The sequence below is a fragment of the Bidens hawaiensis genome, unplaced genomic scaffold (assembly GCF_021521415.1).
Source record: "Bidens hawaiensis isolate Kalapana, Puna unplaced genomic scaffold, B.hawaiensis_p1.1 tig00021540_1, whole genome shotgun sequence".
Classification (NCBI taxonomy): domain Eukaryota; kingdom Viridiplantae; phylum Streptophyta; class Magnoliopsida; order Asterales; family Asteraceae; genus Bidens; species Bidens hawaiensis.
Genome location: NW_027493356.1, coordinates 191,196 through 249,916, shown reverse-complemented (window position 1 = coordinate 249,916; position 58,721 = coordinate 191,196). Strand labels below are relative to the sequence as shown.

At 34.6% G+C, this 58,721-nt stretch overlaps 1 protein-coding gene and 4 pseudogenes across 1 annotated transcript; all 5 read left to right on the top strand.

Annotated features, from left to right (window-relative positions):
• Positions 1 to 12,483: 12,483 nt before the first annotated feature.
• Positions 12,484 to 16,078, top strand: LOC143563864 (putative disease resistance protein At1g61300; annotated as a pseudogene).
• A 12,972-nt stretch (positions 16,079 to 29,050) lies between these two features.
• On the top strand, positions 29,051 to 32,267 carry LOC143563863 (putative disease resistance protein At1g61300; annotated as a pseudogene).
• A 3,800-nt stretch (positions 32,268 to 36,067) lies between these two features.
• On the top strand, positions 36,068 to 36,454 carry LOC143563862 (uncharacterized). Its single transcript, XM_077051309.1, has one exon. The coding sequence runs from the start codon at positions 36,068 to 36,070 to the stop codon at positions 36,452 to 36,454; it is 387 nt and encodes a 128-aa protein (XP_076907424.1).
• Positions 36,455 to 37,496: 1,042 nt separating this feature from the next.
• Positions 37,497 to 40,407, top strand: LOC143563861 (putative disease resistance protein At4g27220; annotated as a pseudogene).
• A 13,033-nt stretch (positions 40,408 to 53,440) lies between these two features.
• On the top strand, positions 53,441 to 56,346 carry LOC143563860 (putative disease resistance protein At1g61300; annotated as a pseudogene).
• Positions 56,347 to 58,721: the final 2,375 nt, after the last annotated feature.

The following is a 58,721-nucleotide window of genomic DNA, read 5'->3' as shown; positions in this document are numbered from 1 at the left end:
GCTCCAGACCGTGGATATATATAAGATCTAAGGGCTCAAAACTCTCCCTCCTCATATTACCTTTTTACAGAAACACACCATCCATAAACTTCAACAAATTAACATACATACTGTAAAGCAAACACACCATCCATCATACATATCATCAGCCGGCATCCACCTGCAACCAGCCACCACCGTCGGACTGTCATATCCAAGGCCTTCAAGATACGAGACCGCCAAGACCTTTCAAGATTGAAGCTCCGTCAAGACATGCAACCACCATCAAGCTCCGTCAAGACCTGCTTGATGGTAATGACAAGAAAGTCTTAAAAAGGCTGTATCCACAACTCACTGTATGTTACTGGCTTAGCTTTATTGTTGCTTATGTTATAGTGATTCATTAGCTATTAAAGGAAAATCCTTTTTATGATCTCCTTTTGGGCCTCTAAATTAGTTATTCAAGCTTTAACATGTCTAAAACCATAACCTATAAAACAAGTTAGGTTATTATACAAATTGGTTAACCGATATCCAATTACAAAAAGCGAGCATTTTTAATAAAAGTTCAAAAAAATTAAATACTAAAGAGGCAAATTGAAAATAAATAATTCCACGGTGTATTGGCCGATAATAATTTTACATTTAAAAATCACTACCAACGGTCTAACCTTTTAGCTTTGGTAAATTGTAAAAGGAACCCTATGGTTATACAAGTGAAACAAATTGATCTTTCATAATAATCCAGAAATTTATACTGGTCAAGTTTGAAATTTGACGATTGTTACACTTGAGACGGACCATATCATAATGAGATGGTCCGTATGAATGTGACAAGCCTTCACAAGCGATGACTGTTGTTTTAGTCATTCAAAAACCTAATTAAACTATATAAATAAAGTAAGTAGGGTATTGTATCCACGAGTAACATGTGGGATCTAAAACTTTATTCAAAATAATGGACAATCGATGTCAAGCTGGATTAAAAAGATGATTAAAACATACACTAAATTTGATTTGTAAGCAATTAATAAAAAGGTTATCACGTTTGGTTTAGGTTGTGAAGCGGACTGAATAATCCAGCCCCCTCACGCCCCCTCACTCACGCCTTCGATCCCGCCACCCTGTTGCAGTGTGCGCTACCAACATGACTCACACCACCCTGCTCGTGACTCCCATCGCGGACCACAATATGTAGCCTTAACTTTTCAAAAGATTTGGATTTTTATAATTAGTTACAATAAAACCTCTATAAATTAATAATGTTGGGACCGAAATATTTTATTAATATAATGAGAATTTATTATATTGATAAATTATCAATTTAAAGAGTTGGCTTATATTCTGGAGCAACTTTCAAGTTAATGCACCGACATTCAAAATTTTCATTCCGTTCACTTTACCTGTTTGAATAAAATAGAAACAAAAAGCTTCAAAATTACCATGTACATTTACACATTAATGAACTTGTCAAGTTCAATGTACATAGATCTAGATTGATCACTATAAAATATCTAATAATAAATTTTAAAATCACATCAACTAAGGCTTCTAAACTAAAAGGTGTTAAAAAATCAACTATGACCAATCAACAACGAAAATTATTATGCAAGTACAAAATGACTAAAGATTCGTTTTTTACTAGATGATCATAGAATTTTGGAATACTTTGATAATTATTAATTTATAGTTTCGTTGGGACTAGTATATTTACATTGAGATTTCAAAAAAAAATATTATTTTATTATTTTATCGATTGATACTGGTTCCAAGTTAAGACCATACAAATTATTAATTTTATCGAGATTAATAATTATCGAGTATTAAATTATAGAGTTCTACTATACTTTATTAATATACTTTGTATTCATTTTATATTCATAATTGATGTAGCCTATTAGGCTATGCGTAGTGGAGGGGCTACAAAATGGGCGACTTGCGTCATGTGGCGTCTAGTCAGTAAAGAGTGAGTATTGTTTTAAAGGTGTAATAGTGTTGTAGATATATATATATATATATATATATATGTGGGATATGGATCTTGCGAGAGGTGATATTACAGCGAGAAGTGCGAGAAGTGAAGGTATAACTCTATTAATTCCTAAGTTCACTCCATTTCATATGATGTTACATACATATCTGTAGGTTGATTGTATTTATGTCTTAATTACACATATAAAACCTACCTACAAACATATAAATGTACCGAGCCACATTCAAACCTATGTACCTACACACATACAAACATACATACATATATACAAACATACGTACACATATACAAACATACGTACTTACACACATACATATGCACCTACACAACGCACCTACACAACGCACCTACACATAAGAAATGAAGTGAAATTAGGGATTAATGGAGTTACACATTCATTTCTCGCACTTCTCGCTGTAAAAAAACTTCTGAAATGATTCAATACCTATATATATATAGAAAAAGGTTAAAATAAAAATACATAGTTTTATAAGAAGAATAAGAATGACACAAAATTTAGAGTTATGAAACTATGTAGCATAAATCCTTAATCCTAGGAAACTATTTGGTATTTTAAAAATAAAAACTACCAATTTCAACCACTAGATCATAGATCCAATGGTTTAGATTTATTCTCATCTTCCTAGAAAACTATATTTTTTTATTATAACTCACCCATATATATATATATATATATATATATATATATATATATATCAAATATAATAATAATCATAATCATAATAATAATAAAAAAACACAAACACAAACCAGACGACAAATAGTCATCCCCCCACCTCACATTTCGCCCCTTTGTCGCGGTGGCAGGGGAGGGGGGTTGTTCATCAAAAAGAGTGCCTTATTTTGTCTTGTTTTATCGTCCACTACAGATACCATTATACTTGTACATATAAAGAAGATGCTTTTTGTGTGTTAAATAATTAATATAAAAGTTTTTTTTAATATTTTATCACGTTTGTAATTTTCTGTCTGAAATGCAAAACCACTTCAAAACCAGCACATGGTTTTAACTAGAAAACCTAAATTTCCAAAATAAAAATGTTTTTCGAGTTTTATCTATTGGTTCCAACATAATTTTAAAACTATGATTTAGTCGGTGTAATACATGGGTGGTTAAAAAATATAACAAAAAATTATATTTTGATAATATATAAAATAACATATCTTTTGAATTCATAATATATAATAATAAATAAAACTTTAAAATTTGTAAATATCTAAAAACCTCATTTAATATACAACATTTAAAGTTATATTTGTAACTTTGTTAGTAATTCTATAAATGATAATAATGTTACTTGACATCCTAGCTTGTAGTATGGTTGAATGACATGTGGTAAAATAATTTTGTTTTAGTAGTATATGTAGATAGGTAGATACCCACTTAACACTAGTTGGGAAGAGCAAAAATATTAGATAAACGAGTAGTTTTCAGAATCATTTAAACGAATACGAAGACAAAAAAGTAAAAGTCTATCCTATACTTTCCAACCAGTTTCCCCATAATATATTCATTCTGTTAGTTTACCCAGGGCCGGCTCAATGCCTTCGGAGGCCTAAAGCGATATTTAAAATCGAGGCCTACTTCGGTTTAAGGTGTAAGCAATTAAGCAAATGCAAATTGTTTTAACTTCTAATTTACAAAAAAGAATTCATGTCACCTCTCAAACTCTAATGAAATTAATAGAGTTGCATTTTAAAGCATGATTAAAATTATAATAATCCTTGACGATTGGCATCACTAGTGCACTTTATGTTCATGAAAAGGCCATTAACAACATACCCGGAATAACCATTTAATCAAAATACTGAATAACTCCAAAACACAATCAAGTTTGAATGGTCAACTAGAAAAATGGTAACATTGGGAATGGAGATTTATGTTATGAAAACTACAAATCTACAATAATGGATGGAATACGTATCAAAATATATATTTGAGCTTAATCTAAAGTGAACTATATAAAAAAATTGTGGCCCTAAAAATATGAAGGCTCAAAGCGAAAGCCTTATTTGGCAAGGGCTAGAGCCGGGCCTGAGTTTACCCGTTCCTATTAGTTTACCGCCATAATATATCCATTTCTATTAGTTTTCCCCTAATATAACCGTCCCTGTTAGTTTTCTTCCAATTTACTCATCCTTGGCACCTTATATTTTTATAACTCGTTACTAATACCTTTAGGTTTATTTATATTGGTATAACTTAACTTTTAACATTTTATTTTCTACCATTAATAATTAAGTTACATGTTCTTAATTATTCTTATTGTTAAAATTGTATAAATAAGAATATTTATAAACCAAAAAATTATAAAAATAAGAATATTTATAAACCAAATTTTTTTAAAACAAAGTTATAAGCATTCATATTATATAGTTTATAATTTGACATGCTTCAGTTTTAATAAAATTTAGGTTGACACGTAGATAAAAAAACACGTCTTAACGCACTACTAGAAAAAGAGATGTTTTTCTACAACCGAATTGTAGGAAATTTGTTGTAAAAATTCAGTTTCTAACAATTTTCTAACAAAACGTTGTTGGAAAAACACATGCTTGAAAATCGTTTTCAACCGTTTTCCGGCCAATAACTTTTCTTACAAAATTGCTAAAAAAACATGTGGTTGTAAACTTCCTACAACGATCATACAAAAACTATTCATAATGTATATTAGATAATATTGTAGCAAAGTTTGAACTTATTTTTTTTGTTGGAACCATTTGTTGTAGGAATTTTATAGGAAATTTTTATGAGAAAATGACTTGTTTTCTAGTAGTGACGGTATACTCTTCGGGACAAGCAAGAAACAATAACTGATGATCAAGAAATCAAAAAAATGGCTACAGTTAACTGTAAGCATGTTTAAAAATTAATTATAAACTATATAAAAAGAATGTTTAAAACTTAGTTTTATAATTACTTTTGTTTATAAATATTATTTAATTTTTTTTTTTTTAAAAATTCATGGTTTATAAATATTCTTATTTATACATTTTTAAACATAATTAAGTATATTTAAGAACATGTAACTTAATTAAGTTTAGAAAATAAAATGGTAAAATTAAGTTATAAAAATATAAATAAAGCTAAAGGGATGAGTTATAAATATATAAGGTGCTAGGATCGAGTAAATTGGAGGAAAACTATCAAGGATGGTTATATTGGGGGGTGGTGGTGGGGATTAAACAAATAGGGACGAGTATTAAGGATGGGGGGGGGGGGGGGGGGGGATAAGGAAAGAGTATGATAAACTTTTGTGTTTTTATCCACGCGTCTTCATTTAAGTAGTTCTAGAAACCATTCGTTAGGCTATGATTTTTGCTAGTTCCGACTAGTTTTAAGTGAGTCTTTCATGAACATATTGGAAATAATGGGTAAAACTCGAAATCTTTTTAAAACAAATATTTTGAGAATTTTCTAATTTATGGGGTGTTTGGGATTGCTTATTTTCACTAGCTTATAACTTATTACATTTTTGAAAAAGAATAAGGTGTCTGAGATTTCTTATCTTATAACTTTTTAATAAGTTAATAAGTTACAAAAGTGTAACTTATAAAACTTTTCCTCTCATATCAAAAACAATTCCAAACAGCTTATTCCTTTTAAAAGATTTAATAAATTATAAATTAATGAAAATAAACCATCTAAACACCCTCTTAAAAAAACCTAAAGCCATCTCGAAGCACAAACGACAAAACCCACCCACTCCAGTTGATAAGAAAAACCCCACTTACTCACAAGTTTGATTATTTTCATTTATAAAAAGACGGAACGGACAAAGCGAATGAATATTTTATATTTTCTAATATGAATTTAATTAGAGGTTAGGAGTTCAAGCAATGTATAATCTAAAATTTAGTCTTTCAATCTTATTTTATTTTTCAAAACATTATTTCAACACTATTTGTATAATTAACTAAATAATAACTAATAAATTATTAATCTTATTATAATAAATAACAGGAGAAAGTTAATATAAAACTAAAAAGATGTGCTAGCCTTACGAAATGAAAAGAAAAACCAACTGATGGTATTTTAGCAAGTGGAAAATTAAAGCATAGTTTTATTAGTGAAAATTTTGAATAAATTAATTTTATTACTTATAAACGTAACTTGCTACTAGTCCATGTAATTATAGTTCTACATTATAAGTATACGGATACGATACCTGCTTCTTGGGCATATATCTATCAATCGAGCTTGTTCGCTACTTTGCCATTGATTTCAATGGTTCGAACGAAAGCGTGTTTGCAAGGGAGGCCATGGAGGTTGAAACGTTGGTAGGGTTTAAGAAGGGTTGTTTGGGGTTATATGATAGAACCCGTTTGAGTGATTAGGGTCGTCAAAAGACCCATACCCTTGAAAATAGAATAAATCAATAGAGTTTTTTATTTAAAAATGAAACAATCTGGTGGTTCCAAAGGGGGTGGAGAACAACTAAATCGTGACACCTCATCTTTATTTTGTAGACAATTATGAATATAGTTAGATATAAAGTACTCTCAAAATTTTTCGTTACAACATTGACGCGTATACTAAATCCACATATATTCACCTCGAATTAAACATGTCTCAATTCTTTTCGGTTCGGGTTGGTCAACGTTCGGTTAATCAAATTATCGTAACCATAACCTTCAGTTAATGCCGGTTATCAGTTAATTAGGTTTGGTTGAAATTCAGTTATCAGTTGACGGGTAAGGTTTGCTCACCCTAGCTGGTTACAACATATTAAATTTATTCAACTCGTATAATACATGGTTTTTAACCTACTAGATTAATAAATAAAAACTGTCTTGGGGTTGAGTCACCTTAAAAGGCTCCCTTGTTGTTTTGACTCCCTTTCGCATATCCCTATTGTCTAAAAAATTCCGGCGACGACTCATCTCTCCGGCATACCTTCTTTACATTTTCCGGCGACTCTCGCTTTTGGATATCTTTCGTTTACGAGAATCAGGTAACTAACAATACATCCTTTCGCGTTTACACGTTTAATACGTTCATTTACTGCCTCAAGCCGTTTAAACTTTTGATTCCGATTGTTTCAAAACTTTTCCGGCGACTAGTCTCATGAAGAAGATGAAAATAGTTCTACTTTAACAGATTTTAATATTAACACTAAACTGAATCATAGCTTAGTGGTAACCACCCATCCCCACTAAGTTGATTTTTCCAAGTTCAAATACTAGCAAGCCCATAAATACATTATTTTTTTATTCCACCTTTGAAAAATCAATACACTTTTATAAAGGTAGAACTTAAATAATTCTTAATTTTATATATTGTAAATTAATATTTAGATCTCCATTGATGAAGTTAATTATACTTTATATTTTGTATAGATAATATAATAAGTACAATTAGAGATATAAAACAACGATGGAATATTGTTTTTGTGAAGATTCCTTGATTTTTAAATTTGCTTGTAATATTATAAAACATTTATTGGTTTTGTAAACACATAGGTTTATTTGCTGAATACATTCAAATTATTGAATTTTTTTTTGTAAAATCATTTTGTTTTATAAAAAACATTTAAAGTCTTAAATATGTTTTATAAAACATTTTCATGGAATTATATTGGGCAATTCCTTACTGGCGTACGCTGATGATGTATGCCACCGCTGTAAGTAGGTGACTACAAGTGCACTATATGATGACGTCTCTCATTTCACCAAAGAATTTCTTCAATCTTTATTATCCTCATTCCTTGTTCCTTGATTCCCATTCAAAAGTGTAAAACCTCATACCCAACCCTATTTAACGTTGGATTTACTTATAAATATAATTCTATTTATCTGAGTTATTTAAAACTTTTGTGAAATACTAGAATCTTCAACCATTCATTACTTAATAATAATTAAAACAAACTTTCAACTAAATCCTAAGTTCAAACATCACAACATATTTTAATATCTACTTTCTTCAGATGTCAGTTTCTTTATTCTCCTGCCATGTGTGCTTCTCAAGCTAACTGCTTCAATTTATTTCTCTGCATGCATACTAAAAGACAGCTACGCTGAGTGAGTTTCAGTTTAACAAGCCACATGTTACACATTTACAACATACACATTCGTATACGAAGACACCATTCTACATAACCTGCACTTTTTTACTTTCTTACATTCTACATTCTTCGCGGATGTTATAAGGGCTGCTCCCTAATTCTCCGCCACCCTGATTCTTCGCGGAAAATATAAGGGCCACACCCTTATTCTTCATAGGTACTATTAGGGCCGCCCTTATTCTTCGCATGTATTAGTAGGCTCGCTCCTTATTCTTATCGTTCCAACATTCTCACATAAATTATATATAACAATATCTAACAAACATTCACAATATACAATTTTTAAACATAAGCACGTATATCATTTTCTACACGTAAAAGTATGCGCACAACCCCAAAAACGTTAAAGAAGAATGCTGCTAGAACTCACCCGAGTTCTGTTACGTGCAGAGTTAATAGTAATTCCTTTCTTCAACTGGGCTCAGCTCACTGCTTAACATATACGAGCATTAATCATCCACCTAACTAACCTAAACGGAGCTAGCTAGTTTAATGAACAAAGTTGACCTAGTTAGAAACCACTAACTGGGTTAACGGTTAAGCAGTCCTAATTCGCATTCGCATATATGGTAGTTTCGCAATTCACAAGACTTCTTAATTCGCAAACTAGGCGTAATTCGCAATTTGCAGTCCGGGCTTATTTCGCAAATCAGGTATAATTTGCAATTCGCAAAAACCAGCTTAATTCGCAAACCATGTTTAATTCACAAATCATGCACAATTCACAAATCAAGCTTAATTCGCAATTTGCAAATCAAGCTTAATTCACAATTAGCAAATCCGGTTTAATTCGCAATTAACAAATCAAGCTTAATTCCCAAATTTTAGCTGTTTAAACGAAACTAGATTTTTTCCGATCTGATCCAAATTTACGTAAAGCTTAGAACCTTATTGAACGTTTCATCCCGATCTTGTGACATACAAAACTTCATGCAAAACCGACTTCGTTTTCCCTTTCCTTTTACGAACCTAATGCTACTCATTTTACTCGAACCGAACTTCTTGGCTCATTTATGGTTACTTTTGCAATTTCTAATACTTGCCATAACCTGATCTAACGCACTACCAATTTTCATGGCAATCCGACATTGAATCCATAACCTTTTTTTAGCTAAACATACCTTTTTTCGAGGTCGGTTCAGATTTGGATTTCGACACGGGTTTGATCTTGATCTTTCTTCTTGAATGCACGACAAACGAATACTATGTGATTCTTGCTTGTTCATCTTGTTTCTAGATCCAGTTTTAGGTGGAGGATGGAGAGTACGTGTGTGTGTTTTAATTGTGTGTAGGCAAAAGATGGATTAAGAGACCTAGGGTTTTAGGAAGGTTTAATGAGCTTATATATGCTAAGCCCATGAACCTCAAGCCCAGTACCACCCTTAAGTCCATCTTTTATGTCCAAGCCTACCACCCAATTTATTATTATTTGACGTAAGTAAATAATAACACACAATTATAAATAAATTTCCTTTATTTATTATTTCGATAAAAGTCGGATGTTACAAAAAGCTTCCATAGCACAATCATAAACGACTTTAAAAGTAATTGTGTTCAATGTGTGTGTGTGTGTGTGTATATATATATATATAAGTAAAAACACATCTTTTTACTCACTCATCAAGGTCCTAGACGTATCCCGTCAAATAGTTGGTTTTTAGCAAAAAATACTTCATTCCTAAAATTTGTTGCTTATTGTCCTTAAACTCAAATAGATGGTCGAGTTTGGGATCCTGTCGTGTTCATTTGAAAAGCTTCATCGTTCGAAGTAAAATTCTCCCGGACACGTTTCCAAATAATGTGCTAGTTTGATTATTCCCTATGAAATATCACAATATATAAAAACAAACAAAATTAAGATATACAAAACAAGTATAAAATAAATTAGGGAAACACTATATAATAGTAACTAAGTTTTAAGTTTGTTCTAATTAAGTCACTCATATTTTGTTTGTCTCAATTAGGTCATTCAATATTTAGTTTCTCTCAATTAGGTCACTTAACTTTCGATTTGTGTTCTAAAACGAGAGGGACAACTACTGAATTATCGTAAGTGATATGTTTACTGATAGAAATAAACAAAAAGTGGTTTTAATGACGCTTTAGTTATTTGTGAATATATAATATGAGGGTAAAAAAGATAATATTAGAACATTTATTGAAAGTTGAGTGACTTAATTGAGCTAAAATTGAAAGTTGAGTGACTTAATTGAGACACGCTGAAAGTTGAGTGACCTAATTGAATAATTGAAAGTTGAGTGACCTAATTAAGACAAATTAAAATATGAGTGACTTAATCTAAACAAGTTTGAAACTTGATTACTATTCTATAAAGTTGCTACAATAAATTTAAACCAATAATTTGGTCCTCCGAGACATCAACCCACACACTCGCCAACGCGTACTCCTCTGTCTATGCTCGTCCATTTTCCCCAATTTTTTTTGGGGTGCCGTCTTTCGGTACGGTACTTCCCTTCTTTTTGTGTTTTCACTTTCTTTACGGGTTGGGGTTACGTTGGTACGTACTTGCTTGAGAAAAGAAAATGTGTTTTGAAGATCGGGTAATTGGGATCCATGGATTTGAAGTTGAGGAAAGTTTGATTGTATTATCTATAAAAGTTTGAAAGGTGAGAGAAGTGGATAAAAAAATAGAAAAATTTGTAAATATAAATAGTAGCAAAGTTATTTTTTTATTATTTAAAAACTCCATCGGTTCCCCCAACGACTATATCCATTTGAAAACGTCGTCATGGTGATGACTGACAAACCCAAAACACATGGGAAATGCTCCCTCCATAGCGATGTGGGGCGTTTCCGGTCTAAGAAAGGCAACATATGCCCTTAAAGCCCCACTACACATGCACTTATAAAATTCATTTTCTTTGTTTATCTAGTATTATCAACAACTTCTAATGTGTTGTAAAGCTCAAGAACACAGGCAAAAAATTTCATTAATAAGTAGGTAACCAAAGTTTTCAACCCTAAAATTCAAGTCCCAATATCAATATTTTTTTATCATTTGGTTGAGACCCTAACTTTTAAAACCTTAATTCATCATATGATTAACCAAACTTAAACCAAGGAACTAGCTGATAAACCGAAAACTAATTGGTTAAGAGACTAGCTGAACATTTCAATTTCGGTTTAGTTGGGGCTTAGAACTAAGCCGTTAAACGATAACTAACAGAGAACAAACGAGTTAGAATAAATTGACTTTTATTATAATTAGAAAAATACAACTAAAAAAACCGATTACAGATAATACATAAACAAACTTGGTTTTTATATAATGTTAACACGAATTACTCTATTAAAAAAGGGCCTACGGGCTGCGGCGCAACTTGTTGCCCGAATGCCTTCTGTTTTGATGTAAACACTTTTTTTTTAATAATTGAAGAATTACAAATCATGAATGAAGGTTGTTTGAGTAAAATAAAATAAAATAAAATAAAGGGATATTGGATTTAATAATCCCAACTAAATGAAATTAGCCGATAATAATCCCAACCGAGTTTATTGCCACCGGTGATCCTAAATTTAAAAAAGTTTTCCCTCAATAGTTTCCCGTTAAAAAAGACTTAACGGTGTTATGTTTTTTTTTCGAATTTCAAACTAATGTTTTAGGGCTTTTGATCGGAAGGATGATACGAGTCGATTGATGTAAAACTTAGTTCGAAACGGTGCTCCAACATGACGAAACAATGTTTCAATTAGGGTGTTTGAACTTCCAATAAACAAAAAGTAAGTCGTCTGGATCACCGTTTCGAGTTAATTTTTACATCAGTCGACTCATATCCTCATTCTGATCAAAAACCTTAAAACATTAGTTAAAATTCGGAGAAAAAAATTTAATGTCGTTAAGTCCTTTTTAACGGGGACCGCTGAGGACAAACTTTTTAAATTTTGGGACCCTCTAAACTTAGTTGAGATTATTATCGGCCAATCGCATTTAGTTGGGATTATTACTCAACAAGAAAATTAAATAAACCCTGAACTCTTACGTTCGTAAACTAACTCGTTTAGGAACACTTGGGCCGGGCCTGTTAGGGACGACACGGTTAATTACCATCAAACCAACAAACCGAATCGAACCACTTGTGCACATCCTTAATGTACCGATTAGTTCACCTACTTATATAATTGTTTGTCATCATTTTTTAAGTACAATTCGATCAATAACTTTGTACTTCATCTTGTGTACCACACTCCACAATATTGGTTTCTTCTTTCAATTAATGATTAGTGTCGTAGTTTGACTAGTTTCCATTCCTTGTTCACGTCATTACCTTTTTTCTCAAATTCCTTATACTAATTTCTTCATTTTGCTATTTGGTGTTTGTTATGTTGTGATTTTTTCGTGTTTATAGATCTACATAATATCCTTTGAACTACTTTTCCATTCAAAGTCAAAAAAATCGGAAAAGAATGGCGGATGATGTTACTTCTTCCCTGGTCGGAAAAGTAGTGGACTTATTGTTTGGTGTGGCTAACAAGGAGATTGGCTATATGTGGAATTCCTCTGAAAATGTTAAAACTTTTAAAGAAGTTGACAAGCTCACGGCTATGAAGGATACGCTTCAGGGACGAATGGAGTATGCTACACGTGAAGGGAAAGTTCCTGGAAAAGATCTGATAAAATGGATAAATGACGCAAAGGATATGATTTTAAAAGCCACAAAGTTGATTAGCGAAGAAGGCGAATCCAAGAAGACTTGCTGCAACTTACGATTCTGTGTCAATTTTGGGCACCCTCTATCGTTACGGTAAGACGACAACAAAAGAAACTTCTTCTCTTCAAAAGCAACAAGATGGTGAGGGTTTTAAAAATTACGTCTTCGATCCTCTTCCTACCCCAGGATTCATAGACCTCTACCAACCAAAAGATCTTGAAAACATGGATACCCAAAAGTCAACTTTGAAGACCATTATTCAAGCCGTAAAAGAAATACAAATAGTTGGAATCGTTGGATTAGGGGGTGTAGGTAAAACTACCCTAGCCAATGAAGTTTCTGCAAAAGTGAAGAACCAGTTTGATTATATTGAATTTATAGTAGTCTCACAAGATCTTGTTAAAGAAAAGATTAAAGAAAAGATTGAAGTAGCAGCGAAAAGAATAATAAATGGACAAAAGGTTCTGATCATCCTAGATGACGTGTGGAATGAATTTGAGCTAGATGAAGTGGGCATTCCATGTGGGAGTCGCTACATGAATTGCAAGATTTTGCTTACGTCTAGAATCAAAGATGTGTGTAAGGCAATGAATGCTACGGTTATTGAATTAAACCCTTTGAAAGAAAAAGAAGCATGGGCCCTTTTTGAACAAGCGGTTGGTGAACGTGAATGGGATGATACATTGAAACAAGTTGCTTTGGGTATTGTTGAAGAATGTGGTGGATTGCCACTTTTTATTCAAGCAGTAGGAAAAGCTTTGAAAGACAGAGAAATTATAAGTTGGCAATCAGCACTTGATCGGCTGAGAGATCCAACGGATGAGGATGCCCCTTTCAAAAGAAAAGGAATAATGCAATTAAAGCTAAGTTACGACAATCTGGAAAGTGAAGTTGCTAAATCGTGCTTCTTATTGTGTGGTATGTTCCCAGAAGATGCCACCGTTAGCCTTAAAACGTTGACAAATTACGGGCTGGCTCTAGGGATATTTAATAATCCCTATATCAATATTCAAGAAGCAAAATATAGAGTTCAAATGGCCGTTGACTACCTTAAATCATCTTTCTTGTTACTAACTGAGAAAAACAATGGTGCAGTTATTACAAATGGAATAAATGAAAAACTCAAAATGCATGATCTTGTTCGTGATATGGCCATACTCATTACTTCTAAAGGTGATGACAAGTTTTGGGTGTAGCCCGGAAATGGTTTGAGAGAATGGCAACTGAAAAAACACTTAGAAAGCTACAATAAGATATCGGTCATGGGAAATGAAATCAGTAAGCTTCCTGATCATGAACTTCTTTTCCCAAAGCTAGATACTTTTCTTATACAAGACAATGAACTTTCAGTCGTTCCCGATGATTTCTTTCAACATATGCAAAAACTTAGAGTTTTAGATATGTCGGGTAACAAGATTTCATCTCTCCCACGATCACTAGAGCAGCTTAAGGAGCTCCTCATGCTAGATCTATCTAGAAATGAATCTCTCTGTGAAATTTCCATACTTGGGAAGTTAACATGCCTCGAGATTCTAAACCTCAGAGAAACTGGAATTACAGAAATCCCTAAAGAGATTGGGCAATTGACCAATTTAAGGCTGCTAGATGTTTACGACTGTGATCTTTCTTTTGTAGCACACGGTGTCATGTCAGAGCTCATTGGGTTGGAAGAGTTGTATGTTCGGTTGAAGAAGGATGGGGATTATAGTTTTCTTAGGGAACTAAGTAAATTGCAGTCCCTAAAAGTTCTGCATTTAAGACTTTCGAAATTGGATTATATCCCTGAAGATTTCCATATTAAAACATTGATAGAATTTCAAATTCAGGACGATTTCGACCATTTCAAGAAACATGGTTGTAAACGTTGCTTGAAAATGTCAAAAACTAGCTTCCCGTTCACGATGCCAATTATGAAACTAATTCATGCAACTGAAGAGTTACACTTGAATAAGATTAAAAATTTGGATAATATCCTACCAGTTTGCCCAGCAGGTTTTGAAGAATTAATGTATTTAGAATTCTCGGAGTGTGAAAATGTTAGAAGCTTGGTAAAGACATGTGACCTTACATTGAATGAACCAATGTTGCAAAAGTCGCTAGGCGGTCCCTAGGCGGCCGACCCCCTTGAAGGGAGTACTCGGAGTACTCGGGGAGTACTCGGAGAGTACTCGGATATGATAAATATAAAGAAAATTTAGTTTGGGTAATATATATATATATATATATATATATATATATATATATATATATTTCAAATATCATAAGTTTACTAATATTTATAACAAAATAAGTGAATATCAATATAAATAAGAGAAATACATTTTTAAACACTAAATTATTCTAAAAAATGTTAATCATTAATTAAAAAAATGATCTTCGTTCTTTAATATTATATAAATACAGATGATGGCGTATTTTTTAAGTAAAAATAGACCAAGGTTAACCGACTATATGTGATTTTGACTAATGTTGACCGCCTTTGAACAATTTTTAGCAACTAGGCGGAGTTAAAGAAACTTCCCTTGGCACCATACCTTGTAGCGAGTACTCGGAGAATACTCGGCCTTGTAGACCTACTTTTACAACATTGGAATGAACACGCTAAAAAGAAAACAAATAGAGAGTTTTTTCCCAAAGTGAAAGAAATAGCATTGTATAATCTTGATAGGTTGGAAGTTCTATCCCATAGACCACATGAATATATAATTTTTGGTAACCTTACCAAAATCGGAATATATAGTTGTGAGTCGTTATCAGAGTTATTCCCTCTAAGTGTCGCACAAGGGCTTGCCAATCTGAGAGAAATAATAATTTGGAAATGCGAGAGTATGACGGTTGTTATTTCTGCCGGTGATGAGCAAACAGCTGGAGTTAAAACTGACACGCTCCCCCTTAGTACTATTTCCCTTTGTTACATGCCCAAACCGGAGAGTTTCTACTCCGGCCATTCTATCATCAAATATCCATCTTTGAAGTCTATTGCAGTGGAAGGATGTCCTGGCATGAATAAATGGAGTGATGGAGATAGTCATATGCCCAATCTCAAATTTAAGCATAAAAGCAAACCGTATAGCAATATCAATGATTATATTAAAACAGAGCTTGAGGTATGTAAAGGAATGTCCTAAGAAATCAATAAGGTTGTTTTGCTATTATGTAACTTAACTTCACGTGTTACTTTTTACAGCGGGACAAAGTGTTGAATATGTATGTCAGCTGTAGGGATGATACAGAGGGTATGTAAACACATTCATCTTTAGAATTTCTATGCCGTGGTATATATGTATGTCAGCTGTAGTCCACATGAATTATTTACGATTTTTTTTGCAGATGAAATTACTGAAGAATGAGTTGGTACAAGCTAGGAGAATGCAGTTGTTGGTATACAAGGTAGGCTGATCATTTAACTTCTTTTAATTTATTTTATTTTTACGAAATTCTGTTTTGTGTGTTTAAAATAAAATGATTTTGTTGTAGTGTAGTTGTTTTTGTTGGATTTTATGGACGTTTCGGGTCAAGTCAACGTGACCGACCCGAACGTGACCCGGATAGAGTTACACCGGGGTTAACGAGATCATGGCCTATTTTAAATATTATTTATTTAGGCCCGACACAATCGATTACGCGGACTGGATATTGGTTAAAAGGTTTTATTTGGTTATTTGGGCTTAAGACCAAGTTGGTTTAATTGTTAAACCCTAGTATGTACACTATAAATAGATAACTTATTTACTATTTATGGCAACCCTTTGAAAACCATAAAACCCTAGCAGCTACACTATTCCGGCGCCGCAATTCCGGCGACCGGTTTTCCGGCGAAGCCATTCCGGCCACCAAACATACATACACAGCCTCTAATATCGTTCTCCAGTCACCACCGCAGCTTCCTATTAGCCCCGGCGTGATTAAAACCCTATTTACGGTTTTCCGGCGACTGGTTCGTCTTCTCCGGCGACCATCGGTTTTCCGGTGAGGTCCATTTGGTGATTAGAAGCCCTTGTTAGCTGCTGCAGTTGACTATTGGCGTACCTCGCTGCTTAAAGCCTCCAGATCTGAGCCGTACACACTGTCGGAGCTCCGCCGCCGCCGCCGCCAAGGCCAAGCGCCGCCGTCGCCGGATCAACTTTTGGCCGTTGATTGTGTCCCCTTTTCTAGTGCATCTCGTTAGCTTGCGGTGTATCGTCCCGGTTTCATACCGAGGTATATCGACTAACCCCCTATGGTTGTTTATTAACGTTTTTTCATGCTCGTACGCGTTTGTAATCGGATCCGGGTTCGGGTTTCGTTTTATGGTTCGTTTTAATTAGTTTAATATCCGCTGCGTTTTTGAGTTCGGTTTCTTATTAACTTGATTAATAACTATCGAAACGAAATATTATATAAAACCGGTTGAAATAGTTTATCCGTTTTGTCTCGAACCACCGTTGAAACCCAACAGTGGTATCAGAGCCGCGGTTACAACGTACAAGTCGATACCGGTTCGTTTAAAACCGGATCTACATCTTAAACTTTAAATCGTTTAAAGTTTATAGATCTAGATTTATTTTTCGGGTGATTTTGGATTAGTCAAAGTTTTGTTTATTTTATTTGACCAAGTCAAAACGACCCGAAATTCGTTTATTGTGAATATGTAAATCCGGCCCCGACCTATGTGATTGTATGGTTGTGTTTGGTGTTTAAGTTTGTTTTGGCCATATGGTTGGTTCAAAAGTTGTAAAAAGGTTATTATTTAATTTTCGGTTTTCTTTTGGCCATTAAGATGGTTCAAATTTGTAATAGGACATATTATGTTAGTTTATAAATTTGTAATTAAGAAGACGCGAAGATAACCGAGGACGAGCTCGAGGACCATTTTGGAGTTAGTGGGAGTTCGGGCAAAACGACGGGATGCACGGCGTAGTCCATCCTTGTGGTTGTTTGTGTTGTGACCCCTTGACCCGATCGGTCTTCCTAATTGGCTCTAGCGAGACCGATCAACTTTTGGCCATAAAGGATTTACATATTTTTGTTATTTGCTATTTGTGGTTGCTTGGTTTGATTATAATAGGATTATAATATCACCAACCTAATACCAAATAAATTGGAAAATAAACATTTTATTAACCGATTTTGTTTTGCAAATTAAAAGAGTTTTGATTTCCAAAACTAATAAGTTATTATAACTTAAAATTGGTTAGTCGTATCGCTACAAACTTAGTTTTAATAGGTTATTTAAAACTAAGTGTCCTGAGAGATGAAAGGGTTCATCTATGCGCCGCGGTAATAAATACAGTAAAATTTGACTTTTACTCTATTTGGTAATTTTAAAATTAATCCCAATTTAAAAACCAATAGTTTATGCCAATCCTACTACAAGTTACACTTGAGGCATACTGCGAAATTTCGAGTGTTTGGAGCTACAACACCGCACTTGTTTTCTAGCCTATCCCTTCAAGGTGAAAGCGTTTCGTTGACACATCCGGCGCTTTCACAAGTCACGGTACTAGGACAACTATTACTTTACTCTCCTGTTACGTGCTAAAGCTGTCTGGAGACTTAAAGTGGGCAAAAATGAGGCTAAACGTATCTATACAGACAATCGTTGTCTTTATAGGCCTCATAACCGAGAGTTGTGCTCTATTCACAATTGACAATCGTTGTCGGTCTGTCTAACCACTTATTAATGTTGTGTGCTACAGCTGCCTTTAATAACTGGAAGCCAGATTCTCATACTCCTAATTAATTAATTAATGTTATTGGGTCATTAATAATAGGACTACAACGTCGAAAATACTAATTAAATTTACTTCTGCTTAATTAATCAGATGTCGTCTAGGACCAATCAAGTTCTGATGATTCGATCTGCTGGTGTCAAGAAGCCAAAACCAAAGAATCGGGGTTTTAAGGGAAAAGGCAAGAAGAAAGTTATTGTTGCTGCCCATGTTGCCACCAACACTAACAAGGTGGTTGCAAAGAAAAAGCCGCAGCCCTTTGAGGAGCGCAAGTGCTTCAAATGCAACCTAATGGGGCACTGGATGAGAAACTGCCCCGAGCACCTTTGCTGAGATCAGAAAGAAGAAAGCCAATGGTGAAGGCTCTTCTGGAGGTATTTCCATATACGTTATTGAACTTTTCACTGTCTCTAGCAACACATGGGTATTTGATACCGGATGTGGTTACCACATCGTTAATGTCTTGCAGGAGCCTGAGAAGTGGAGGAAACTGAATAAAGACAGCATGGAACTCATCGTTGGAGATGGGAAGAGAGTATCAGTTCTGGCAACTGGAGTATTTCATTTTACTTGTCCATCTGGCCTAGTTTTTCGTTTAAATAATTGTTTGTATGCTCCTGGCTTGACAAGTGGCAAATAATGGCTTGACCAGAAACATCATTTCAGTTTCGTTGTTATTTGAACAAGGATTTAAGTATGTTCTTAATGGCATGGCTATTTCTGCTTACTTAAATTATATCTTTTATTTTGAGGCTAAACCTCGAAATGGTATTTATGAGATTGATGTTCAACCTGACAATAACGTATATCATCTTTCAAAACGTATCAAGACTAGTGTCAATGATACTTTTCTATGGCATTTCCGACTTGGCCACATAAGCAAGGCAAGAGTTAAAAGACTCCAATCCGAAGGTATTCTTGAATACACGGGACCGGACTCTTTTAACACTTGTGAATCTTGCTTAGCTGGCAAACTTGCCAAAGACTCCTTCACTAATAAAAGTGAACAAGCAAGTGATCTATTATGACTCATACATACTGATGTATGTGGACCTCTTAGAACCATGACTAGAAACCATGAAAGATACTTCGTTTCTTTTATCGACGATTATAGTCGATACGCTTATGTGTATCTTATGAAACACAAGCACGAAACTTTTGAAAAGTTCAAAGAGTTTCAAAGCGAAGTGGAAAAACAACTTGACAAAACCATTAAGATACTTCGATCAGATCGAGGTGGAGAGTATCTCAGCACAGAGTTCATCACTCATCTAAAAGAGCATGGAATTGTTTCACAGCTCACTCCACCTGGCACACCCCAACTTAATGGCGTGAGCGAGAGGAGAAATCGAACTTTGCTAAACATAGTTCGATCGATGATGTGTAGAACCAACTTGCCTCACTCCTTTTGGGGTTACGCCCTTATGACCGCCGCCCGCATTGTCAATCTAGCTCCAACTAAGAAGATAGACAAAACACCATATGAGATATGGCATAAGGGAAAGAAACCCAAATTGTCTTATCTTAGAGTATGGGGATGTGATGCTTATATCACAAGTGAGTCTGAAGACAAACTTGATCCCCGCGGCGAAAAGGTTGTTTTCGTTGGATACTATTGCAAAAGCGGTTCTTACTTCTTTCATCCTGATACAAATACGATTTCTGTCAGGAGGAAAGGCTACTTCCTTGAAGAAGAATTTCTTAGTCAAGGAACTAGAAGTGACATTGTCGATCTTGAAGAAATTCAAGATCCACAATCAACCACTGAGAAAGTTGGAGAGTCTGATCAACAAGTTGTTGTTGCTGATACATCAGACGTGAACACAAGCGTTCGCAGAAGTAGTAGGACTCCCGTACCAAATTCTAGATACTTATGTCATCTAGATGGTCCCGAAGTCTTATTAGTAGCCGAATCTGGGGACGAGCCTACTAACTACAAGTCTGCCATCTTGGATCCGGAATCCAAGAAATGGCAAGATGCCATGAACGCTGAGATGCAATCTATGCATGATAACCAAGTTTGGAACTTGGTTGAGCTACCCCCCGATAGTCAGGCAGTAGGGAGCAAATGTATTTTCAAGAGAAAAACTGACATGCATGGAAATGTGCAAACCTATAAGGCACGACTAGTCGCGAAAGGTTTTACTCAAACTCAAGGTGTTGACTATGATGAAACTTTTTCGCCCGTTGCTATGACTAAGTCAATTAGGATATTGCTTGCCATTGCTGCATACTATGATTATGAGATATGGCAAATGGATGTCAAAACCGCTTTCCTTAATGGACATCTTTCTGAAGATGTCTATATGGTTCAGCCTGAAGGTTTTGTCGATCAAAAATATCCTAATAGGGTTTGCAAATTGAACAAGTCCATTTATGGACTTAAGCAGGTATCTCGAAGCTGGAATCTTCACTTTGACGAGAAAATCAAAGAGTTTGGTTTTGTCAAAAACGAAGATGAACCTTGTGTTTACAGAAAGGCTAGTGGGAGCACTATATCATTCCTCATCTTGTATGTGGATGACATACTGATCATTGGAAACAACATTCCCATGCTTAAGGAAGTTAAGAAATGGTTAGAATCTTGTTTTGCAATGAAAGATCTTGGAGAAGCCGCTTATATTCTGGGAATAAAGATCTATAGAGATAGATCTAAACGGATTCTAGGGCTTAGTCAAAGTACCTACATAGACAAAGTGATGGCACGCTTCTCAATGGAAAACTCCAAGAAAGGAGTTGTTCCAATGACTAAGGGAACCGTGTTGAGCAAATCGCAATCTCCGGCAACGGACATTGAATCTGAACGTATACAAGCAATTCCATATGCTTCTGCGGTTGGCTCAATCATGTATGCTATGTTATGTACTAGACCCGATGTGTCGTATGCCTTGAGCATGACCAGCCGTTTTCAACAGAGTCCTGGCATTGCCCATTGGACTGCTGTGAAGAACATTCTAAGGTACTTGAATAGGACCAAAGACATGTTTTTGGTGTTTGGGGGGGGGGGGGGGGTGGAAGAGGAGCTCACTGTAAAGTGTTACACTGATGCTAGCTTCCAGACTGACCGAGATGATTATCGCTCACAGTCGGGTTTCGTCTTCACTCTCAATGGAGGAGCTATTTATTGGAAGAGCTCCAAGCAGAGTGTTGTGGCGGATTTTACCACCGAATCCGAATATATAGCCGCATCTGATGCTGCTAAGAAGGCTGCTTGGATGAAGAAGTTCATCACCGATCTCGATGTGGTTCCGAGTATTCACAAACCAATCGAGATATTCTGTGATAACACAGGTGCTATTGCTCAAGCCAAAGAGCCAAGGTCTCATCACAGAACCAAGCACATTCTAAGGAAGTTCCATCTTATTCGGGAAATATTGGAACGAGGTGACATCGTGATAAGCAAAGTAGACACAGATCAAAATCTAGCCGACCCGTTCACTAAGCCGATGACTCAGGACAAACATGACCAGCATAGAGATGCTATCGGGCTTAGACTTGCTAGTGATTTATTTTGATTTAGTATTTGGATGTATGAACGTTTTATCAGTTGTACTTTTCTGTTCACTTTTGATTTAATGGTTAAATGCAAACGTTGAATAATACAACTGTGTTCATTTTAATACGTTTAATCCGTGAATATTGTATTCTAAATTATCCGTAGTCGGTCAGACTCGTGGGAGCGATTCTGAATTAAGACTATTCTGACCTTGGACTCAAGTTGTTGACTTCCAAACTCACAGACCTCATTATGAATGACGTTGGATGTAACTCGCATCAAATCATCTTCATGGATCTTGATCATAAGATGTTTTGATAATAGTATGCTCATTTTGTATCCTTAGACCTGAGATACATATTAGAACTTTCGTTTACCGAGGAATATTCTTTGATCATGTCAACCTTTGTTGCGTAACTGCCAGCCATAAAGGCATTGGTTGGGAATGTTCTGGAGTTCAGTGGGAGTTATATGTAGTCAAGATGGGATTCTGTACTCTTACATTTAAATGTAACAGTTAGACATATTGGCGCCCTCGTTGATTCAAACTGGTAAAGTGTGAGGCCTCACCCAAACTAACTGTGTGTTTGATTGGACCACTTTGACTCTATATCGAGAACTACAATAATTGAACACCATATGAGATTGATTTGATCCATGTCTCATTGTTCTATTAATGTCTTATACAGAAAGGATAGATGACAACGATTATTATAAATTAATTGTCTTGCAATAAGGTATTCCAAGATACTTTGGTTATGGATTTAAAATGTCATATTCAGTCGGGGACAACTATGTGTAGCTAGAACGCCTCTGGCTGTCAGCGTTGTGATACTTGACCCAAATACGTCCAAGTGGGAGACTGTTGGATTTTATGGACGTTTCGGGTCAAGTCAACGTGACCGACCCGAACGTGACCCGGATAGAGTTACACCGGGGGTAACGAGATCATGGCCTATTTTAAATATTATTTATTTAGGCCCGACACAATCGATTACGCGGACTGGATATTGGTTAAAAGGTTTTATTTGGTTATTTGGGCTTAAGACCAAGTTGGTTTAATTGTTAAACCCTAGTATGTACACTATAAATAGATAACTTATTTACTATTTATGGCAACCCTTTGAAAACCATAAAACCCTAGTAGCTACACTATTCCGGCGCCGCAATTCCGGCGACCGGTTTTCCGGCGAAGCCATTCCGGCCACCAAACATACATACACAGCCTCTAATATCGTTCTCCAGTCACCACCGCAGCTTCCTATTAGCCCCGGTGTGATTAAAACCCTATTTACGGTTTTCCGGCGACTGGTTCGTCTTCTCCGGCGACCATCGGTTTTCCGGTGAGGTCCATTTGGTGATTAGAAGCCCTTGTTAGCTGCTGCAGTTGACTATTGGCGTACCTCGCTGCTTAAAGCCTCCAGATCTGAGCCGTACACACTGTCGGAGCTCCGCCGCCGCCGCCAAGGCCAAGCGCCGCCGTCGCCGGATCAACTTTTGGCCGTTGATTGTGTCCCCTTTTCTAGTGCATCTCGTTAGCTTGCGGTGTATCGTCCCGGTTTCATACCGAGGTATATCGACTAACCCCCTATGGTTGTTTATTATCGTTTTTTCATGATCGTACGCGTTTGTAATCGGATCCGGGTTCAGGTTTCGTTTTATGGTTCGTTTTAATTAGTTTAATATCCGCTGCGTTTTTGAGTTCGGTTTCTTATTAACTTGATTAATAACTATCGAAACGAAATATTATATAAAACGGGTTGAAATAGTTTATCCGTTTTGTCTCAAATCACCGTTGAAACTCAACAGTTTTATGTGTTCTAGATGCTATATAAACCAAGCTAAAAACCATGTAAATCATTGGATTGGTTGGTTCAAACCAAAAACTAAGGTTTGAAGTTTGGTTTTTCAAACCAACAAAAACCACCCATTATGGGCCCCAAACATCACATCTTTCATTCCACTCACACACACACACACACATATATACACACACACCCATATTTATATTTATAAAATAATTAAAATATTATACATATATACATATTTTATATATTTATTTCAAAAATCATGTGTTTTTGTTTGTGTGTTTTTTACGTAACGACTAGTTTAACGGTTAAATTTTTTAACGTCTAGTTTTTTAACGATTTTATTATCGATTTTACAACGCTTAATTTGATTTTATTATTTATTTTTTAATGACTTTATTATCGATTTATTAATTGGCATTTTAAATTAATCAACTTTTTTGTTTATCTATTTGTTATATTTTAGTTAATCTACTTTTCCTAAAATTTTATTATATTGCTATTTATTTAAATAAAAATTATAAAAAATAAATATTATATAGTATTATGAAATTCTTATTTAAAATAAATTTAAAATGAAGTGATGATGTGGATATGTAAAGATGGTTTGAGTAGATGTATTGTTAGAGTAAAAAAGATGGTTTTTAATAAAGCTGATGTGACAATGATGTGACTGGTTTGAACTAAAAACTATTGGAGATGGTCTAATTATAGATATTGTCATATTGTCAATGTTGTTGAAACCGGATAGGCCCCGGGATTCGGTCCACTGACCGGTCCGGTTCACATAGTTCGCTCGGCTGACAGGGAACCGGCCGGTCCGAACCGGTTCAGCCGGTCGGACCGGTTTCTAAGAAAAAAATATTTTTTTTTGAAAAAAATCATTTTTTAAGCTTGATCCGTCATTTTTTACCAAATTTGTTCGGCCGGTCCGACCGATTCGACCGGTTGAACCGGTGAACCGGTAGGGCATTCGGTTTGTGTCCGGTCCGGTTATGAAAACATTGCATATTGTTTCATTGTCTTAAATTGTAGGTATGGAGGTGCTCTTGGATTAGAAAAGATGTCATGCATATCTTGTCGTATTAGATATTTACTTTTAAGACAAATAATAATGTGTTATGTGTAGAGATTGCTGTATAAGTGAAGTATTGATTTAACTTTTAAGAATATTCATTTTCAGAAAACTAATGAATTTCCCACTTGAACTTTTCAACGGTTATTCGTTACTCCCAACAACCAATTCTCACCCCCACCCACAATATTTCCATTCAGATTTTAATCCCGATATAAATATGTAAAACCAATGTTGGACCGGACACCGAACCGGATGGCCTACCGGTTCATCGGTTCAACCGGTCGAACAAGTTTTGGTAAAAATTATGACAGGTCGGGCTAGAAAAATGATTTTTTAAAAAAAATACTTTTTGCCATAGAAATCGGTTCACCCGGTCCGGTTTGTGGTCCGACCGGCTGGTTCCCTAGGAGTCGAGCGCACTGTGACCGGCCGGTCCGGTCTTAGCAACAATATGTAAAACCCAACTTTTTAATTGAGAGTTGTAGATAAAGAAAAAAAACATTTTTAAATAAGAAAAAAAAAAGAACTATTTAAACTAGAGGTTATTTAAGTTACCAAATCATCATGTATCGTAAATGAACTTAAATGAGTTGACAATCTGACATGAAACACAACATGGCTTTAAGTGTATACAAGAGACAAGTTTATAAATCGTGTTCAAATTAACCTATTCAATCCATTAACTTTTGGGAGATCCCTCATCCATCTAGTCCAACATACAAGGAACAACCAATATCGTTGAAGACAAGAAGGTCCAATAACGTAATGAGAACTACCTTCACAGTTATCCAAGCAACTCTTTCATAATCAAGTGATTGTCCCGACCAAATATAAAGATTAGCAAAACGAATTCAGCCGGACATCACATTCCTCTTATTGAGAAAACTCGCTGCTTGATACGAATCTGGAAAAATAATAAGAGCTCTAGAGAACCTTATATCGGTGGAATAGAATTTGTAATAAGATCCTTAGTTTTCCTACTGAGACCTTCCACTGAACAAGATAGTTATTAACAGGAGTCTGATGAACCTATTTAGACTTAAGGGTAGGTCCGTTTTTTTTTTTATTCTTAGATGACTGCACAACACTTCCATCCTTCTTGTATCTAGCCACATTCACACCAAGAATCGCGTCGTCGGTCTTGACATGTTATATCTCTTCAATCGCCTTCTCCGAGTCCTAAACAATAGCCACCCTTTCTATTTCTTTTATTTTTATTATTTATTTTCTTTCCGGTCAGCCCATTTCTTGAGTACAATATACTTGGAATATGTAATTTTTAAATAAAATTGGGGCCTCAATCTTTGTTTTACCCTTACAACAGGATTACCCAAGTATCTAGCGGTACGCAACTTCCATGTTCAGCAACATTAGCCCAATAGCGTATGAGGCCAATGATTTACAGTTACATTTTCGTCCATTCTGGTAACCCAACTGATCGTAACCAGACCAACCCAAAACCACATGCATCTAATCAGTTCGGGTTAAAAATTTGGCTTTTTGGTCTGGTTCTTAAATAATAGTAAAGTGCTATAATAGATTAGGGATACATAAACTGCATTATTTAGTTGATTGAAATAGAATGTTTGGCACATATACTTACATATATAAATATTTTTTTTAATATGTTTTCGTTAAAATGAGCCCAGACGCCATAAACATTTAAACCACTCTAGCTTGATTTCAGTCTTGTGATAAGTGTTATTCTGGTCAATTTTCCCACGTACTTTCTGTAATGTTATTTAATAAAAAGGTTGGGAGTACTTTTGAGCATTTTGTCCGAAAAGTTTGTTAATGACCGTTGGTTTAAATCAGGTATAAAATTAGTGCTTGTTTGTAACGATTAGTATTCGATTCATTTCTCATTCGTTTGTAAACCAAGTTCTTCCGTTATTGTTTCTCTGAACTCGTAATACATATTGAATCATTTGCCTTATTCATTTCATTTTTCATTGTTGTATTCTTGATCTGAGATATGTTCTAATCTTTGGTGTTACACGATTAATTTTGCTAATTGAGTAGTGGGAGTGGTGGTGCCAACCTAGTATTTGTTTATCTTATTAATAATTATTATAAGTGTGTGTAAATTACCATTTTACTCTCACATGTCTAGCATATGCCAATACTTAACGGCCTTTTTGTATGATGACCATTAGTGTAAATGACGAAAATCAAATAAACATAGCATGTAAAGTACACCGTCTAAATGTAAACTTTTAAAGGATCTGATTCATAAATCAACTCTGTTTAAAGAACAAAATTTGTATTTCTGTAAACAATAAAAACAATAAAAATATTTAGTTTGTGTACACACTCGTTTTTCTTTTGTTTTTCAACCCTATTTTTTAATCAATTAATATTGGAAATATGAGAACGTCAAGGAAAAAAAATGTTATGAATAAATATAAGTAAAATAAAGTTTCGGATAAACATGACGTCTTTTTCTTTGGATTATTGGAGAATCTGATTAAAGAGAGATGATAAAAAGAAAAGAGAATAAAGCAAAGTGGGGAAAATTTTGATTCCGGCTTCTTTGTTTCTTCTCCACTTGTTTTCTTTTGCTTTGCATATTTTCAAAATTTTCATGTTTATTCTTTAACTAGTATAAAGCACCCCGCGATGCCATGGGGGCATAAAATCATACCAAGTAGCGTCCATACAATACCACCATCAGCGACCACTAAAACAAAAAAAACTCGTATAAAAAGAAAAATAAAAAACGAAAATATAAAATCGAATGAAAAGTAGACGTAAAACGTTGAACCATGCAAGTTAAATGTAAAAGACAGAAAACAGTAACTAAGTCTATCTGGAACTCACGCGTTGCGACGGGGCCATTAAACAAGGAAAAAATATGCGTAGAAATGTTGAACCGTACCCGCACACTGCAACGTGTTAACTCGCAAAATATAGAACGAAACACAAAATAAAAAATTTGTAAAAGCGAAAAGTATAGAGAAAAAAGTTGAAAGTAAAAATAATGTTGAGGTTATATTTGTTAAAAATAAAAAGTATAGAGAAATAAAGTTGAACGTAAAAAAAATGTTGAGGTTATATTATAAATGGTGTAAAAGTTTTGGGTTAAAAGTAAAAATATTAAAGAAAAGGAAAAACAAAACCAAAAAGTGGGTACAACTTTAAAAACAAAATATATAACTTATGATGCATACATAAGTTGCTATTTGTATTATATATATATATAATGGACACAAGGTCCGGCATGTGCAATTTTCAAATTTTTATATACTTACTCTTAACTATTAAGTTTAGTTTTATTAATATATATTCAAGTTAGCTATTTCATCATCCCAACATACTTAATTACCATGTATTATAATGGGATGTGAACCAATATAAATAAAATTAACCTACTCATTAAACACACAAATAACTAATGTAATGACACATTTGAACTAAATTAGTTATGTTATAAAATATAAAATAATGTAACAATAATAATTCCACTAGTGTAAACATTATTACTCTACTAATTTGTACATTTTCCGAAATAAAAATAACTTGTATTTGATCCATACATTATTATTATAATATGATTTAATTAAGATAATTTACCTATTTCTTATCTGATGTAACAATTTGCATACCATATATGATAAATACAATATATTAAATAAAAAAGTTAATTGCATATACTTATAGTTCTGTAGAACAAATATATGGATGGCAATGGGTATGGATCGGGTGTTGCTAATCTCATAGCTATACCTGATTGTAAAATTCAGTCTCATAGACGGTCCATTACCCATCGAGTATCAGATATACCCATGTGTATCGGGTATACCGTATTTGTTAAATACGCTTTAGGATTTCCAAGTATATGACACATTACGTACAACGTTATCATAAATAAATAATATTACTTTGAATTTTATATAACTTTATGTATAAACACGATAACATGTAAAATATAAATAATATTTTTTAAATACATATCTTAAATGCAAAACAAATCTTTTTTCTTATAAATGTTTAATGAACCCACAAAAATGAAGTGTTATTAGACCAAGGTTAAGGAAAAATAAAATTAATAGTTAAAAATTTTTGGGTTTATAATTCGGGTATATAGTTCGGGTAAATGGGTATGCGTTTTCGGAAAATCGGTCCGGGTATCATACCCGGCTTGTACCCGTAAAAAAAACTCAAAAATAGTCCCATATTTGGCCTAATACCCGTCGGGCTTCGGGTTTCGGGTATACCCGTCCTGATGCTTCGGGTTTCGGGTATACCCGTCAAGCTCGGGTTATTTTGCCATCCCTAAACAAATATGTTTAATTCTGTTAAAATCATCTACCTTTTAAAAAGCTCTACCTACAAGTGGCGATGTATCATTTTGCGTAGCATTCAACTGATAACTAGTGTCCTTGTTTCTTGGTTCACCTCATACCCTTCTTTTCAATTTCCTTACAATTTATCCCTAGCTTTTACAATATCGTTCTTGATCTTTGTCGATTGTATATTGTTTTGATAGAGTTTGTAGATCTAGATACTCTCTACCTACAAGAGGTCATGGAGGTTGTTAGTTCCACAGTTGGAAAAGTAGTGGACTCCTTGTTTGGTGTGGCGATAAAGGAGATTGGCTACATGTGGAATTCCGCTGAAAATGTTAAAACTTTAAAAGAGGAAGTCGACAAGCTAAACGCTTTGAAGGAAATGCTTCAACAACGAATAAATGGCGCTAGACATGAAGGGAAGGCTCCTGGAAAAGATCTGGAAAACTGGATGGAGAATGCAGATATAAAAATATCTGAAGCCACAAAATTAATTCCTGAAGAAGATGAATCCAAGAAGACTTCCTGCAACTTACGTTTCTGTGTCAATTTGCGCAACCTCCATCGTTACGGTAAGATGGCAACAAAAGAAACTGCTTCTCTTCTGAAGCAACAACAAGACGGTGAGGGTTTTAAAAATTATGTCTTCGATCCTCTTCCCACCCCAGGATTCATAGACCTCTACCAACCAAAATATCTTGAAAATATTAATACCCAAAAGTCAACTTTGAAGACCATTATTCAAGCTGTAAAAGATCTACAAATAGTTGCAATCTTTGGGTTAGGTGGTGTAGGTAAACTACCCTAGCTAATGAAGTTTCTGCAAAAATGAAGAACCGGTTTGATTATATTGAATTTATAGCTGTCTCACAAGACGTCGTTGTAGAAAAGATTAAAGAAAGGGTTCAAGTAGCAGCGAGAAGAATACAAAACGGAGACAGGGTTCTCATCATCCTGGATGACGTATGGAAAGAATTGAAGCTCGATGAAGTGGGCATTCCATGTGGGAGTCGCTACATGAATTGCAAGATTTTGCTTACATCTAGAAGGAAAGATGCGTGTGAGGCAATGAATGCTAAGATTATTAATTTAAATCCATTGAAAGAAGAAGAATCATTGACTCTTTTTCAAAACGTGGTTGGTAAATGTGAATGGGATGACACATTGAAACGAGTTGCTTTGGATATTGTTAAAGAATGTGATGGATTACCACTTTTTATTCAAGCGGTGGCAAAAGCTTTGAAAGGCGAAGGAATTGAAAGTTGGGAGGCAGCACTTAATCGACTACGTGCTCCAATCTCTAGGGATGCCGAGTACAAAGAGGAAGGACTACTGCAATTGAAGCTGAGCTACGACTATCTTAAAAGTAATGCTGCTAAGTCGTGCTTCTTATTGTGTAGTGTGTTCCCAGAAGATGCAGACATTGAAATTGAAAGATTACCATACTATGGATTGGCATTGGCTCTAGGGATGTTTGATCCCGATTGCAACATTCAGGATGCAAAACATATAGTTCGAAAGGCTGTCGACACCCTTAAATCTTCCTTTTTGTTATCGCCAGAAAAAAATAATGAAATATATTTTCAAAATGCACGATCTTGTTCGTGATATGGCAATACACATTGCTTCAGAAGGTAATGAAAAGTTTTGGGTGCAGTCGGGAAAAGGTTTAAGAGAATGGCAACCCAAAAAACACTTAGAAAGCTACAAGAAGATATCGCTCATGGGAAATAAAATAGGTAAGCTTTCTGATCATGAACTTCAGTTCCCACAGCTAGATACTTTTCTTATACAAGACAATGGACTTTCAGTCGTTCCTGATGATTTCTTTCAACACATGACGAAACTTAAAATTTTAGATATGTCGGGTAACAAGATTTTATCTTTGCCACGATCGCTAGAGCAGCTTAAAGAACTACTCATGCTAGATCTATCTAGAAACGAATCCCTCTGTGAAATTTCCATACTTGGGAAGTTAACATGCCTTGAGATTCTAAAACTCAAAAACACTGGAATTACAGAAATCCCTAAAGAGATTGGGCATTTGACCAATTTAAGGGTGCTAGATGTTTGGAAATGTGATATTTCTTTTGTAACACCGGGTGTCATATCAGAGCTCATTAGGCTGGAAGAGTTGTATGTTTGGCTGAAGGAGGATGGGGATTGTAGTTTTCTTAAGGAACTAAGTGAATTGCAGTCCCTAAAAGTTCTGCATTTAAGAGCTTCTAGATTAGATTATATTCCCAAAGATTTTCACATTGAAACTTTGATAGAATTTCTAATTCAGGATAATATGCTCCACTACTTTAGCCATGGCTGTAAACGCACCCTGCGTATTGCTAAACTTAGCTTTCCATTCACGATGCCAATTATGAAACTGATTCAGGCAAGTGAAGTGTTATATTTGGAGGAAATTAAATATTTTGATAACATCCTACAAGTTTGTCCAGCAGGTTTTGAAGAATTAAGATATTTGGATTTTAGGACGTGTGAAAATGTTAGAAGCTTGGTGAAGACAAGTGACCTTACATTGAATAAACATGGTCAAAGGAAAACAGAATTTTTTTCCAAAGTAAAAGAAATAAGGTTGTGGCTTCTGAATAGGTTGGAAGTTCTATGGGATAGACCACATGAATACAAAATCTTTTGTAATCTTGCCAAAATCGATATTATATACTGTAACTCCTTATCAGAGTTATTCCCTGTAAGTGTAGCTCAAGAGCTTGCCAATCTGAGAGAAATAATAATTGAACATTGTGAGAGCATGACGACTGTCATTTCGGCTGGCGATGAGCAAACGGCTGGAGTTAAAAATGACATGCTCCCCCTTATTAGTATTCGCCTTTATTACCTGCCCAGACTGGAGAGTTTCTACTCTGGCCGTTCTATCATCAATTATCCATCTTTGAAGTCAATTAAGGTGAAAACATGTCTTATCATGAATAGATGGAGTGATGGAGATAACTATATACCGAATATCAAATTTAAGTATAAGGGAATACCGTATAGCAGTATTAATGATTATATTAAAGCAGAACTAGAGGTATGAAAATGAATATGCTAATAAATCAGTAATACTGTTATGCTATTATGAGTCTAAATTTCACTTGTTATTTTACAGGGGAGTAGATATTTGAGTATAGATGAGTGCACTTGAGATATTACGCAGGGTATGTAAACACATTCATCTTTAGGATCTCTATAATGTGGTATACTACAAGTCCACATGAATTGTTTATGATTTATTTGCAGATGAAATTACTGAAGAATGAGTTGATACAAAGAGAATGCAGTTGTTGGTCTTACACAAGGTACGCTGATTAAACTTCTTTTAATTTATTACTTTTGACGATAAATCAATCATTATCTATCTATAATCTATAATCTATTTATATCTATTATAATATATATAAACGAAACCTCTAAGATCCTTCGTGCAAGTTGCTTATATTGCTACTTGCATGTAATCTCATCTTTTTAGTTAGTTGAGAATCATTAGGCTGCAAAGAAGAAAGTGAGGTTGTAACCTAAAAATCAGTCTTCATTAAAACTGCAAATTATCAATTGTTGGATTTAGGAGGTTTTTGAAGTCATTTGAGCTGTTTTTTATTTTAGTTCAGGTGAATATTCATGAACTGTTAGTTTAGGGTCTACTACTTTAGTCACTTTCTAGAAGAAGTTGCATGCTATCTCATATATTTGATAAGTTGAATTGAATTATTCATATTTTCATATCTTTCTAGCTTTTATAACTCCATTTCATGTATCTCTGAGTTAATCCGGTTAGTTGGTCAGTTTTCGGTGCGGTTTTATAGCTCCATTTCATGTATCTCTGAGTTAATCCGGTTACCGAAAACCGACCAACTAACCAAGTTAACTGAACCGATTTTGGTGGATGATTTTGCAGATTCTGAATTTAGGATAACCGAACTGAACCGATATATGAAGTTCAACAATTAAACACTATGCATTAATGTGCTATTTGTAAGATTTGATGATGCAAGTTGACCTAAAAGTCAACAGTTTATGACTATTAATGTAGGAATGTTAAAGAATGGCTGGATTATATATGTGGTTAGCAATTAATCAACTAGTTAAAAGAGCAAACAGTATAGTATAAGGATCTGAAATTAGGGCTTACATATATCTTGAATTACTAGAAGTAATTGGTACTTCTTTAAACAGTAGGCATGTTGGATGGTTGGGTCTAAGTCATGTATTATATTGTGTTAATCTTGCGCACATTTCGGCGGTTTCATTTTGGGAACACCCGGTTTATTTCTATTTCGATTTGATGCCAATTCGGCTTAATTACCTTCCTAATCTTGTTACGCATGAACCTGGACGACTAATACATGTTATAACACTAACTTTTCCTCCAAGATTGAGTTAATTTTGTTGATTTCCTTGATTTTATTCCTAAAATGATTATTATGCAATTAATACTCAATTATAATGATTTCGTTTCCTCCAAGCCAATTCCTCCTATACAAGGTCCCCTAGCCTCTACACAATGTTTACCCCACCTCAAGTGGCTCTCAATTCTGGCCAATTATTGTTATTTTCTCAAGATTGTGAAGTTTGACTTTCAAGTGTTTTGGAGCTTTATGCGTACACAAAACACAAGATTTATTTATTTACCCAAGTATATTATCAAACTCAATTTCGTTATTTGCATAGTGTGCTATTGCTTGATTAGTTATTGAATGCTACTTGACTATGTGTTAGAGTTTTACGGCTGGTTGATATCTAATCCTCATAGTATGATTATACGTTGTCGGAGTAACTCGACGCCATTTTTGGGTCGAGAGAAAATACACTTTTATTATGTTATGCTAGCTAAATTAATACACATTATCGTAAGCAAACACGAACGAAGGCAAACACGAACGAAGGGTTTGAAAGTAGAATCGAAAGCAAACACGAACGAAGGATGTTTGAACACCATTTAAATGTAAATGTGATGATTAATATGTTGGGCTTAAAAAGTTGATTAATTAGATTAAATTGTAACATCCCTTAAAAATTTAAATGAATATATAAACAAACAAAGCTAAAAAAATGTAAACTAATAAACATAAATGAACAAACATAAATAAACATAAATGAGTTTAAATAAACTTCATATTCGTATGTGAACGAACCGGATATGTGTGCACTTTCGTTCATTTAACTAAATGAACCAAAAATGTTGTTCGTGTAAGCCTACTCCTAACCGGGTATTTTCCGATATTTCTATGGATTTTGTGGGAGGGTTACCAAAATCTCATGGTAAGGATAATATATTTGTGGTTGTGGACATGCTGACTAAGTATTGTCATTTGGCTGCTTTGAGTCATCCCTATTCAGCTAAGGATGTCGCCTAGAAATTCTTAGATACCATTTATAAATTACATGGTTGGTGGTGCCTTCTTTGGAGATTTTCAATGGAGGCTGGCATCACTTCCGACTCGTTTTGAAGGTTTGGGTTTATGTTCAGCTTCAGACGTTTTTACTTATGCGTTTGTGGCCTCGAGGGCGCAATCTTGGGAATTGCAAGACCACATTCTTCGAGGTTGTGGTATTGATGGGTTTGACTCCGATTATGGGAGTGCGATAGATCGGTTGCACATTTCACTTCCCGATTTTGATATTAGTGGTTTCTCTAATAAAGACATCGCCCCCCTAAAGCCCAACATGCTTTGGCGAGTGCCCTTTATAGTGGAATCATCAAGAGTTTGGAAATGGAGTTTGATTTATCCCCTCGTCAAAAAGCGGTGTTTGAGTGTCTTCGGGCTCAAGATTTCTTAAGTGTTCTCCCTATTGAAGGATTGGGCCAACATATGTCGGCTTTGGAGTACCGGGCCAGAAGTATCGGTTAATGATCCTCTGTTTCCGGTAGATGAGCCGTGCCCGGTTTGCCATAAGGTTTGTTTGGATTCTTTTGGCGAGCATGCGGTTCACTGCAAAGAGTTGCCTGGGTTTAAGTACAGGCATAATTTGGTGAGGGATGTTCTATGCGATGTTCTTAAACGAGCCGGAATTTCGGCTAAAAAGGAAGCCCTCGTAAACTTTCTTACGGATCCTCAAGAAGGAAGATCTACATTACGACCGGCCGATATTCTTGTTTTTGGGTGGGTAGGGGGAAAACACGCTTGTGTCGACCTCACAGGAGTGTCCCCTCTTATTGGGATTAGGGACAATGGGTTTGTAGTAGGCCATGCAGTATTGAAGGCGGCATCGGGCAAGGTTGCCAAACACGAGAGACCTTGTTTGGAGAATCAACACGTGTTTATCCCCTTTGCCTTTGACACTTTTGGTTTCTTAGCTCCGGATGCCGTGGACCTTTTGAATAGGGTTCAGAAGTTGTGCATAATAACGTATCGGCCCATAAGAATCGAAACTTTGTTTTTAGTAGGATTGGGTTTGCTATCCAAAAGGGGGGCTGCGGTGCAGCTTGTTGCCCGCTTACCTGCCACTTCATTGTAAATCGTTTGGATGTTTTTATCCAACTCTTATATTTTTTTCAAACTTGTTATTTCTTGCCTATAATATTAGGATCAAATGCCAACGGTTTTTAACATTTCAGATAAAGATCCTTTTTTTTACTCAGTGGGTTTTGGAAAGAGTTTATAGCTTTGCAAGGAGTTGATGTTGTACTTTATACTGCCTTCCCCTCAAACAGATGGGCAAACAGAAGCTGTCAACCAATGTATTGAGGGGTATCTACGGTGTATGGTTATGGACAGACCTACTACTTGGGCTAAATGGTTAGCGTTGGCGGAATGGTGGTATAATACCTCCCTCCATTCTTCACTAAAGATGACTCCATTCCAGGCTTTGTATGGGTATCCACCACCCTTACATGTTCCTTATGTTCCAAAAGATTCATTAGTGGCTGCTGTTGATGATCTTATGACTGATCGAGAAGAAACTATTAAATTGTTAAAGACCACATTCGTTAAAACTTAAAATCGCATGAAGCAGCAGGCTGATAAACATAGAAGTGAGAGAGAGTTATTGGTTGGTTCATGGGCTTATTTGAAATTGCATCCTTATATGCAGAACACAGGTCATCTACGTAAGCATTCTAAACTAACTCCTAAGTATTTTGGTCCTTACTTAATTCTTGAAAAGATGGGGAAGGTTGCTTACAAGTTGGATCTTCCTACTACTGTGGTTCCGATTCCTGGAGATTCAAGGTTCCACTTGTTACCTGAAGCGATCATTGATCGTAGAATGGTGCAACATGGTCATCGTGCTACTTTAAGTGTGTTGGTTAAATGGCAAGGTAAAGATTCGGAAGATGCCACTTGGGAGTTCATGGATGATTTGCAGCTGAGGTTTCTAGATTTTACTCCATGAGGTCAAGTCGTTGCTAAAGGAGGGAGTATTGATGTGTAATAAATGAGTATTACTAGAATAAGGACTAGTCTTTTATTAGTCTATAGTTGAGGGTCAGTTATTAGTTAAGAGTTCAGGGTTTAGTTCGTTACTTGTTCCTTTCGTTTGTTATATTATGTTTGATTCTGTAATTTGGGGATTTATCCAATTGAATAGAAAGTTCTCTTCTCCCCTAGCTTCTTCTCTCTCTACTCGTTTGGATCTTATCAATTCGGGTATATGTATATAGATTTAACCACGACCCGTGAGGTCCCAGGTTCGGTTCCCAGAAGTGTATGCCACTTACCGGAGAGAACACCACTGTAAGAGGATTCAACCCGAGTAAGGAGTGGTTGATGTAGGAGCTTAGACATTCCAGCTGGACTAACACATTTCAAAAGGTTAAATATTGTACAAACTTATAATTCTATTAATCTAATGTTAACAGACAATAACATATTTTTTTCTCTATTTTTCCAACTTTTAATACCTAAAGTTAAACACAAGACATGTATTTGAGTGGGTGCCCACGATAAATTTATAACGTGCATATTCAAATCCTCTTTCTAATATATCCCTTACTTATTGGCTTCTTACATCCTAAAGCTTAAGTTCTTTCCTTGTGCAATGAGACATCCAATTAAATGAAAAATAGTATAAGGTTCTCTAAAACATAAACTCAAAAACGTACTTTGTTTACGACCACAACACCTGTTCACTTTCTTTAGGGGTTGACTCCAATTTTTATATAGCCGTTCTATTAAAATTTCAAAACTCGAGGGTTCCAGCGAACCCATAACCAACAACCTACATCCACCCCTGATTTGTTTGTTTGTTTTTCATTTTTTGAACGTAACATTTTATAATTGTTTAGCATTTTTTTTACCAAAATGCATACCCATCTTTTTCATCAATTAATTGATAATTAGTGTAAGCCTTTGTTTCTTGGTTTACATCATAATCTTCTTCCAACTTCCCTTTAAAGTAGCTATTTTCCATCCAAAGTTTAAACCATCATAAACAAATGACAGAGGTCGTAAGCTCCCTAGTCGTAAAAGTAGTGGGCTACTTATGTGGTGTGGCTAAAATAGAGATGGTCTACATTTGGAATTGCTCTGAAAATGTTAAAAAATTTAAAAACGAAGTTGATAAGCTCTCGAGTATGAAGAGAAGGATTCAATAGCAGATAGATTTGGCTAAATCTAAAGGGGAGCGTCTCCGAGAAGGCGTGGAAGAGTGGATGAAGAAAGCAGACGCCGAATGATCTGATGCCACAAAGTTTATTATCAAAGAAGCGGAAGCCAATAAGACGTTTTCAACTTACGATTGTGTGTCAATTTGAGCACCCTCCTTCAATATAGTAAGACAGCAACAATAAAAACTTCTTTTCTTCGGCAGCACCAAGGAGACGGTAAGGATTTTGAAACTTCTGTCTCCCTTCCTGCACCCACCCCAGGGTTCACGGACCTTTACCAAAGTAAAAATCTTGAAAATATCGATAGCCAAAAGTTAGCTTTGAAGGAGATCATTGAAGCTATAGAAGATGACAAGATACAAATAATTGGAATTAATGGCTTGGGGGTGTGGGTAAAACTACACTAGCCAGTGAAGTTGCTATAAAAATGAAAAATCAATTTGCAGAGATTGTGTTTTTAACAGTGTCACAAATTGTTGATAATAAAATGATTCAAGAAAATATTCGAGTCGCGGCATATAGAATACTTAATGGAGATAAGGTTTTAATAATACTCGATGCCGTTTGGGAGGAATTAAGCTTAGAGGAAGTGGGCATTCCATGTGGGAGTCGCTACATGAATTGCAAGATTTTGATCACATCTAGAAGCAAAGATGTGTGTGTGGCAATGAATGCTCAAAAGATTATTACGGTAAATCCTTTGAAAGAAGAAGAAGCATGGACCCTTTTTGAACGTGTGGTTAGTAAAAGTGAATGGACCCTTTTCGAAGATTGTTAAAAAATGTGGTGGATTACCACTTTTTGTTCAAGCTGCAGGAAAGACTTTGAAAAACAAAGAAGCTTGTAGTTGGGAGGCAGCCCTTGGTCGACTAGAAGATCCAACCGATGAAGACGCCCCTTTCAAAAAGACAGGAATAATGCAGCTGAAGCTAAGCTACGACTATCTTGAGAGTGAAGTTGCTAAATCGTGCTTCCTATTGTGTAGTATGTTCCCAGAAAATGATTTCATCGACCTTAAAAGGTTGACATATTATGGGCTTGCTCTACGGATATTTAAAAATCTCGATAGCAATATTCAGGATGCAAAATACATAGTTCAAGTGGCTGTTGACTCTCTTAAATCATCTTTCTTGTTATTGCCTGGAAAAGAAGAAACTGTCAAAATGCATGACCTTGTTCGTGATATGGCAATGCTTATTACTTGTAAAGGCAATGAAATGTTTTGGGTGCAGTCTGGAAAAGAGTTGATAGAATGGCAACCAAAAAAACACTTAGAAAACTACAAGAAGATATCGCTCATGGGAAATAAAATGCTTCCTAAACATGAGCTATTTTCCCACACCTTGGTACATTTCTTATACAAGATAATGGGCTTTTAGTTGTTCCCGATGAATTCTTTCAAGGCATGGGAAAACTTAACGTTTTAGATATGTCGGGTAACAATATTTTATCTCTCCTGCAATCACTTAAGCAGCTTAGAGAGCTCGTCATGCTAGATCTAAGTGGAAACGAATCTTTGTTTGAAATTTCCATACTCGGGGAGTTAACATGCCTTAAGATTCTAAAGCTGGGAAGGACTGGAATTAAAGATATCCCTAAAGAGATTGGCCAATTGACCAATTTAAGGCTACTAGATGTTTCCTTTTGTCAAAAGCTATTTGATGTAACACCTGGTGTAATATCAAAGCTAATTCGGTTGGAAGAGTTGTACTTTCACATGAAGGAGAAGGAGAAGGAGAAGGAGAATTACAATTTTCTTGCTGAACTAAGTGAATTGAAGTCCCTCAAAACTCTACATTTAACAATTCCCAAATTGGATTATATTCCTGAAGATTTCCACTATGAAACTCTGATAGAATTTTGCATTAAGAATGATTATTACTGGTCTAATAAATATCCTTGTAAACGCATCTTAGACATTTCAAAAATTAGTTACCCATTCACAATGCCAATTATGAAATTGATTCAGCTATGTGAAATGTTAAAATTGTGGAGCATAAAAGATTTGGATAACATCCTGCCAAATCTTTACAGAGAAGGTTTCGATGAATTAAAGTATATTGATTTGAGGATGTGTGACAACCTCAGAAGCTTGGTGAAGACATGCGAGCTGGATGCAATGCAAATCTCCATTACATCGAATGAACCTGGTCAAAGGAAAACAAAGGGAAAGTTTTTTTCTCGAGTGGAAGAAATCAAGTTGTATAGTTTGAATAAGCTGGAGCTTCTATGGGATAGCCCACATCAATATATAAGTGTTTGTAATCTAGCGGAAATCGAAATTGGATACTGTAACTCTTTAAGAGAGTTGTTCCCCATAAGTGTAGCAAAAGGGCTTATCAAGTTGAGAAAAATTAAAATTTTGAATTGTGCGAGTTTGGTGGTTGTCGTTTCGGCTGCAGATGAGCAAAAAGGTAAAAGTAAAACTGAATTGGTAAAAGAGGATCTAGATATCGCATTCCCCCTCACTGATATTCGTCTTGAAAACCTGCCCAAACTCGAGAGCTTCTTCTCTGGTCGGTCTTTTATCAAATATCCTTCTTTGAAGATTATTGGGGCTTACGGCTGTCCTAGCATGAAGAGATGGAGTTATGGAGACAATCATATACCCATCATCAAATTTGAGCATGAAAGGAGACACTATAACAATATTAATGATTATATTACTGCACGGCATAAGGTATGGAAATGCATATACATCATATATGTGTGTGGGTCAGTGTGTGACTTCTACAGATGAAGAAAAATTGGATGGTTACAAAGGAAAATTTTCAGGATGATAAAGAGGGTATGTTAAAACTGTTAAACGTGTCAAACCCTAACTTAGATTGAAAACTCTTAAAATCTTGGAGATTATTTAATATAATAACAAATTTATTATTATAGATAAGTTAGACTTATCTTTAATCCTAACTGTATTTGGTTTCAAATTATGTATTTGAAATAGGTTAGGATTAGGAACCGTGGGTATATATATTCCATAGGTTCAATGTGTTAGTTAATTATTAAGTTTTTCCCGTTAGTCGTTTTCTTAATAAAAGAGTCGTAGTTCTACAAATCTCGTGTTCATGTTCTTGATTCACCCGCTAAAAGTTTTACAAAAACTCACTGTTAGAAGTAAATAATTTTCGAGCCACACATTTAACGTATATGATTTATATTACGTTGTATGTCACAAGTCAATTAACGTAATATTTTTTAATTAATTAGGATCTTTTTAATTAAACATCAACAACAAAATTTTGTATAGAATTAAAGCAGGAGCAAAAATAAAAAAAAAACTATAAAAAAATACATAGCAGGTTAGTAACAGCAGTTGTTTAGTTTAAGATCTCGTTGTAATGAAAATGGATACTAAATTTTCAGAATGGTGCCTTTTAGAAAAAAATTCGAATTTTCTTTTTAATTAATTTTTCCCCTTTCTCTTTCTCATCGCTCTTTTTCCCCCTCTAAATTATTTCTTTCTCATTCCCTTTTAATTTATTTCCAGCTGAATATATTGAAGAACTCTAATGTGTTCGCGCAAGGAGGAAGCGGTATTGGCTATACCACAAGATAGGTGATTAAACTGCCTTTAATTTAGAACATTTAAAGAAAAAACAAACAATTATATACGTATTTCTATATAATTGAAGGTAGAGTAATGTGAGAAGAGATAACTCATACTTGTAGCAGTTGGAGTACACTTGGACAAGGGTAAGCTCTTAGCTTGTACTTTCATTGGTTGTATTAGAAACTCGCGGTTCCTTTGGTTTGTAATAAGTAAACTCATATCTCTTAGTTGTATTGATGATACAATTATAACACTCTTGGTCTTAAATTCTTGATTGATTGTCTACCAACTCATATGTAGCAGGAACCTAGAAAGAATGGTCTTATATTCTGACTAGTTTTGTTAAACAATATTTTATTTATCTATTTTTTATGTTGACATAGAACAAGTGAAATTCATCTTTAAAAAAAATAATTTGGTTTAACTGAACAAATAACACATCATACTCCTTTTACAAACATATCTAAATTTGGCACATAATACCGAATTTCAAAAGGTCAAATTGACATGATAGAATTCATAAATCAAACGTGTAAAGTAGAAAAATATGATCCGTATCCTCAAAAATCCACATTGTGACAGGTTATGCACACAACCAAAAAAATACTAACTGAAGAAAAGCATATAGCAAAAATTCAAATCGTAAACCCTTAAATCATATACGTCTAAATAAAAATATTGGTATTCGTGTCCTATGTTAAAATGAAATACATTATGAGATGGGTCTTTCTGCTCATTACATTCTAGATTTTTGATTTTTTATATATGTCAACTGTCAAACTATCATTTCATGTGCGATCTCAATCCGGTTAGGTGAACCCAACTCAAGTGTACTAGGTTCGTATAAGATGTGATCAGTAGTAGCAGGCTAGCAACATTATTGACATAATTAGAAAGACTATACGAATGCAATGTTAACCTGGATATATATCACGAGACACACCAAAACAAACGATAGAACTTGATTAGTTCGACTCTTTTATTAATTGAATAAAGAGATAACAATACTAATGAAAAGAAACTAAACTCTATTTATACTAGAAAATAAACTTGCCCAACAAGACATAGCTTTCACCAAAAAGCCTTTTAAGTGTAATCCTCATCCAAGCATTGCTCCAACATCATGTTTTACATCATCTCATTAGCACATTCCGGTTGATCATATCATGAGGTACTAAATAATTCACTATCTAAAGTTTCATTATAATGAAAGTTGCCATATAAGGCGGCATCGCATTTGCTGTCAACAGGTCATTAAACACAACTTTGTGAGAACCATTTTATTTACAAAACTTCTGTAACTAAAACGGTCTTATATCAAATAACGAGTTTTAATCCATAAAGCGTTTTCGCTTAAGGTTTAAAACATTGGGTTAAGGGATACTTATAATTCTATTAATATAATTAATCTAAAGTTAACAGAAAAGGTATACCCATGATAAAAAGTAGCACGATTGCACATTGGCGCTTGATCCACGCCTATAATTTATCTTTAATCAACCACTCAGTTATTAAAGAGATTGCGAATCTTATTTTCCCTTTCTAGGGGCTCTTTACTAACCTCTTAATGGTCATTAACATGCTACCTCTTAATGGTTCATATTCTCTTAATGGTTAAGAGGTAACCTTAAGTCTTAATGGTTAAGAGGCTACCTCTTATTTATTCAGACTTAAGGCTGCCTCTTATCCATTAAGAGGTTATAAACCATTAAAAGGTAGCCTCTTAATGATCATTAAAAGACTACCAAATAGTCCCTTAATTTCTTTAATCAGTCTTTCAATTATTGTGTAGAAAATCAATATCGTAGGTATCTTCGTGTGTCAAAAACGAATCAGACATATAGTAATGAATAGTTGATCTTTTATCTCCATAGTCGTGATGCAATTTTACTTGTGCATGAGTCTTTTATCCAATTATATATATCGTGTGACTTAATTGTATTTGATTCATGAAGCAACACGTTTATGCTTTTTTCACTAACATATCATCGGAAAACATCCTTTTTATAGTGAATAAGTGTCACACACGACAAAAACCCACACATGACATGTGATTTTGTGTATGCACTTTAGATTTATTAGAAGTCAATTCTCCTTTCATATTACATATTATTCATATTTCTTAGTTTTTCATCTTCAATGTATTCATAAATTATCTTTCAATCAAATTGAAAGAGTTAACTAATTAACTTAAACCGTGCAACTTAAACATCTTTCATGTAGCTGGAGTTATACACTAGTTAATATCCTCATGCAAAGTTTCTTTAGATAATTATGAATACAAGAAAAATACATGTATCAAACAATTTTATTACAAGCAAAATACTCACATTTTAGTCCATATAATATTTGCAACCCGATTAAGGATTACTTTTTATTTATTATATATATATGTATACATTTCTAGGATATATGATGGTTTTATCATGGTTCTGGAACAAGTTTCCATTACAAACCATAAACATTTAGAAAAACTCAGACAACTAATTACATAATACTTAATGATTATTGATCACCTGAATATAATGGCGAATTAACCCATGAAATAATCTCATAGAGTCATAGAGGGCAGAAATTTCTTAGTTGATTATTGTTATATATACTCTCATGGGGTCGTCATAGTTTTTGCACTACAATAATAACAATAAAAAATTCACAGGGAGCGACCGACGTTCCCTATACCATATATAGGGTAGGACGTCCGCCCTTTCCCCGGAAAGTGAACATTACATACATGCAAGCTAATGCCTACCTGAAAATATATAGAGGTTAATGAGGTATATATGTAGGGTGATGATAAATATGCTTCTTCAAATCATGCAAAATTGATTTTTTGATCTTGAATTTTAAAAACAGATCTGGAAAAAAATTGCGTCCAATAGGATTTGAACTTATACTAAAGATTTAGAAGACCTTTGTCCTATCCATTTGACAATGGACGCTATCATTGTTATTTTTGAGCATTTTTTCTGATCTTTTAACCTTTGATTTGAAAAAAAAAAGAATATAGTAGGATTTTTAAAAGAAATTTTTTTGAATTGTATATTTAATCATAAATGATGTATTAATTAGAGTTAGAGTATTCAACGACCAATAAAAGATTACCATTAACCACCAAAATCAGGAAAAAAAAAAGCCACCAGTCACCCAAATTACAATTCATCATATTATTAAATCACCTAAATGAAAACACTGCAAACGAATCAAAAACCAAGCTTTTTGGGGTGCAATTTCTCTTTATCTAGAAGGGCAAAATTGCCAATTTACTTTCTGAAATTCTATAAACCAGTAATGAAGTCTAGAGACTTCATATTGCCCCATCACCACCCCCTATATTCTAATCTAGCGTCAAAGTAAAACGAAGGACATCTGTGGTACTGGTGACGTTCTGAAGCTTTAGGTAACTGTCATGAACTTGATTATCGTTTGTTTGCGACTTATATTCTGTTGATAACTTTTTCTTTTTAATTTGTATTTTCTTTCACGTACATCTTTTCTGCATCTTGAAATTCTTTGTATTTCGTTCAAGAAACAAACTGTAAATTTCTGGTCAAAGTGTCGTTTGATCTATATCTTATAAGGCTATGTGTAGTGGAGGGGCTACAAAATAGTGTGTTTTATATCATGTGGCGTATGGTCAACAAATAGTGAGTTTTTGTTATAGGGGTATAGTGTGTTTGTAGCCCATATTTTGAATATAATAATAATAATAATAATAATAATAATAATTTCCAAAACAACATGAGAGGCGGTAAATACTCATCCCCCCCCTCCCAACACTTATCACTCATTTATTGCCTTGAGAGGGGGTGGGGGTTGTTCCAAAAGTTTGTAGCCCCTTATCGTCTGTTTTGTCGCCCAGTATACATGGCCTTATGGAATAGGATTCAGCCTATTTAGTTTATCGGGTCAAGTTATTCTACAAAATGGACAAAAATGAGAATGATGAGAAAAATTTGTAGCGAAAAGAAAACCTAAAAAATAATGAAAATTTAATAAAAAAAATTAAATTAAAAAAAGAAAATATAAAAACACAAAAAAGTTTTCATAACCTTCCATCTAAAAAAATATAAAAAAAAAACAAAACAACGTTGAGAAAAAAGAACATTGTGTCTTTTATATTTATCATTGTGTATGTGTTTATTTTCATTAATTATTGTGTTCATTTTTCTTGACATTGTGGTTTTTTTTCCTGATTGTGTTATATTGTTTAACATTGTGTTGTATTTGTTCGGTATTGTGTTATATCTTGCGATCTATTGTGTCTTTTAATTTATCATTGTATTTGTTGTTTATTTTCGTCATTGTGTCTTTTTTGTTGGTATTGTGTCTTTTCGTCTTTTTTAACGAGAATGACGGGGAAACATTTTAGCTTTTTATTTTTCGTTTTTTATTTATATTTTGATTTCTGATTTTTTTTATTATTTTTGAAGGATTTTTTATGTGAACACAAATCCTTCTCGTACTTCTCGAATTTTCATTTTTGTCTCTCTTTATATTTTAACATTTCCCTTAGTTTATCTTTTATTTGTATTTTGAATTGTAAGTTTGTAACCACGTGTGAATTAGCTTAGTCAAGTTATGATAAGAATTGATATGTGTTGATTGGATTTAGGGAAGACAATAGGAACAAAATATACGGAACGATTGTATTAGTGAAACGTAAAGAGAAAGTTACAAGGATAATCCAGGGCTATGCTCTCTCTCCATCATCGGAGCCCTAACAAACTTAACAAATTCAATCCCTACATACCTAAAGAGTTATTAACCTTTTTATAGAAATGAAATTACACTTAATACCCTTCTAGAATAGACAAATGACACTTATAGGCTAACTATAGCATGATTCCTATCATTACTTCCCCTTCAAAACAGTCTTGAGGGCCCTCAAGACTGGGAACGAACAACTGACTCGACAACCAAGCAGAGGCTTCCCCGAGAGTGTTTTCATGTGGGCGGCCTGCCCATGCACCACCCAGAAATGACTTGGAGCAATCAAAAGCTGAAAAGTCCATTTGAAGACCCCAAAAATTATGATTGTATACGGTTTTAGAAGTGAGACTGTTGAACAAAATATCAAGGGTATCGTTCCTCCTTTCCAACCAACATGTTGATCTCAAAGTTTGAACGAGCACGCCTTTGTCACAACCGTGGTATTCCCAGCTGCCTGCACTATTGCACAAAGTGTAATCAAGCAACATTCAAATAGCCAACCAACAAATGTTTTGCAAGGTCTGTGGAATTAGGAAGCTGTTAACATGCTTTGGTATGATTTAGAAATACTACAGGAAATCCAAGTCCACCGGCCCTTTGACTGAGATCAGAAAACAAATCATAACTACCATGGAAGGAAGTTAGTTTGAGTGAAACAAACCAATATTTGGAAATCTGTGTGTCACTAAGAGCTAGAATAACTTTTGGAATTGGAGAATTAGAATAAATTATTGGAGAAAAACCTGAACAATTCAATCCTCAGTTGTGATTGCATCTTCAATCCAACCAGAGTCCCAACCCGGTTTCCATTCAAAATTTTGAACAACACGCAATTCACTACCAACTTTGTCTCGACTTTGAGGAACAGTAGGTACAATATTTGTAGGTCTGTGAAATACCGGAACAAAACTCATTGAATGAAGCTTAAAATCACCAGTTTCATCTAGATTTCCCATTAACAATTTGGTAATTGCGTCACAGTTGGTGAAAATAAACTCCGAAGACAAAGGTGAAGAGAGAAACAGGGCGATACGTTGAACGGAAATTATAGCCTTCAATTGATTTACAAGTAATGATTTACCATATTGGAGGAAGAGGAGGATAGAAGCGGAGCGCCCGGAGGAAGTCTTCCATCTAACGAGCCCAGATCTGGAGAGTTCAGGCCCACTGCCGTTTTTTGCTCGATACCTTGGCCCACCACAGTCTCGAAGCCCACTTTTCTCACAAAACCACCCGATATCACTCCAATTTCATGATATTTTGATCCGACGTCAACTATTTATGCACATGAAGACTGAAATTGCTCAATTGGAGCCGCCAATGTTGAATTAGATCCTAAAAAACTTGAATCCGACTGACTATTCATCATCAAATAGCCATGGTCGGTTGAGATTTCTTCAAATTGGTAAATGAGCGCCTTCAATTGATCTGTATCTGACATCGAGTTGGTTGTTGAGTGGCCATGGACAAACACGTTTTCATTGGAAATGAGACTAGAACCCGAAGAGCCATCAATATGTCTCTTCCCCTGTTGCTTCGTCCAGCCCAAAACCACGTTCCTGAACTCCCTGGATTTAACCTGATCTGTCTTGAAATGCAGTAAGTGATGCCTTAATCTCTGTAACATTGGATTGCAATTGTTGAATTTGTTGTTCATGAACATCCAAACGAGAAGCCTGATCTAGGGTTTCCATGGTTGAATAGACTAAAACGGCAGGTCTAGGGCAGGTCGGACCAATGATAAGAATTGATATGTGAAACGTAAAGAGAAAGTTACAAGGATAAATAAATTATATTATAAAATAAAAAGAGAAATGTATAACACGGCTTAGTATTAGTGAAACGTAAAATCTAAATTTACAAAAATTAAGATTTGCTTTAAAAATAAATATATAAATAAATTATATTATAAAATAAAAAGAGAAATGTATAACACGGCTTAGTGAATTAGTGAACCGTTTACCACATGGGCGAAAATTATAGAAAAATGAAGATATTAAATGTAAATTTTACGTGATATCAACATATCATTTTGTAAAAAATATTATGCTTTTGGAGTGAAAATTGATTACGATTTTTTCATATTTCATAATAACTTTCAAGTCACGAATAAACACCTTCACGATCCTTTCTCATATTGCAATTGGGTTGTGTACGACACATGCGAAAAATATAGAAATCGTCAAGTAAACACATGTATAATTTCAAAAGATAAATAAAATTAATACATTTTTAATGCGTTAACATGATTTATAATTGCAATTCATATTTATATAGAAACAAAGTAAAAGTACTAAAAAACATAAACTTTCAAAAAAAATGACGTTACATATTAGAATGTTTACCAACAAACTTTAAAACATTAAAATATAATCTTCAAAACTACTAAATATTTTCTTATAAACCATATTTGTTGTTTTGTTTGTAAATTTACGTTGCTTATCTAAATTAAACATTTTAACACCGCGTATAATCTTTATTGTTGATAAGACTACATATAGTTGATCATGTGTATAAACTGGCGGGCCTCTCAAATATACGTCAACTCTAAAAAAAAGTGGCATCTACATGGTGATATAATAATAGCATCATTACTTTCAATAATATAGTTCAAACACACCTTATAAGATGTAGAATTCATTTACCAACATGTCTTGTATCATTCCACATTACTAAACTAATGAAAGTTTGCAAAAATGAAAACATCCCGTAGACAGTAGACAAAAAATTAAAAGATCTCCGATTCACACAAAGAATTGATCATCATAGCAACAAATGAGAAATGACTTATGTTCCTACCAATAAAGTTATCAATCATAACCTTCGAGTGAAAGCATATAAAAAAAACACTCAGTCATGGTTATTTACACTTATTTAAGCTCTTACAAAAGGCCCACACAACACAGATATGCATAACTACCTTGGAAAACATGTATAATATAATTATTTATAGAAATAGGATCAAATACATTTTATCTTTAACATGAAAACAATAAGAACTAATATGTTGTTACCATTATGTTTATTTTTATAGGTGTTTGCTGTTATTTTTTGTTCGTATTTGCTAATTTTCGATTATAAGACGTTATAAGTATTTGCTGATTTATATATTGTTATCATTATTAGCGCTTATTTTTCTTTTGTTTTTATAAGTATTTGCAGGTATTATTTTGTTCTTGATTTTGATTCCTGTTGTAATTTTTAGGTTTTTTTCTTTGTTATTATAAATCATTGTTTATGTAGAATGATATTGTTTTTTACGTTATCATTTTGTTATAAATTAGTATTATTTCCTACGTTCTCATGTTAAGATTAAAATGCACATGAAACTTCCCCGTTGTTTATAATATATTTTTAATTTCGGTAAATACATAAAAAAAAGAATGATTTTAAATAATTTTGTAACTGAATTATCAACTGGAATAATGTTTTGGTAAAGTCGATTTAAATGCAATTAAATTTTGAATTTAAATTTATAATTGTCGAATTGCCGGAAATTAATAATAAATTGAAGCATTACCTTAATACAATGGCAATCAGTTTGACCTTACAATATTTGAATTATATCGACTTAAATGTAAAATTTCAAAGTATATATGGTGTTTGACTTTTTAATATAATATACTTATAAAATTACTTTTTAGAAATAAATAACTTACCAAATGCACCAAATTAACATGTTTAAAATAGAACATAAAAACATGTATACACCTTTAAAAGAACTATTTTTAAAGAATTGTCTACTCTTTTGCTCTTGGTAATATTGGAAAAACTCTCCCGGACCTTAATATAGGCGGTTTTATTAATAAGGAGACCGCCCCCAAGAAACCTCAACAAACCTTGGCGAGTGCTCTTTATGGTAAACACGTACATGATTTGGAGGAGCGATTCGATATGACCCCGAGACAAAAGGCAGTTTTAGCTTGTCTCAAGGGGGGTCATGCCCAGGATTTTTTGACTGTTGTGCCCATTGAAGGTCTTGGGCAACGGATGTCGGCAGTTGAATACAGAGCCATCCTTAAATACCGGCTTATGATTCCTCTTTTCCCTCCAGATGAAGCATGCCCCATTTGTAAAAAAGCTTGTTTGGATATATTTGGTGAGCATGCCCTCCACTGTAAGGAATTGCCGGGATTCAAGTATCGTCATGACTGGGTTAGAGATGTCATATGGGATGTGCTTAGACGTGCCGGGATCTCAGCTAAGAAAGAGGCACCTATTAACTTTTTGACTGATCCGCAAGATGGGAGATCTACCCTGCGTCCTGCTGATGTTCTTGTGTTTGGTTGGGCAGGGGGTAAGCATGCGTGTGTTGACCTCACTGGGGTGTCCCCGTTGGTGGGGCTGAGAGACAGTGGCTTCGTTCCGGGACAGGCGGTTTTGAAAGCGGAATCTAGGAAGGTTGCTAAGCATGAGACAGCGTGTTTGGAGAATCAGCACGTGTTCATTCCATTTGCCTTCGACACTTTTGGATCCCTAGCTCCCGAGGCGGTTCGTTTCTTGGAGCGAGTGCAGAAGGTGGTCCACAGTGACTCGGAGAGCCCGAGGAACCAAGGATTTATATTTAGTAGAATAGGCTTTGCGATTCAAAAGGGGATAGCGGCGCAGCTTGTTGCTCGCTTACCCATTATTCAGATGTAGTTCGGTTTGTGTTATATATAAAAGAGATTTATTTTATTTAAAAAAAGAATTGTCGTACATTAACATGACTCACAAAGCAAAAACGTAAAAAAGAGGAAACAAACTACTCAATTTCTCATAGAAGAACTACCATAAGAAGCAGTAAAAAGGAGTCAGAATCAGACAATTAAAACTCCTATAAATAATAAACGATTGGAGACAAATGGTCATAACTTAATCATGGCTTCAAACCATTCCATACATTGGGTCTAGCCGTCTTGGTCATACCTTAACTACTGTATAAAGTTTGCTATTGAAAAATTATCTAACTTAAAAAACCATTCCAATGAGGGAAGTTTGTTATTTTACTGGAGGAAGAGGAATTCCAAAAACTCAATGACAATAGTTAGGAAAAGAAGAGAAGAACTTTGACTGAGGAATAGGGTTTTATACTTTTATTAATTGTGTTTATAGATGACCATGGTAATATTTGGATACAAAACGAGTTATTATTTTAAGCTAAAATCGGGTCACGGGTTATAAGAATAATAATCGGGTCGTGTATTTTATCAAAATTATCGAAGGAATGACAAATTAGGAAACAACCTACATGATACATATGTGACTCCCTATGTGAATGCCCTAAATTGATGTCAATTAATTAATAGGAAAGCTTTATTCTCTACCTTTCTGTATACCTTAATATGGAATCAATTCCCTCCATCTCTTCCCTTACCATCACATTCCGCAAAACACCACCATGACGATTCTGGAAAGTTCGACTCTTTCAATCAATAACTCCATGAAAGACCTTAATTAGGGTGACATTCCCAACCTCCCATAAAACGTGCATATACCAATCACCCGGTTTGACTGAATTGGCTGCTTATGCTACTAGTGGCCGACTTCACCCCAACCAGGGTCAGCCCTAGGGGGCGGGGTGATCGACGGCCTTCGGCCCGACACTCTACTAGGCCAGATTTTAAAATAAAATTATATGTATATTTATGAAAAACGATATATATATTTAATGTTTAAAATCAATTACATAACAACTAGTTTGGTCTATCGGCAAAGAGGTATACCCTCAATCAAAAAATTGTGGGTTTTAGTCTCATTTGAAACATATGTTTAAGCCTATTTTTATACAAAATTTTTTTTTTACATAACCTAAATCATAACAAAATAAGCCCAACAAAATACTCCTTTTATTTAAGGCCAAAATATTTTTCGCCTTTAACCCAAAATATATTTTGAATTCTCGAAACCGGCCCTGCATCTCCTACAGTTTTTTTGTTCAAACCAGTCACTTCGTTGTCACATAAGCTTTCTTAAAACCACATTTTTTACTCCAATAAAACACCTTCTAAAAACATCTTTGGATTTCCGCACCATCACTTACCTTTACATTTATTTTAAATAAGAATATCACAATACTATAAAATATTTAATTTTTTATTAAAATAAATAGCAATATAATAAAAATTAGTAAAAAAATATATTCACTAAAATATAACACAATAATAAAATCATTAAAAAAATAGCCATAAAAAAATTTAACATCTAAACTAGCCGTTATGTAAATAACCCTCTACTATCACAAAATATCTCCTTAACCATGTCAACTAATCAGGTTGATACCCCCACTGTCTTCATAAAATCTCTCTCTGATAAGCAACCCTTAGAGGGGGTCAAGCTCCAAGAATAATTTAGAGAAGAAGAGTCTTTGGGGCAAATTTTCTGAATAAATTTCCAATGCAAGTACAGAAATATAAATATGCAGACTCCACAACTAACTCCACAATAATAGCAACCACTAGCATGACTCCAATATCTCCTAACTACATGCACTTTATTGACTCTTCCCACTAACTGCTACATGCAAATAAACACATGCAAAAATAACAATAAACATATGCAGAATACTTAAATTAAAATGCTTTGGACATGGACTCTTCGACTAGACTTGGTCACTCTTGAAAATATCTGGGCTTGCGAATGGTTCTTTTGGGTCTGGCCCTGTCTTCACTTCCGGCCTGTAATGGTGTCGTATCACTCTCCCAACACTCATCCTCGAAAATAAACAACCGGCTCAAATCCCGAACTGAATTCCGGTTACCATATTACTCAATTCCTACTTTACATTAACTAAACCTCCACTCCAACACCGTCTGGGCGCAAAGTTATGCAAGACAAGTTTGATGCTCTCTAGCAAAACGATGCCTGGACTATTGTCCCTTCTACAGTACTAAGTACTTGTACCTAATCTAGACGGTTGCAAGTTGTTGTCGGTTACCTATATAAGGTCTACACCAAGCCTCTCTTTCTTGGTACATGATGGATATCTACGAGTATCACACACTGCTGGAGGTGCCTGGCCTGCCAATGTCTACACCAAGCCTCTTTTAAAAGCATGGTTCATAATTACTTCTCTCCAATATTGGCCTCATCTTCCTGCCGTCCGACTTGCGGGGACATATTATATTATGGAATAGGATTCCGGCCTATCTGGTTTATCTATTATTTGTATTTTTGAATTGCAACCACATGTCAATTAGCTTAGTCAAGTTATCCCCATTTATAGCATAGTTTGGTCTTTTCTTTTGTGTATATGCATCGACGCATTCCGTCAATTAACTAAGGAAGCTTTAGAGTCTACCTTTCTCTATACCTTAATATATTTGAGCGGCAATTTGAAACGGTTTAAGATCAGATGGCATACGGTGTGTGCATAGTTGACCCCTTTTGAAATTAGATCTAATTTTTATACTTATTCAGTTCTATTGATTATCTTTCTTGGTTATTGTCATAATGTAATCGTTTCTTGTTTGTAGATCTACATACTATCATTTTGAACAACTTTTCCATCCAATTTGGCGGGACAAGAATGGAGGTCGTTAATTCTGTAGCCGGAAGAGTAGTGGACTCCTTATTTGGTGTGGCTAAAATGGAGATCGGTTACATGTGGAATAGCTCTGAAAATGTTAAAACTTTTAAAGAGGAAGTTGAAAAGCTCAAGGCTATGAAGGAAACGCTTCAACAACGACTAGATGCCGCTAAAGATAACGGGGAGGATCCTGGGAAAGATCTGGAAAACTGGATGAAGAATGCCAATATTAAAATATCCGAAGCCACAAAGTTGATTAATGAAGAAGATGAATCCAAGAAGACTTGCTGCAACTTACGCTTCTGTGTAAATTTGGGAAACCTCTATCACTACGGTAAGATGGGGGCGACAAAAGAAACTTCTTCTCTTCTGAACCACCAACACGACGGTGAGCGTTTCAAAAATTGCGTCTTCAATCCTCTTCCCAGCCCTGGATTCACAGACCTCTACCAACCAAAAGATCTTGAAAACATCGATACCCAAAAGTCAACTTTGAAGACTATTATTCAAGCTGTAAAAGATATACAAATAGTTGGAATCGTTGGGTTAGGTGGTGTAGGTAAAACTACCCTAGCTAATGAAGTTTCTGCAAAAATGAAGACCTGTTTGATTATATTGAATTTATAGCTGTCTCACAGGACGTCGTTGTAGAAAAGATTAAAGAAAAGGTTCAAGTAGCAGCGAAAAGAATAAGGAGAAAAGGTTCTGATCATCCTGGATGATGTATGGAAAGAATTGAAGCTGGATGAAGTGGGCATTCCATGTGGGAGTCGCTACATAAATTGCAAGATTTTGCTTACATCTAGAATCAAAGATGTGTGTGAGGCAATGAATGCTAAGATTATTAATTTAGATCCTTTGAAAGAAAAAGAAGCATGGGTTCTTTTTGAACGCGTGGTTGGTGAGCGTGAATGGGATGATGCATTGAAAAGAGTTGCGTTGGATATTGTTAAAGAATGTGATGGATTGCCACTTTTTATTCAAGCTGTGGGAAAAGCTTTAAAAAACAAAGGATTTAGTAGGTGGGAGGCCACACTTTATCGACTACAAGATCAAACCGACGAGGATGATGATTACAAAAGAAACGGAATAACGCAATTGAAGCTAAGCTATGACTATCTTGAAAGTGAAGTGGCTAAATTGTGCTTCTTACTGTGTAGCATGTTCCCGGAAGATGAAACCATTAGCCTTAATAGCTTGACATATTATGTATTGGCTCTACGGATATTTAATAATCCCGATCTCTATATTCAGAAAGCAAAACGTAAAGTTCAAGGGGTTGTTGACTCTCTTAAATCAGCTTTCTTATTACTGCCTAAAGAGTATGTGATTATTTGGAATTCAAATGCAAACCATAATGTAGAGATTGAAGAAGAAGGATTCATAATGCATGACCTTGTTCGTGAAATGGCAATTCTCATTACTTCTAAATGTTATGACAAGTTTTTGGTGCAGCCTGGAAAGGGCTTGTTAGAATGGCAACCGAAAAAACATTTAGAAAACTACAAGAAGATATCACTAATAAGAAATCAAATTTGTAAGCTTCCTAATCATGAAATTCTTTTCCCACAACTTGATACATTTCTTATTCAAAATAATGAGCTTTCAGTTGTTCCTGATGAATTCTTTCAAGGCATGGAAAAACTTAAAGTTTTAGACATGTCATACAACCTCATTTCATCTCTCCCGCAATCACTAAAGAAACTTAGAGAGCTCGTCATGCTAGATCTAAGCGGAAATGACTTCCTTTACGACATTTCTATACTTGGTAACTTAAGATGCCTAGAGATTCTAAGGCTCAGAGGGACAGGAATTATAATTATCCCTAAAGAGATTGGTCAGTTGACCAATTTAAGGTTGCTAGATGTTTCTTTTGTCGAAGTCTATCTTGCGTAACACCTGGTGTCATATCAAAGTTAATTTGGTTGGAAGAGCAGCACCTTTCGATGGTGGGGCATTGTAATACTCTTGTGGAACTAAGTGAATTGAAATCGCTCCAAAATCTACATTTATTAGTTCCTATCTTGGATCATATTCCCGAAGATTTCCAATATGAAAATTTGATAGAATTTTACATTTCGAATTCATATTACTGGAGTGTGAAACATGTAAAACACCATCATAAACGCATGCTACACATTTCAAAACTTAGTCCCCCATTCACGATGCAAGTTATGAAATTGATTCGGTTGTGTGAAATCTTAAGTTTGCGTGGGATAAATGATTTAGATAATATCCTACCTGACCTCTATCAAGAAGGTTTCGATGAATTAAAGCATATTGAGTTGCGTAAGTGTGAAAATATTAGAAAGTTCGTGAAGACATGTGACCTGGATGCATTGCAGATCTCTGTTACATCAAATGAACTTGGTCAAAGGAAAACAAAGGGCAAGTTATTTTCCCGAGTGGAAGAAATCAATTTGGAGTTTTTGAGTAGGTTAGAGCTTCTATGGGATAGTCCACATGAACATATATGCTTTTGTAATCTAAAGAGTATCGACATTCAATTTTGCTCCTCCTTATTGGAGTTATTCCCAGTAAGTGTAGCACAAGGGCTTGTCAATCTGAGAGAATTAAAAATTTCTGAATGTAAGAGTTTGATGGTTGTTATTTCGGCTGAAAATGAGCAAAGATGTGAAAGTGAAATTGAATTGGTAAACCAGGTTCCAGATATCGTGTTCCCCCTTGCCCTTATTTCCCTTGATAACTTGCCCAAACTCGAGAGCTTCTTCTCTGGTCGGTCTTTTATCAAATATCCTTCTTTGAAGCTTATTGAGGCTTATGGTTGTCCTAGCATGAAGAGATGGAGTTATGGAGACAATCATATACCCAACATCAAATTTGAGCATGAAAGGAGACAGTATAACAATATTAAAGATTATATTGCGATACGACATGAGGCATGAAATATATACAAATCCTAATTGTAATAATATATATTGCTTTGCTATATAATATGTATGCAAATTAACTTGTTACTTTTTTAGGTTATTGAAGGCTGACGGATTTCTGAAGAGGGTATCTAAAAATCTTATCTATGAACTAAATAGTCCACATAATTTTTCTGATAAATTACGCTCTTTTTAATGATAAAAGATTAATTATTATTATTATTATTATTATTATTATTATTATTTTTTTAATTTTTACTTCTTTTGGCTAGAAATACAAAGGTCAAGATTACTAGCGGTTGAAGATTAGGTTTACGGGTAGAACCGCTTCTATAAATTCACAATGATTAATTAGAAGCGGTTTTGGGTCGGAACCGCTTCTAACAAGGCCGAATTCAAAGCTCAAACGTTCATCTTCTTCCAACAACACATTCATTCATTCATTGTTCTCATCTCCTTAATTCTCAACTCCAAATCTTTCAACCAACATTTATGGAGGTACGAAAATTATAATGTTTTCACATTTATTGCTATTATACTTGGTCAGTTATCAATATTTTGATGTGTTGTTTAACTTATTCAACTATAGTGTTGTGTTATTCAACTATATATGTATAATATATATAAAGCTAGGTACAAAAGAGAACTCCAAAAAAGTAGTTCTTGATCTCTTTGAGTGCATTTATTTTGTAAGTTCACATTAATTATTAAATTAATGTAGTCATCACATTCTCGTGTTTATGTTCCCGTTTACCAAACGGATAAAGCACTAGTTGGGGTTTGGCCTCAACCATTGTTTTACCCTTATATCAAGATTAATATTACCCAAGTATATAGCCATACGCAGCCAATTAGCTTTAACTCAACTGGCATGGGAGGAAAAATGAAGATTTGGGTTGGATATTACAAGGTCTCAAGTTAAAATATGATTCCAACCGGGTTTTACCACAATGGGCCTTCGGGTGGTGGGTTTTCCCTGGAACACGAGATGGTGGGTTAGGTTACCCACGTTGTCTGCGATCGCGGGCGTATGGAGTCGTCTTTTGCCATTATGTTATCCACTACTAGAAAAGTGAAATATTTCCGACAGAAGTTTCCAACAAATTACAGACCGGTTGGTCGAAGAAAAGTAAATAATGCTTTGTTTTATCATTTTTTTCTATAGATTTGTTTGACGCAATTCGACCCGACCGGTTGGTCGAAGAAGACAAAAAAGTATATATATATAGCAATAGTCAATTGTGTATGGATACAAAAAATTTCCAACTCTGTAAAAGTTTAAAATTTTCTGACTCAACCACTAGTCACATCGCACACATCTTTTGTTTTACTTTGGTGCCGGATTACAAAACAGGAGTGGTGATGGGGCAATATGAAGTCTCTAGACTTCATTCTTGGTTTAAGAATCTGATCACAAGGTAAATGACAATTTTACCCTTCCAGATAAAGAGAAATTGCATCCTAAAAAGCTTGGTTTTTTATTCTTTTATTCAATGGTTTCGTTTAGGTGATGTAACGCAATATGATGAAGTTAGGATAAGTAATTGTTAATCAGGTTGCAAAGATGATAAGGTGAAAGATGCGAATATATTGCTTGTAAATTGTTTGATGTATTTATATTGTATGCATAATTATCTAAGGAAATTAATACTCAAAGACTTCAATTTAAAAATGTGAGGTATTGATTACCTCTTTTGGTTTGAACGATAAATTAAGAATACTTTTTGATGTAAAACTAAGAAATATGAATAATAGGTAAAATGAGCGGAGTACTCACTTCTAATATATATGAAGCAGGTACAAGAAATCGCATGTCACATGTGTGCTTTAGTCGTGCATGACACTTATTCATCATAAAAAGGATGTTTTCCCATGATATGTTAGTTGAAAAAAAAAAACCTAAACATGTTGTTTTATGTATCAAATACAATTAAATCACGCGGTATAATGGAATAAAAGACTCGTGCACAAGTAAATTATGTCATGACTATGAAGTCACATGTCTCATTAGTCATTACTATATATGCATGATTCGTTTCTAACATGTCTATTCTATTTGAATGTAAAAACGTAGGTAAGTTATGCAAACCAAAATTATGTTGCATCTTATATTACTGTACTAATAAAAGAAAACGTTGAAGCTAAGGTGTCAAATCTACATTTATCATAATTCTTAATCTATCATCTCATTCATTATACTATTCATGGGTCATGGGTCAAAACCATTTTATTAAGTAGGTTATAACATAGTTTGGATTTTATTCATTATTGAATTAAGTGTCATTTTCATACCTAAGGTACCAACTACGCAACTTTAGTACCTTTTAAATTTCTTGCAAATCAACACCTGACGTTTCCATTAAAATCATTCTATTTTAATACTTTTCATT

What these genes read in the sequence shown, in the direction of transcription:
- LOC143563862 (XM_077051309.1), top strand. Translation starts at nt 36,068, where the DNA reads ATGAAGCAGCAGGCTGATAAACATAGAAGTGAGAGAGAGTTATTGGTT.